The sequence below is a fragment of the Copadichromis virginalis genome, linkage group LG23 (assembly GCF_057382275.1).
Source record: "Copadichromis virginalis isolate Kocher_CV1m ecotype Utaka linkage group LG23, C_Virginalis_male_GT1.1, whole genome shotgun sequence".
Classification (NCBI taxonomy): Eukaryota; Metazoa; Chordata; class Actinopteri; order Cichliformes; family Cichlidae; genus Copadichromis; species Copadichromis virginalis.
Window position 1 is genome coordinate 22,170,832 of NC_140639.1, and position 72,089 is coordinate 22,242,920.

The window sequence follows — 72,089 nt, forward strand, 5'->3', positions numbered from 1 at the left end:
TGTATCCTCGTGCGCGCGCTTAACTTGGGGTTAAAGCAACTCTGCGTTGATTGAACTAATTGTTATCAGCCTTTCTGAAACCGAATATTCCAAGTTGGACAGTTCGGGGTTACTCAACCCTGAGTATCGTTTTTCACTCTGAGTTTTCTAAACCGGCCTCCTGAAATAGGGCCCAGATCTACCCACAAACATGTTGACAGATGCAATCCCAGCAATGTGGATTGTCATCACTAAAAACAATCAGTAAGCAAAGACAACAGGGATCATTTTTTTCTGTTTATTTAGCACCCACAATATTTGTAGTCGCCTTCTGAACAGGGGAAGTCCACACACACTGTGTGGTACCACTTTCTGCAGAAGGTGCATTCAATCTGCAAGACTGAATGAGATTGTCAGAGTCATTGTCTGACTGTTTATTGCTGATCACCTGCTGTACATTCACAGTAACTGCCATCTCCTTACAAATGTTCATTAGATTAACCACACTTATACAGACTGTATATAACAACCAACTCTAAAATGTTTGTTCGCAGAGAAAAGACACAGACAGACTACAAACAGACACAATTGAAAGGTACAAATGTGTTGTGCATGAAACGAATTCAAACGTGCTGCAGATGTGTGTCACAAGTTGATCTGGCTGTAGGCTGTGGCACTTGGCCAGAGGTGGCGCTGGTTGACTCGAGTCCATGTTAGTGCACACAAAGTAAACTGCACGCTTTAGTTGTGAAGCAAAAACGCTGAAACCGGAGAAATAAAACGTGCAAGTGGAACGATAACGGCGACAAGAGTCTCCCGATCGTTTGCTCTTGCTGTCCTGTGAACAACATCGGCGTGGTGTTAATTGTTTGCTGTTTTCGCGATCGCGTCGCGCATGAGGATATCACCAGGTTTTGTTTGTTTTTTGTTTGTTTGTTTTTTTTAATTTTATTTACAAAGCACAAAATACAGATATACAGATACAAAATAGCAAACACTATGTCAGGGGGTTCGTATAAAAAAGCAAAATAGACACAGTCTATTATAGAATCACATGATATTGAACAGGGAACATAGGTTTACGGTTTTGACAGCTTTTTGATTTTGAGAATGTTGTATGGTTGTAACATATTGTTTGGTTTCATTTAAAAAGCACCGAAAGGATGGTTTTGCGTTAGAAAATTTCGACTCATGTATATGAAATTTAGCCAATAATATCAATAAGTTAATCAAATAAAATTCGTTCGCCCTGTGCATGGGGTACTTAAAGAAACCAAACAATATTTTCTTGTAACAAAGAGAGAACTCAGAAAGGATAAAGGAAACAACAAAAACACAAAATTCTTGCCAGAAAAGATTCGTGTATAAGCATGACCAAAATAAATGAGAAATATCTTCCTTCACACAATTACAAAATGTACAGTTAACACCAATGTCCTTTTTATAACGTACAAGAAAAGACCTAGTTGGGTAAAACGATGAATAACTTTAAAAGATATTTCCTTTACTTTTGTTATTTAATAGAAATTTCGACGGTAAGGTCCAAATCTTCTCCCATTCCAGATCCTGGTATAAGTTATTCCAGTAGGCGACAGCCGTTGGGACACAAGTTCTGTCTTTTTGAAACAGAGTTCGTATTTCACGGTTGTTTTTCCTCCTTACAGAGGGGAAACACACCTGACCGACATAAGTAACAGCAGGATCCAGTGGTAAAGGGGTCAAATCACTAACAACAAGATTTCTAAACAACATTAAGACCCCAGCAGGGATAGCATCAAACACTATGGCATATTCCTTTGGTGGAACAGGAAGACCATATGTATTCAAAAATTCTGAGTAAGAGAGTAAACCTCCAGCTGGATTTATAAGTTGTGCAACACGATGAATCCCATTATCAAACCAATTACTTAAAAACACAGATTTATGTTTGTATAAAATGTCTCTATTGTTCCAAATATAGTATCTATGTGGAGAAAAGTTGTGTTTATAAATCAATGACCAGGAAAGAAGCATTTGTTTATGAACGTTGGATAGTTTTAAAGGGATTTTATCAATATTGTAATTACAAAGCAAAAGAAAGTTAAGACCACCAATTTTTGAGAAAATATAATTGGGAATAAAGTTCCAAATTGAGGTTGGGTTCCTGAAAAATTGTTTAATCCAATTTATTTTAAACACATTGTTTAATAAGGAGAAGTCAAGAAAGTTTACTCCACCATGTTGGTATGAGTTGGATAAAACTGATCTTTTAATATAATGAATTCTATTCTTCCAGAGGATATCACCAGGTACAGGTACAGGACCCGGAAAATTGCACATCAGGCCAAAATCCTTTCCACGCCCACCACCGTGACATTAGGCTCTAAAGCGCTATCGCTCCTCGGTTCACAGTAGCATCGCTCAACTAACATGCTAACAGCACATTTGAGTTACTCACCTCCTCCATTCCTGCGCTGAATCGTAGCATAGACGAATCACTCATTGACTCATTGACTCACTCACTCCCTTGCTGTGCTGAATCATAGCGTAATCAAGTCACTCACTCACCCCTTCACTTGCTGTGATGAATCGTAGCACCAACGAATCACTCACTCACTGGCTCATCCCCTCCCTTCTGGTTCACAGCTTCTTCTTCTTCTTGGTTGGCAACCAATGTTAAGGCGCATTACCGCCCCCTGGCTGACAGCTCAGTGGACATCTAAATATTAGGGGTGCAACGATATTCGTATCGATATTGAACCGTTCGATACAGTGCTTTCGGTTCGGTACGCACTGTATCGAACAATACAAAATTTGTAATTTATTTTATCAATTTTCCTTCTGACGATGCTGTCTGTGTTGAGCGCTCAGTGAATCTGCGTTCGACTACTCCGCCTAGGCTGCACTGTTGAGCGCAGATCCACTGAGTGCTCAACACAGACAGCATAGTCAGAAGGAAGAGCGCAGGGCAAGCTAGCGAGACAGAAGTTAAGCTCTCCCTGCAACATGGACCTCCCCCACCCTCATTCAGATCTGGCGTTTGGAATTATTTTGGTTTTCATGTGACGTATGACCCTGAAGGTAAGCGAGTCATGGACTAAAGTAAAACAGTAATTTGGATGTGCCATGCAATGCTCAATGACATGGGTGGGAACTAGTGTGTTAGCGCAGTTAGCTCGTTAACGTGTTGGCCGTCTAGCCCCATGCACGGATCGGCGGTAGCTCGTTAACGGAGATTTGCCGTGTTGTGGCGTTAAGGTCATTTCAACGAGATTAACCTGAAAGCACTAGTGGGAACACAACGAATATGACTGCACATTTACGCTGACATCATCCTAGTGCAAAGACAAAAACAACAAGCATGCTACTAACTTTAGCCAAGTCATTTAGACAGCTGTTAGCACATGATTCTCCTTATGCTGCTGAGAATATAGCCCAGAAGAAGCGGATAGTATAGCTTTTATTTTGGAAAGAGCCATTTCTCTGTAATAAACTCTCTTTTCCAAAGATGAGTGATTCCTCAATCAGATACAGGGCTCGCAAAATCGCTAGCCCGACGTCCTGGGGCTAGAGATTTTTCCAGTCGGGCTACCAAAATCTATCTCTGCCCTGCCTGTCGGCCTATCGTAGGAAGGAAAAATATATGTCAATGCTTTTGCATTCTTTCAGAAATGTAGCTGGGTAATTATGTCATTGGCATCGGTGAGCCACTGTCAATATGTGACATATTGAAATCGCGTTTGAATTTGCGCTTGTTTTTTTGCTTTCACTTTGCAATCGCGTGAACTGTGTATAGAGAGCGACAGTACTGATTGGTGAGTGATGATAATTTGTGCACCAATTCCTCTGACATCGTCTTATTAATCGTTAGATTACTACGCAAACATGACGAGTGAAATCTCCCGCAGCAAGCTTAAACATGTGAGAGGTTGATCGCGCAGAGAATCGCTGAGCTTATGTGAGTGCGCGTGTAAAAGCAGCAGGATTTATATTTCAGTTCTGCTGAGCCAAATAAGACAGGTCAGGGTGAAGAAGTGACAGCCAAAGAAAAGCTTACCACAAAACGGAGAAGTTATGACAAATCAGACTATAAGGCAAAAAGAAAGTGCAGCTTTATGGTTTCATGGACAAAAGAATTTCTGTGGCTGCGATATGATGAGCTAAATAACCAGGGCTGCACATAAGTGGTCCGCAGGTGCGCATTCGCTGTCAAAATAAAAAACACGCACAAGGGTTAGGGTTAAATTTAAAAACTGTACTTTTGAGTTAAAATATATATTTATAATCTTAATAAATGACAAATTAAAAAGGCATGAACATTTTTTTGTATCGAAAAAATATCGAACCGTGACACCAAAGTATCGAACCGAACCGAACCGTGAATTTTGTGTATCGTTGCACCCCTACTAAATATATATATAAAAATATATATTTGACACATTTGAGGAAAATATAAATAAAATAAAAATAGATAAAACAAATGTTCCCTTTAAAAATCTTTGTTTTTGCTTTTTTTGCTCTATAAAAATAGTTGTTTTTCTTTTTCAATCACTCATCTCAGCAGTAGGATATACATGAAAAGAGAAATAAATTAAGTTATTGTACATTTTTTGCACTCTCCAGGCAACTGACTCAGTGACTCAAATGAGTCAAAAAATCTGATTCACTTTGGTGAGTGACTCATTGAAACTTGATTCAGTAAAAATAATCAAATTTACCATCACTAATCCACACCCACTGCTGCGCTATGAATTGTGGGATATATGGGACCACGAAGTGTACGCCGGACTAGACTTCAAATTTGGGGAGGGGGGTGAGGGCAAGATGGCGGACTGAGCAGTCGCATCCGTCTGAACTCCTCACTAAAGTCCCGATGTTTTAATCTTGAAGTTATATAGTTCACTCCTTTGAGTTATATTGGCGACGTTTCAGCTCGATCATGAAGAAAAACAACAACACGAAACCTCCGGCTGTGAAAAACCTCCCTTTCACAACCCAGAGAAACAGCGAGCATGACTACTCAGCCCCGATGAAAACGGCTAATTCCAGCAGCAACAAGATGGACAGACTGTTAAAACCACATATGGAGAAAAAAAAAGCAAAAGGTACGGCTAATGACTCCAACACATCCACTGACACTATACTAAAAGCTATTGAGAGTCTTGGAAAACGTGTTGATGACCGCATGGATGAAGCAAACAAATTCAACAACATAGCACCATCCTGGCTTCCATCGCTAAATCAGTGCAGTTTAATTCAGAGGAGTTACAAGAATGCAAAAAGAAAATACAACCCCTGGAAAAAGAGATTGAATCACTCACAAAAGATAATGACGACATTAAAGATTGTGTATTGAGCCAGGAAAGATACAAATGAAGATGGTGTCTCTGTATCAAAGGGAAAAAGGAGAAAAAAAATGAAAATATCAGAGAAGAAGTGGTGGAACTTCTTGGAAGGATTGCTCCGGACCTAAAGATGAAGATGGAAGAAGTGGTTGATGTTGTCCACAGAGTGGGAAGAGCGGCGGAGAATAAGCATCGACAAATCATTATTCTGTTTGTGAGACGTGCCGTGAGAGATGACATCTGGAGGCGAACACGTGTGCAAAGAGGAAGGCATCCGCTTTGCTGAAGACCTGACCCCTGTTAACCAAGGTTGAATCCTTGTCCAGATTAATCTATCCAGCTTATTCCCTAGCCATCCCACCAAGGATTATAAAAGACAGACCATATGCTCTCAGAAATTTGGCAGCATGTCACTTCTTAGACCCTTCTGTTAAATCGAGCTTTAGAAACCTCGGTGTCATATTTGACAGCTCGATGTGCTCGAGCAGCATTCTAAGCAGCTGGTGCGAAACTGTTTTTATCATTTACGGAATATTTCTAAACTCAAACTAATGGTGTCGAAACCTGAACTTGAGATGATTATTCATGCTTTTATTTCCTCTTATTTAGACTACTGTAACGGCCTTTTTACTTGTTTTAACAAATCAGCCTTAAATCGTCTTCACACTGTACAGAATGCTTCAGCACGACTCTTAACAGGCACCAAGAGAAGATCGCATATTACTCCAGTTTTTGTTTCATCTTGTTCTCTCTATAAACTCCACAAGATGCTCGGTTGAACTTTCCCTCCTCCGAGGTAAACTTTTATTAACCTCTTAATAAACAGTCATGAGTCTCTGCTTCTCACCTTCCGGTGTTACACTCTCAAGACTCCGGGCGGAACACACGGGTAAATGCAATTCCCATTGCTACAGTTTTAGCCTCCCTTCACTGGTTGCCTGTAAGTTTTAGGTTTCATTTTAAAATTTTAGTTCTAAACTTTAGGGCCCTACATGGTCAAGCTCCCCAATATTTATCTGACCTTCTGAAACCACTTTCATCTTCTCGAGCTTTAAGGTCATTAAATCAGAGACTGCTGGTGGTACCGTGCACTCGTGGTGATCGGGCTTTTCAGGCAGTGGCACCACGGTTGTGGAATTCTCTTCCACTGTCTCTTCGCTGCGGACTCCATTGATTCTTTTAAAAAACAGCTGAAGATTTACCTTAAATATGATAATGTTTGGAGTGTTTTTGAAAGAAAAGAAAGCTAATTATGGTGTTAATGTGTCATTAATCTTGTGCAAGCATTTTATACATAAATGTCGCTTTTTTAAGACCATACCAACACTAGCTTACTGGAAAAACGACTTAAACCTGTTGGTTAAATCTTTGACTTTAGTTAAAAAGAAAAAGGCTGCTTTTTTGTTTCCTTTATGGAAGATTTTGATTTAGTGAGTAAATAATCTGTTAAATTATGTGACCCCATCTTTATATTTTATTTTCACTATGTATGAAAGTTGCTAATATGTAAGAAATATCTATTCTCTGAATCTGTAATATATGGTGCATTTTGTTTGTATGTTTATATTACTAATAAAAAAAACAAAAACAAAAAAACAGCTGAAGACATTTTTATTTAGAAAAGCATTTTATTAATTTCCTCTTACGTTGCTTTTATTGTTTTACATTGTTATTTACTGTGACATTGTTTTATATTTCCATTTCTTGTGTTGTAAAGCACTTTGTGATTTTTTTTATCTGTGAAAAGCGCTATATAAATAAATTTTACTTACTTACTTGCTTTGATATTGTCATTGCTATTGTTCTAAATAAAGTTCATTGAAAAAAAAACGAAAAAAAAAACGCCGTCGGGCATCTCGGCATATCCGCTCTTTTTGCACATGCGCAAAAGAAATCCTTCCTGATTGTTGTGGCGCAGATGATTTTCTTCTGTGAAGCACCTTTAAAAGGTAATCAAAGCGGTCTTTATGTTTGTTTGTTTTTCCCTCGCTAACAACAGCAGTATATAGTTTAGTTTTTTTCCCCTGCAGAAATGACAGGTGTATGTGAGTTCATTGTTCATGTCCTTGACAGACTCACAACTGGTATTGTGAAGAAGGCTGGAAGACGGCCGATCGTTAAGTGCGCCATTTTGTGTAACACTATTCTCCAGCAGCAGTTAGATGTAGGTTACCAGCGGAACACAAGGTTCTCGTTAATGCAGGTCTTTACTCATTAACAACAACCTCGAATAAAGGCAGCTTTCTCTGCCTCAGTCAGTCAGTCGAAAAATGAAGAGGAGACGCCGTACTCCGAACTGCAAAGTCACTAGTCTGGACACACAGTGGCCTTCTTGAAACGCATTTGGACACACATTTCGACGTGTTATCTGAAACCTTTAATCAAAATGGTTATTTGTATATAAAAATTGCATACACATAGAGCAATCAGACAAATTTATAAATCGATTCCCCGACTTTGCCCCAAAATAAGCGTTTAGTTGGCTTTATTTCCTGTGAAAGTGAAACTTATACCACAGTACTTTACTGTAGGTCAGTTCTCCCCTAGATTTAAACTCTGCAGAGTACCTTGGCTTTTTAACATTAACTGGGGCCTAAACTCGACTTGAAAGGTGCTAGAGAACTTCTGACTCCCTATGTGGGAGTTGGTCAAAGATAGGCGAACTGAATTGGTGAATTGGTAAAAGATCACTGAACAGTGAAGCAAATGCGGAAGTACCTTAAACTAGGGCTGAACGATTATGGAAAATAATCTAATTGCGATTTTTTGCCCCAATATTGCGATTGCGATGCGATATGCGATTATTTTTTAAGGTCTTTGTCTTCTGTATTATTAAACAAAGACAAGCAATACATCATATACTATGGCCAATACTATATTACATTAATTTTAAACTGTTCTTTCCTGGAAGACAGACCTCTGTTATGATGACATGAGGTTATGCATGAATTGATGACTGACATTTTTATTTAACTTCTTCAATCACAACAGTATATTTGAACATACACAATAGTTTATTTTTAGCTTACAAACATCTGAGCATAAAGTGCTGACAAGGAACCCTGGTGTAAACATTAAAATGAAAGTCAGTACAATGTGCAGATTGCAGAAATATACATAAAAAAAATCAGTGGCTTTACCACACTCAGTTTTTCGACATCTGTGAACTACTAGACAGTCATTCAATTAAAAAATAATATTAAATAAATAAAACTAATAAATAAAAAATACACACATCTTACTGATCTCTGCAGTCAGTAACATTACACATAAAGTGCAAACATAATAGCAATTGTATAAACACACACACACAGACACGCCTTTAAAATTTAAAGGCGTGAAATTGGACGGTCTAGTTCTGATTAGCGTCACCGCTGTCTCGGTGGAGTTTAATAAACTCGGCCGTCTGCTTCTTGCTATCTAAAATATAACCAGACACTGGTGTAAATTCTCGACTGTCTCATACTTCTGTTTAATAAGTTTTCTGTTTGACGTTTAGTCAGCTGTGTGAAAACCAAGGAGGAACCCACCCGGGGGATTAATAAAGTTTTATTTTATCTAATCTAATAACTTTAATCTCAGCCAAACCGATTTACTCACGAACAAACAAAACACTGAAAAAAGCCCAACAATAACATTTTTAGGTTGTCTAAGTGACTTATATATTACGTTTAACCCGAGCAGCGAAACTCCGCGGTGATCTGAAAATGATGTGCCGGGAGTTGTGCCGTTCTCGGCCGCATCAGTAACCCTCGAGCTCCTGGCTAGCTGTCGAGCTGGTGGGTAGCAGACGCCTCTGAAAACGTCGAAGCACTTTTGCAAATATGGGATATCTTGATAAACCGAGCAGATATTTGATGTTTACACAACTACTTTCTCGCCTGAAAATATGTTAAGTTTATTTTGTGACCCAGAAAGATTAGTATGAGTAATTTTAAAACTTAGTAGCGGCCGCCATTGCTGGAAACTGGAGTTTGGCTGGGCCGCGCTATGAATTCTGGGATATGGTAGTAATTTGGACAGCCTTCGGCACGTCGCTGTGACGTAATCGGTCTACAAATGCGGCCTCAGGAGGATGCAGCCCATGAATTTGGACATGTCCAGAGTATAATCGCAGCCTTTGCGGTTAGAAAATTGCACTTGATCATGTCGCGATATTATCGCAAATGCGATATATCGTTCAGCCCTACCTTAAACCTACATTCTTTTTCATGAACAGCAGTGGGCTTATGGCTGCAGGAAGTTATTTTTATAAATGTATAAACACTTAAGTAAGTTTAAGTGTTTGTACTTTTTTGACTTAAGTTTTAATTATTTCAGTAAGAAACTGTCATTTAAAGAAATAGATGCAAGTCTGCAGGCATGGATGGAAACTTTACTGGTTGCCATGCAGTCTCAAAGTGGTAATTTTAGATATGTACTTAATAGTAATTTGGGATGGCTGTAGCTCAGGAGGTAGAGTAGGTAGTAATCAGAAGGTTAGGATAGGATTCAACTTTATTGTCATTACACATGTATAAATACAGGGTAACGAAATACAGTTTGCATCTAAACAGAAGTGCAAGATTAGTAAGTGCAATAAGAGCAATTCTATACAGGTAAGTTGAGCAAATATACAGATCTTGAAGAAGAAGTTGTTGAGTTCGTTTTCCTTCTCCACAGTCCCCCCCACTGTGCTTTTCTTGGTGTTGTGGCCTGTGATGGTTTTCAGACCATTCCAGACCACCCTCCTCTCCAACTTCTGCTCCACCTTCCTCCTGTAGGTGTCCTTTGCTTCCCTCAGGCAGCGTTTCACCTCCCGCTGTGCTGCTTTCATCTCCTCCTTCACTTTGCTCCTGAAAGATTATGTACAGAGAGACCAGAAGTTCTATGAGTATATCTACAGTAGTGGAAGCGTAGTGCTCTGAGCAGACTATAATAGTGAACAGTGTACTAGGGCTCCCACAAACGATTATTTTGATAGTTGACTAGTCACCGATTATTTTTGCGATTAGTCGACTAATCAGATCATGCGTCCATTGGAGGTAAAATGTACAGATTATTGCACCTGCATGCGTCTGCTCTTATATAACTATCATTAGCTCACAGCTTGAAGTGTTTAAGGTATGTGCTAACCAAAAATAAAAACAAGATGATGATTTGCAGATTGTCTCAGTGAAGTTTAATAATAAACTCAGCCATCTGCTCATTGCTTTCTACAATATAACAGGGCACTGCACTGGTGCTGCCTAGGATTTTTTTAATCGCACCATTGAAAAATTAGGTCACATGTGGGACCAAATTGGTTTGTTTGTTTGAGAGATGTTGCATGCGGTTAACTTTCAAACATTGCAGTTTTGAAACGGAAACCAGTGAGCAGTTCATTCTGTGTCTATTCTCTTTGCAATATTTATTATTGCTCATTGATAGAAAATAGGTTCTTATATGATTAATCAATGGGATAATCAATATTCAAGGTTATTCGACTACTAAAATAATCAATAGCTGCAGTCCTGAATGGCATGATCTAGTGGATTGAAGTACAGTCTCACCTCTGTTTTCTGTCAGTTAAATATTTGTTTTTTGCTTGTAATGAAGACAGGTATCTTTTATAGCACTTTTTAAAATTTCAGCACCAAACCAAAGCGATTTCCTCTAACAGAGGAAAGTTGATATGCAACAAGGAAGTTCATGTTTGAACCCTTACTAGAAGTGATAAATCAGTTTTATTGTCTTTATATTTTTGTCTCCCACCTGCTTTGCAGATAAAGGTAGAAACTGTTTCTGAGCTCATATTGATGTGAATTCAGCAGGATGGATCTGTGTGAAGATCAAGAAGTCCCTTCCTCCAAAATCAATCCATACCGGAAACACAAAATCCAGACCAAATCCCAGAGGTAAGATGTCACAAAGTGTTCAAAAGAGTAACCAGAACCAGCCAACCTGTGCTGAGACAATGAAATCAATTAATCGATACTAATTAGGGTTGGGATTTGACTATAATTTATTGATTCCAATTTCATTATTGACTTATAAATTTAATTCCTTATTGAATTTCTTATCGATTCTCATTGGCTCTACTTTGAGAGTCACCACCATTGCTAAGCAGCATATCAAAAACATTACATTCATGTAAATTAATTGCACGTTTGCAGGTTTTGGAGGCATTTCCCCGCTCTGTTGTAATCACTGTTGGGGTTTTTACTAAAAAAAATGTAATATTACAGCTAGAGCTGGGCGATATAAGATTTTTTCATATCACGATATGTTTTTTTCATTTCAGGCGATAACGATATCTATCACGATATAAGCCAAATAACTATATTTGTAAGATTTAAATGTGCCGTTGCTCACAAGTAAAATGTGAAATAATCAGCAGCTTGTTTTTATTTAAATATTTATTTCCCATAATAAGTTCAACAGGGTAGATGTACTTAAGGAACATGAGACTTTTTCAGATAAATAAAGGCAAATATTGCAAACTACACAAAAGGCAGCCGCTAAAGCGTTTAAGTTTCAAAATAGAACAAACGAAACAGACTACTAAATTGTCAATTCCACTTAGAAACAAAATATTAATTCTAAAAATAAATCTTAGTTTGTTTTACAGAAGAACAGACAAAATTGACTAACTTTTGTCAATATCAAATAAACTGAGAACTAAAAGGAAATTCTCAATCTCTCCTTGTTGTATAGCTTAGCTTTTCAAACAGTTTTAACAGTTACTTTAGTCTGACAAAAGCCGAATGACGAATTGGCGCTTGCAGCTACGTCCACATGTACACGGGTATTTTTGAAAACGGAGATTTTCCGTTTTCGTTTTAAAAAATAATCCCGTCCACACATAAAGGCAGAAATGAAGGAAAATGTTGCTATGAACATGCCAAAGCAGCAGGTGGCGCTAGATTCCTAACCGTGCAGAAATGTTGGCCAATCAGAAGTCTAGAAGCCTCGGTGGGAAAAAGTAAACAAAGCTGGGGCATAGAAGCAGAACCGAGTCGTATGTGTGGAGGGACAGTAACTGTGTGTATATGTAAGCATTTAAACACTGCAGAGAGTAGAATTAACAGTAACAGTATTGTAGAAATTCATTTCACCGAAACAATAACGTGGCGCACAGTGTGACGTCAAAAAATGCGCACACCTTTGACGCTGCGTTTTCTCCGTTTTTCTAGTCCACAGGTAAATGCAAAAACGGAGTTTTCAAAAATATCCACCCTGGCCGGAGTTTTTAAAAATCTTCGTTTTCAGTGACCAAAAACGCCGTTTATGTGTGGACGAAAGGTGCAAACGCATAGAAAAATCTGCGTTTTCAAAAATACCCGGGTACGTGTGGACATAGCCTGAGCATGCACCAGTTTATTGTATTTCCAGACTTGCTTTCGGCACAATTTACAGTGAACGCTACTCTGTTTTTTGTCAGACTTGAAATAGCCGAAATACCTTTACACTACGGAACTTCTATGGCTCTTCCGTTCGACAATCTCTCCGGCATTGGAACCATCATCTGTTTTCTCTTCGGTAACCTTCGGTCACGCTCGATTGATTTTTCTAGTCGGCACACTCATTTCCTCCATTACCTGGGCGGTACGGTGGCTGGCTGCTTCCCAAACAAATACACATGTGCGGCTTGGCACTTGTGCTGTACGTAACAAGGCACGTGACATGACGCTGCGGCTGTGATTGGTTCGGCTCTGCGCTACTTAACAGCTATTGGCTGTTCTGTTTTTTTTTTTTTTTTTTTTTTTTGATCGCCACAGTGATTGTGCTTGAGTAGAAACATGAACAGGTAGAAACAGATGCTGCAGACTTACTGTTCATCTGTTTGTTATCTGTTGCAGTTCAGGCTTTGGCTTGAGTCGACATTCACTCAGCTTTAACATTGCTTTGAGTTCTTGGAAAGCTTAGTGTTAACGTGCTGTCTGTGCAGCTGCTTGCACACAGTGTTAGCAGAATAATGCAGTTGTTTCTGTCCTGGACTGTTTACTTTATCATTGTTCTCTTGTCCTTTTGTGCAATAAAGTAATTTCAATCAAAGATTGTTGCTTTTCCATCCATGATTGTAGCACAAGTGGACCCAATAAAGAATTGATTCTTGATTCCCATCCCTAGTACTAATGTATTGTACAATTTTGGGGCATTTCTCAGGGTCCGTGACAGAGTTGTCTCTCCTGAATCTAAACATGAATCGAGCTGTGTGTCCGTCAGGAGCGACATTTCAAAGGATATGGGAATTTCCTTTGATGGACAACGGCCTTCTGCTGCAAAAAAGTAAGCAGAAACGGTTACCTGTGCTGAGACAATGAAATCAAATAATCCGTATTAATGTACATATTAAATGTGTGGCCATATTTGCTATATTGTACAATTTTTGGGGCATTTGTCAGGGTCCGTGACCGAATAGTTTCTCCTGAATCTAAACATGAATCGAGCTGCGTGTCCGTCAGGAGCGACATTTCAAAGGATATGGGAATTTCCTTTGATGGACAACGGCCTTCTGCTGCAAAAAAGTAAGCAGAAACAGTTACCTGTGCTGAGACAATGAAATCAAATAATCCGTATTAATGTACATATTAAATGTGTGGCCATATTTGCTATATTGTACAATTTTTGGGGCATTTGTCAGGGTCCGTGACCGAATCGTCTCTCCTGAATCTAAACGTAAACCGAGCTGCGTGTCCGTCAGGAGCGACATTTCAAAGGATATGGGAATTTCCTTTGATGGACAACGGCCTTCTGCTGCAAAAAAGTAAGCAGAAACAGTTACCTGTGCTGAGACAATGAAATCAAATAATCAGTATTAATGTACATATAAAATGTGTGGCCATATTTGCTATATTGTACAATTTTTGGGGCATTTGTCAGGGTCCGTGACCGAATCGTCTCTCCTGAATCTAAACGTAAACCGAGCTGCATGTCCGTCAGGAGCGACATTTCAAAGGATATGGGAATTTCCTTTGATGGACAACGGCCTTCTGCTGCAAAAAAGTAAGCAGAAACAGTTACCTGTGCTGAGACAATGAAATCAAATAATCAGTATTAATGTACATATAAAATGTGTGGCCATATTTGCTATATTGTACAATTTTTGGGGCATTTGTCAGGGTCCGTGACCGAATCGTCTCTCCTGAATCTATTTTTTATTTTTTTTATTTTATTTTTTTTTGCCTGTCCCGTTCGGCTCTTTTGCCATCAGAATTGTTGTCTAAAGGCAAAGAAAGATGCCCAACGGATTTAATTGACCATCCCAGCCTTGCCGTAATGGTCCATTTGATTCACCTTTTATTGTTTATTTTATTTTCACTTACTGAATACGGGACAGACTTGACTGGGGGAAAGAAGGGGAGAAAGAAAGAGGGAAAGAGAAACAGCTGAGAAGAGGGACGGGGGAGAAGGGCAAAAAACAAAAACCAACAGAATGAGCAGAAAAAAAAATAATAATAAAATAAAAAATGCATATATCAATCACCTGGATCACCTGCTGAGAAAGAAAAAAAGAAAACAAGCAGAAGAGAACAAGAGTAATAGAATAAACAGCATCACAATGATATATGGGAATATGACAGTAAATACTAAATATTAAACATTATTGTGCAGCACATAAGATCAACAGAACACAGTGTGCTTTGAGGTAGGAGCCAAAAAGGGTGTAGTTTGTGGGTGTGATCACCCGTGTGTACACCTGTGAGCATGGACGCGCTTGTTTTTTGTTTTTTAAAAGGTTCCTTCATGTAATAATCTGCTAGAGGGTGTGGGGGGGCCACAGCCCCGTCCTCCAGGGCATGAAGCAGGTATGGAGGAGATCAAAACTCCAGACATCCAGAGGCCCCCAGAACACAAGAGACCAAGGAAGACCAACAGAGGGGCAGCCGCGCCACTGTCCCAGAAAGAGCTGAGGAGAGTCCCAGATGAGGGCTCACTCAGCAGCCGCGGAGCAGAAGCCAGGGGGAGTTGCAGTGACGCGCCCGTGAGCTCCGCCGGCAGCCAGCTGTGCCTGAGTGACCGAGCCCCAGGCCGAGAGGCCGGGGGCACCCCACCTCCGAAGTGGCCCGAGCAAGCCCCAGGCTCCAGGCCCCGATAAGCGGCCGCCAAGGAGTGAGCCGGTGTGTACCTGGACGCCCACCCCCGGACACAAAGAACCACCAACGCACCGATGTCTGAGGGAGTCCGCCACTGGCAGGGGAAGTGGTGGTAGGGGGAGATGGGCCTCCAAACCTTGGAGGGCCTGAGATGTCCCCAGAGAGGTGGCGCCTGACACCCAACCTGACATATAGACACAGAAATACAGGCACACACATATACAAACCTCCATTCCCACCCTCATGCTCTCATATGCTCTTACTCCACACTCAACCAACGTGGAGACAGACATAAAGAGACGCTGTACACACGATCACACTCCCCAAGCGTACTCTACAAACCGGGTCTAGGTACCCTTGCCCCTGGAGGGGGAACAGCACCCAGACCCAGGTGGTGTTACCCTTTTCCCTGCGGTGGGGTAAGGCAGACCGCCCCGACTCCGCAGCAGCAGGGAGGCCCCACACTCCAGACCGCAATCGGACGGCCAACTCCTCCTCCTAGCCCCCCCGCTCCAGCAGGTCGCAGAGAATGGGGGTGAGAGAAGACTCCAAACCTCCCTCCACCCGCTCATTGTAGTGTTGATGCATGTGTGTTCTAAGGTGCATTTAAAACCCAGGAGGGCATGGAGCTACCTGCCAGAGAGCAGCAGGTAAGCGCATGGTCCCTCCTGCTAGCCCTCAATGTCTACGTGTATTTAACCTTGAGAGGTGGGCAACGACGGCAGGGGTGGGGTGTACACCCTGATGGTACTTTGGATTCCGTGTAGCGTGCCCACCCCCAAGATCCTATATGTATGTGTAATGAGAGTGTGAGTAATGTGAATGTCTAAGTTGTGGGATAAAATTGAGGCAGAGGCAGCCAGAAGGGGACGGGGGGGGGGGGTAGCCTCCTCTGCACCCTGGTGACATACCCCTACTCCAAGGTCCTGCATGTGTGGGTGGTTGTGGTGGAGCGGGAAGAGGGAGGCAGCTGGAGATGGGGAGGGAAGGAAGGGAGGGGCAGGTGACCCCTCCCTGGGGCCAGCTCCCCCGCTGACCCCAGTAGGCACCCCCATACTCCGCGACCCGCCAGACTTTAAACTGATCGCCACAGTGATTGTGCTTGAGTAGAAACATGAACAGGTAGAAACAGATGCTGCAGACTTACTGTTCATCTGTTTGTTATCTGTTGCAGTTCAGGCTTTGGCTTGAGTCGACATTCACTCAGCTTTAACATTGCTTTGAGTTCTTGGAAAGCTTAGTGTTAACGTGCTGTCTGTGCAGCTGCTTGCACACAGTGTTAGCAGAATAATGCAGTTGTTTCTGTCCTGGACTGTTTACTTTATCATTGTTCTCTTGTCCTTTTGTGCAATAAAGTAATTTCAATCAAAGATTGTTGCTTTTCCATCCATGATTGTAGCACAAGTGGACCCAATAAAGAATTGATTCTTGATTCCCATCCCTAGTACTAATGTATTGTACAATTTTGGGGCATTTCTCAGGGTCCGTGACAGAGTTGTCTCTCCTGAATCTAAACATGAATCGAGCTGCGTGTCCGTCAGGAGCGACATTTCAAAGGATATGGGAATTTCCTTTGATGGACAACGGCCTTCTGCTGCAAAAAAGTAAGCAGAAACAGTTACCTGTGCTGAGACAATGAAATCAAATAATCAGTATTAATGTACATATAAAATGTGTGGCCATATTTGCTATATTGTACAATTTTTGGGGCATTTGTCAGGGTCCGTGACCGAATCGTCTCTCCTGAATCTAAACGTAAACCGAGCTGCGTGTCCGTCAGGAGCGACATTTCAAAGGATATGGGAATTTCCTTTGATGGACAACGGCCTTCTGCTGCAAAAAAGTAAGCAGAAACAGTTACCTGTGCTGAGACAATGAAATCGAATCTAAATTTATCTGTATTTAAAAAATTCTATATATTGCCCAGTCCTAGTCGGTATGTTGGAGCCGAATCTTCAGCCCTGCAGCAGTGGGGAATTATTTTGATCAGCAAACCATGCAGCCAATCACATGCAAAGACAGACTGGGCCCATGCTATTATAGCCTCTTTTTTCATTTAGTATGTAGGTCATAGTACCTGGTCAGCTGGGGTTCCAAAACTATCTCAGCAGGTACTAAAATATGACTGTCAGACTGCATGCTACAGATTGGCTGGTCGGTGGCATCAGTTCTCTCTTCGAAACGCCTCTTCGTGTTTCCCCATTTGCCTGTGGGATTCCAAGGTACTTTTAGCAATGTCTGCAATTGTTCCTTCTGGTAACACAATTCCCTCAGTCCTGACTACCTTCCCCCTCTTTGTTACCATCTGACTACACTTCTCCAGTGGGAATGATATTTTGATGTCATTGCTGTAGATCAGAGTGGTATGGATCACTGAATCGATGTCTTGTTCACTCTTGGTATAGAGCTTAATGTCATCTATATAGAGGAGGTGGCCAATGTTTGCTCCATTCTCTAGTCGGTATCCATAGCCAGTCTTGTTGATGATCTGGCTGAGGGGGTTCAGGCCTATGCAGCAGGGACAGAAAAATCTCCTTGGTAAACCCCACACTTAATGGCTACTTGTGCAATTGGCTAGAAGTTGGCAATTAGTTTGGTTCACCACATCACCGTCAAATTCCCAAAGAGGGCTTTTTGGGCCAACTTGATCTCCTAAAGTCGTAAGCTTTCCAGGATACATGTATTCTTGTAGTCAATTCAGGTGGTGCACAGGTTGGTGAATCCGATCTTACAGTCTCAAGTGATTGATCTGTCTATCAGGATCTGGTGTTTTGGCCCTCTGGTGTTACTGCCTATTCTTTTGTGGGCCTTGCTCAGGTATTGACCCACTGTGATGCCTGACAGGAGCTTCATGTTGTGCAGAGGCAGGTTATTGGCAAGTAGTTAAGCGTGGTCACAGGGTATCATGACTGTCTGCCACTCTTATGGTTACTGGATCCTGGTCAAGGATGTTGCTGTGGTCTGCTGTTATTTCTACTAGTCCCTGAGCATTGGTGTCATGGATTACGTCCTTTTTCCATATGCTCTTCCAGTATTTCTTTGTCTCCAGCCTTCTTTGGACTTGGTCTTCACTTATCGTGTTACCGTCGACCATTTTCACATAAATTGAGTTGTTTTCCATGACCATAAGTCAGTCTCCTTTAATGTTGCTTGTAACTCAGTATTTTTACTAATGATTATTATTTCTAAGCTTTCTTTTTAATTTTATAACTTGGATAACTTTGGATTATTTTGAGTTCCTTGTTGTTAACTCTTTTAGTAAACAGTGCCTTGCCATTCTCAATAAGGTTGTTCTTGACAAAACTCCATTCCCCAGATTTCACTCCATGTGAGTTTCCTCTTTTCAGTATTCTCCCAATTCATCCAGTGACCCTGCTTGGCCAGCACTACGGCTCTGGCATGTCTTAAGCGTTTCCTCCTGTCGACGCACCTCCTCCTCCACCATTTTCCGATGTTCAGTTACAGATGCCTGTTGCTGTGTTACTGACCAAATCCTCCTCTGCCCTGTTGGATGTGACCCACCACGTCACGATGGCAAAGAGCAGATTTGGCCTGTACCACAGCTGTGGCTGGGGTCCACTTCCTCCCCGTTGCTAGGGTGGAAGCAGCGCCTCTCACTATGGGGTCCCGGTAGTCCGTGAGTGACATTTTAAGCCTCACTTTTGCACATTTAAACTCCTCTACCAGGCTAGGGATAGGCAATTACAGTATCCCGTTGCTGTACAGTCCAACGTTGCTGAAGCATTTGGGAAGTCCGAGCTGCTTCTTAATGTAGGAGCTCACTAGCCTCTCTAGTCGATTGGCATGACTGAGTGAGACCTTTTACATTGTCAACGGCCACAATAGTCTGGGTAACAACCCAAACTGGAGGCACCAGAGCTTCAGTCTGATCTATTTCTTTCCACCTGGAATCATATTTAGGATCACACTATGCTACCAGGACTCTAAGCTGTGCAGCCTTAAAATAATTTTTAAGACATGGGAGAGCCATGCCACCTTCATTTCTAGCTAATTGTAGTGTCTCATACTTTATTCTTGGCCTTGGTTTTCCCCAATTGTTTGGAAGGCACCTCAGCAGGCAATGCCAGGAATAAAGTAGTTTAGGTAGTACCATTGTTGGGTCTGCGCTTCCACAGGCAACGCTGGTTTAGAAAGCAACAACAGATGCAACAACATTGTCATCCCCTATGTAGCCGGTGTATCAGAGAAACTCAGGAGAGTTTTCTCCAAGCATGACATCCCAGTGTATTTCAGACCCAGCAACACGCTCAGACAGAAACTGGTTCACCCGAAAGACAAAACGCCAAAACACAAACTTAACAATGTGGTGTATGCTGTACAGTGCAGCGAGGAATGCTCAGACCTCTACGTTGGAGAGACCAAACAGCCACTTCACAAGCGCATGGCACAACACAGAAGAGCCACCTCCACAGGACAAGACTCAGCAGTCCATCTGCATCTTAAGGATAAAGGACACTCTTTCGAGGATGCCAATGTTCACATTTTGGACAGAGAGGACAGATGGTTTGAAAGAGGAGTGAAAGAAGCCATCTATGTCCACTGTGAGCGACCATCTTTGAACAGAGGCGGGGGTTTACGACACCAACTCTCTGCCATCTATAATCCAGTTTTGAGATCCCTTCCCAGACGCCTTAACGCCCACTCACATCCTGGGCCATCTGACCTCAGGAATTCGCATGATAAGGTGGGGCCAGGTTTCACAATGAACACATCCGAAACTCTGGCTGATTGGGACCCACGCCCAGTTTCACACCTTGGCTCAGGCGATTAGAGGATCATCAGGGGGTCCCTAACACTAGGTTTATATCTGGGACTCTCCACCATTTGACCTTAGAACTGAAGAAGCTTCTCGGATGAGAGGTGAAACGTCTTCAAGCAACTTAAAGAAGTCCAGACGCTTTTCTTTGCAAGCTCCTTTGGCTGGTTTAGAAACTTATTCCCGTTAACGACAAGGAAGCAAGATGAACAGCTTTAACCGGTTTTTACTTGCTAGCAAGGGAGGCTGGTCGGAACCAGGCTCTTGGAGCTGAACGCTCCTCACCTGTCTCCTAGCCAACTTTAAGTGAACAGCCTTCCTTGCCGCCTTTTATTGAAAACAGTTACAGTACACACAAGCACCACCCGTTGTAAAACCCCCCTATGGTTAGAAAAGATAAGGCACTGTGTGTGTGTGTGTGTGTGTGTGTGTGTGTTTGTGAGTGTTTGTGGGTGTGTTTGTGTGACCTACTGCCCACAAAAGGGTCATAAAGCTTACTAAACAAGAAAACAGAACTTTACCTATAATAAAACACTACAGCCTCCCCCACCATTCAACAGGCTGGGGGTCAGAAACAAAGGATCATCAACTGTATGATCAATCATCTTTGATCATACAGTTTGAACCAAGACTTACAAATTTAAGTAACACAATGACAACATTTAACAATTTGACTCCAACAACCGTCATTTTTATTAATTGAATCCTGTTATGCATATTCATTGGCAGCAGCAGCAGCCATCGGTTCAGGTCTGTTTTAATGTTAACTATTAGGGTTATACAGTAGGTATAGTTAAGTTTACAAATGTCAACTAATTATTTGGGCAATTGAACCTGTAAATATTTAATTTGGTTTTTGTTACAATTACCCTTTAAAAGTTTAAGGATATGTTTATTTGGTTTATAATTCAAGGTAAGGATTTGAGTTTTGTGAAGGTTGAATTTATAACCGGAATATGAGCCAAATGTATTAAACAGAGATAATAGTGTTGGTAGGCTCGTATCAGGTTTAGTAAGGGTCACCAGGATATCATCTGCATAAAGAGAGACCTTATACCAGGGGTGCCCAATCCCGGTCCTCGAGAGCTATTATCCTGCAGCTTTTAGATGCATCCCTACTCCAACACAGCTGAATCAAATGGTTTGATCTCTTCAGCATGCCATCATGTTTGGCAAAGGCCTGATAACAAGCCATTCATTTGATTCAGGTGTGTGGGAACAAGGATGCATCTAAAAGCTGCAGGACGGTAGCTCTCGAGGACCGGGATTGGGCACCCCTGCCTTATACTCTGTGCCGTAAATGGTGACACCTGAAACTTCCTCACATTCTCAAATGACCTGAGTCAGTGGTTTGATGAACAATACGAATAGAGCCGGGCTAAGAGGGCAACCCTGTCTCCAATAATGTGGCCATAACCACATTATTAGTTTACCTCTGAGAACTGCCTTAGCAGTGTCCCATAGCACACTAGGTGAAATATCTCTGTTGTCATTGTGGTTCATCTAATTTCTAAATTCCTCTTCTACAAGTTTATAGAACTGAATTTCATTAAGAAGAGTGGAGTTAAGTCTCCAAAGAGTCTCTTTGCATTTAATATCCAAATGTAATGTCAAGTAAACTCCAGCATGATCTGAAATGTCTCTGACTCCTATGTTGTAGTCCAGGGGTAGGAAACTCCAGGCCCTGAGAACTGGTGTCATGCAGGTTTTAGATGTGTCCTTGATCCAATACAGCTGATTTAAATGGATAAAATTACCTCCTCAACATGTCTTGAAGTTCTCCAGAGGCCTGGTAATGAACCAATCATTTGATTCAGGTGTGTTGACACAGGGTGATATCTAAAACCTGCTGGACACTGGCTCTCAAGGCCTGGAGTACCCTATCTCTGTCATAGTCAACAACCCTTTCTGTCTGAGTTGAGCATAAAAAAGTAGTTCAATCTATAAAACACTGAATGAAAGTGGGGAAAAGTAAAGTATTTTTCACCTGGATGAAGATCTGACCATATGTCTATCATGCCTAGTTCTTTGAACAGTTTTTTTTTAACATATGTTGCTTCAGGTGACATCTTTTTTTGAGGAGGCTAACGATGGGTGAAGGTGAATATTCCAGTCACCCCCACATATCAACACCTCAGATATTTCTGTACATATTAAGTCAAAAACCTTTTTTAATCAGTTGTCTGCCACTTCCTGGTGGTCTATAGACATTTAGCAGTGTAACCTCTTTGTGGTCAATAAAACCTTTCACCAATACATATTGTCCTTCATTATCACTAGTTTGCAAGGAGAACTGGAAATTTACATTATTGGAAACAAGGATTGCTACTCCTTTTGCATTACCTTTTTTTGAATGAGGAGAAATATTAGTGTTTAAACCCCATTTTCTTAAATTTCTCATGCTCAACATTTGAAAGATGGGTCTCTTGCCAAAATATTACATCCTTCCCTTTATGCTTCATTTTAGCTATGACTTTATTTTGTTTTATAGGGTTATGCAGACCATTTAAATTAAGGGTAATAAATTTATACTGTATGTCTGTTTACTCATTTCCTCCCTCAAAGAAACACAAACTATTACCAAGATTGAAACAGTTGAGTTGGCCAAAATAAACATAAAAAAATGTCGATCTATACACAGAGGAACGATAAGAACAAGTGGAAACATACCACAACAAAAGTGACCTCCATTAATGAAGTGCAATACTCACTTCTACGTTGAGAGGGGAGATCCTTGAAAACGAGGGAGCCCCTGGAATGCAGGCCAGGATCTCTGAGTTACTTTAACCAGAACGGCGCACGTGAAGCAAGGAACAAGCGAGGGTTTTCCAGTCAAAGGGCCGTGATTACTAACATAGATGAGGAAAGTTTGTGTTAACCCTCTGGGGTTGAAGGACGCGCCGGCGCATCAAAATCACATGACCAATTTAAGACGACACTGAATCACTGCATCTTGTAGCTGAGTCTTCATTTTGGGCCGAAAGTGCGGACTTCAAACTATATAACAGTTTTTGAATTGTGTCGATGGGCCACGTAAAACCAGAGTTATGATAAAAAAATACACACAATGTTTTTTTTTCTGAACAAAACTGTGGTGTTTACAGCGGGAAGAACGGTAAAAATGGAGTTTTCTACAGACATCGCTAGCAAACACTCTGCTTGTGAGTGAAAAAAGAAAAAGAAAAAGAAAAAACACTGCTTCCCTATTGGTGTTAAAGTTTACTATGTCAACCAATCAAAAAAAATGATATGGCAACATGTGGCACTTGGTTGTTTAGGAAGAAGGGGAAGTTTTAGTAGTCCGCGACAGAAAGCGGGCGAGCGAAAGAAAGAGAGAGAGAGCGAGTTTTCATATGTAAGACATTAGTGACGTTTAGTGTGTTTGGAGGCTAGAGTTACTGTGTTGTGTAGTTATTGTATTTTTGTGTGTGTCAGTTATACTGTTCAATGTCACATTTGCTCCAAAAAAGCCACCAAAGGCAGATTCCAGTGTAAACGCTGTTCCCACATGGAAAACTGGACTGATTCACCTCCTGCTGTCAGACCTGCAGGGTTTAGGCCTGTGGTGTTTTCCTCTGTCTGAACACAAATGATTTTTTTGGACTGGCACAAATAATTTGTGTGCCTTCTCATTTGATGCAGAACACCTGATTGTTCTGTACTGTTCTGAACTGTGTTGGCTGCAGTTTTAGGTAAATAGTACCATATATCTTTGTTGTTTGCAAAATTTGTGCATAAGTTTTTAGAAATGTACAATTTCTATTTGCATTTCAAGTTATGAAAATTATTCATTAAACATGTTTGTGGGTTTTACAGTAAAAAATATAACTTTTTTTTCTACTCGATTTTGAATTTTTTGTCTGAATCCAGATCAATTGTGCTAATATAGTATGCCAAAATGAAAAAATAACTCAAATTTCAGATATTTGAGGTTGTGCTGAAAATAATGATACCAAACAAGGCAAGAAAAACATGTTTTTAAACGTGAAATATAGAGGTAAAATCAAAAGTAGTCAAAAACGGCCAAATATACCCTGGACCCCAGAGGGTTAATCATAAAGTCCCACTGATGATTGTAAAGAGAAAATCCTGAGATAGTACTCTTGTCATGACGGAATTCCTTTAATTTTTCCTGGATGCATTTCACTCTCATCTCTTGTTTTTGGCGTGGTGCACCTGCAGTTTCCCACAGTGGTTGTTTCATCCTTGTCCCTGTCAGTATTGCCGTGGGGGTCGGGATTCACTCGTCTTCTCCTCCAATCGGCGGCAGTCTCCTGTGCGTCATTGTAGATTGCTGGTCCAGTGTTGAAATGAACTCGTAGATGTGCCGGATGAAGTGTCTGGAAACAAAGGCCTTTTTCTTTTAACGCTCTTCTAATAGAGGCATACGCTTTTCTCTTCACCAGGGTGTCACTGGTGTAATCTTGCTCAAAGAACACACCTCTCCTTTTGTACTGAATGTCTATTTTAGTCCAGGTGGATCAAAGCACGTCTTAAACTCAAGGAAACATATGACAACAGATCTTGGGTTGGATTCCTGCGGAGGCTTGGGACCTAACGAGCGGTGGCATCTTTGTATTCCTAGTGAAATGTCAGGGAATGCCAGCTCTGTCTCAATAAAAGTGTCAATAAATTCCAGCATATTATGTCCTTCCACTCCCTCCAGTATGCCATGGATACGCATATTGTTTTTTCGTGAACGTGCCTCCAAGTCTATTAGCTGTGCCTGAAGGTGCTCCTGTGGTTCAATAGACCCTGTGCACAAGAAAACGCTAACTTCCTGTTTTAAGACCGGATGTAGGGTTGTACATTTCCGGTAGCTTTATTTTGCAGTCAGTTGCTACTGCGAAAGTGAAGTCCAAAATACGAAAACAGAAAGATTATGTTAAGTTACAAAGAGCAGAGGGTGGGAACACTCACCATTGCTGTGTCATAAAAAAATCAACTGATCAATTTTGATGTTGAAGAGCGTAGATCAATTGTTTGTTTACATCACTCAATACAAGCAGAACTGCATGCAGAAGACACATCATCCACATTCAGAAGCACATCTCTGTATAGTGACAGTTCTTATGATTTAAACAGGCAAATGTCCAGCATTCAAACTACAGGTGAACATTAGTCAAAGCCAGATGTTTCCCCGTTGTGTTAATATCAGTACACACCTACACAGCATGTCAACAAACCGTGAAAAAAAGCCACAGGATATAAAAAAAAATTTACATGAATGATTGCTGGTAAGGGTCTCTATACATTAGCATTTACGAAGGGTATGTTGTGACTTATCTTCTCAATTGCAGTGGTCCCTCGCTATAACGCTGTTCACCTTTTGCAGCCTCACTGTTTCACTGATTGTTTTGGTGCAATTTTGCATGCTTTTTTTTCTTAAAGTACAGTGTGTTCTGCGTCCCAATCGGCTGTAGATCATTGTCGATCTCCTCCGTGCCGTGCTCTCCTGTACAGTACAGAATCGTTACATCGATCACTAACAGTGTGACTGTGAAGTGCTGTACTGTATGTTTGTAAGTTTTCTCCACAACAAACGCAACAATGTCGACAAAACGTTTTGCACCGTCAAAGGCACCTGCGGTTGCACCCAAAAGGCAACCATCGCACAAAAAGTTGGACTTCTGGACATGCTAAAGGAAGGTAGAAGTTACCATATTATTTTATTTTATTTTTTTTTTTTTTTACCATACCGCACACTGGATTATAAGGTGCATTAAGCTTAAATTTAAGCAATTAAGCTTAAAGTTAAATTCATTAGTTCTAAAATCTGTCATTATTATTCATAAGAAAACAAATATACTGTATGTTTATTTCTCAAATAAATGTGTGGGACTGAAAACTTTGGGAGTGTTTAAACAACAGAGAAAAGTGTGAAACTAGTTCTCTTTTAAGTAGTCCGGTTGTTTTGCCAACTTCTTTTTTCATGTCCTTGCGTAACTCTTTCATTTCAGCAATTATGCTAGCTTTTATAGCCTCCATGGCCTTGTGGACGGCTAGCCTGCTAACACCTGCGTTGCAGTCTCTTGTTTTTCTTTTATTTCCCCCTTTCATATTATTGTCAACTTTGCAACAGCTAAGTCCCTGGGGGGTGTCAGGCCTGCTGGGAGCTGGTGAATTATGTTGCCGCTTGCCTCAGTTGCTGCAGTTTTACATTTGCACTTTTTTGGGGGGGGATTGCTGTCCATACAGACAATATTGATTTGTAAATGAACTAACAAGCTTGTGCTTAAAGTGCTTTGGCACTCTTTGGAAATATTGTACACAATGTTAAACTTAATCATCACATCGGCCTCTGACGACCTGTTTGCTGGTGACTGCCGCTGACATATAATGTGTTTTCTGGATACACTGTGCTTTTTCAGCGTTCAGAGGTTGATGGCTCCATGTCAGAGCACTGGCTATGAATTTCAGGCACATCAGGCCTTAACTTGAAATGAACGATTGCTAACTTTTTATCTTTTCTCATTACCCACCGCTACATCCACTTCTGTCGGGCCTAGGCTACTCACTAGGGCTGGGTATCATCACTGATTTCTATAACCCATTCGATTCTGATTCACAAGATCCCAATTCGATTCAATTTTGCCTCAAACAGTCAGAATTCTAGATTTCTAATCATTTATCAGTACTGACACTTGTGAGATTTTATCAGAGGTGTGAACATCACAGCAGATACCTTTGTGTCAAAGTAACTAAGAATAAAACTCCTGGCCTGGCTTTTTATAGTAGATAACCTTAAAAATATTCTGCAATTTTGCATAATTTTAAAAAGTTTTAATTTCTTCAGTATTGGACAGCAGAAATTGGGCTTTTTTGTCCGAGAACATTTAACAGCGCTGTAAACAATGGTAGACTGGTGGGTAATAAGCAAATGAATAATGCAGAAAAAAGAGATTTGAGACGGGAAACTGTTCCTGAAGTACACACACAGAGAGAGAGAGAGAGAGCTGTGCATGAAGTGCGATTTTTATCGTGGTGGAAGCAAAATAGCAAAAGTAAGAGGGAATTCATTACGATGTTTATCAAATGTGAAGCGTAGTTTGCTGCTTCTTTTGTTGCTGGTCAGTGAATTTGGTTGGAGAGAGACAAAACCTGCAGATCAGAATCTAGAGTAAAAAAGGCGTAAACACTGCGCGGACATGACGCATCAGAATCAGTGAGCTGTAGGCTTTCAGCCCCGACGGGGTGTCAGTCTACGTGCCGTCGGGTGAGAAAGCCGAGAAAGAGAAAGCTGATTTTGATACGTCGGGTCCGCGCTCTGTGTTTACATCTTTGTGTGGAGTCCATTTACCTGCTCTCATTTGCTGTTTGGTGGTTGAAATAGTTTTGTGAGCCTTAACCTGAGATTCTGGTGTTTCGGGCAATATACATTTATATTTAAAACATATCGCTTAATTCAAGCTACTCACCTCTCTCTATCCGCCTGCCCTGCACTTTCAAACGTATACATGGATTACATGAATATCTGGACCACAACCAATCAGAGAGGTCCCGCCCCTGACTATCTCTGATTGGTTTATACCACGGTAGGGGCATAATGTGTGTCTGCTGTTGACCAAACAAAGACTTTCAGAGTTGCGAAAACGTTTTTTTTGGTCACTTTAACAGTTGGTCGCACCGGTGCGACCTAGGATTTATTTTTTTTTTAGTCGCACCATTGAAAAATTTGGTCGCATTTGCAACCAAATTAGTTGGATTCTAGAGCCCTGCCCCAAGGGCGATTTTTCTATTACTCAGTTGTGGAGCACAGTGTATTTTGCTGTGGTCTGCTGGGGAGCAGCACTGGAGCTGGTGACACCAAGAGATTTAATAAACTGATTAGGAAGTCTGGCTCTATTATTAGCTGCAAACTGGAACTTTTGAATCTATGGTCAAGATTTCACTGAAGAGGCTGTTATCCACCTAAACAATGTGTTATGGAACACTTTCTCTGGTAGACTGATTTACCTCTGCTGCCACAAGGACAGATGCAAGAAGTCTTCAATACAGGTTTGACCGAAAATTGTGTACCAAATATTATTTTCAGCTGCTGTAATAAGAAAATTTGGGATAACGTGTTCATGATCATGTTCATATTTCTATACTACAAATACAAAACTGCATAGGAGTTCTTTTTGTAATTTAATTACAGTAAACATTTAACCTGAAATTAAATGAAAATTAGAAATCCAGTATCTTAAATAATTTGAATATTTCATTTCAAATATCAGTTAATTATTCAAACACTATAATACTGTGCATCTCTCACTCCCCCCCCATGATTGTGGCTGTGTGTACTGGAGTAGACTGTTAACTTGGTAGGTTTCCAGATTATGATCTTCCATAAGGAGAGCGAGCTACAGAAAGTCATTGCTGAAAAGTCTGTTTGTTCAGAGTGCTTTACCAGCATATTAATTGAAAACTGAGTGAAATTATTTTTATAGCACATTTAAAAGCAACAAAGTTGACCAAAGTGCTTCACAATCCGTTAAGAACAAGAGAAAACGATAGAAAAACAAATACAGATAATCTAGAGGAGTCTGCTGTTGACCAAACAAACATAAAACAAGCCTGATGGCACTCAAACTGAACTTGAATTAAAAGCCAAGATAACAAAAAGTGAGTTTTAAGATGAGATTTAAAAGACTGTGTCTAAGTGCTGCGACTGCGAAGGCCCGATCTCCTCTATGCTTCAGTTAAGACTTCGATTGTACTAAGAGCATCTGGCTATATGATCTCAGTGCTCTTTTGGGGTTATATATGATGAGTTTGCTTAAATAACTGGGCGCCACACCATTTAAAACTTTGAAAGTCAGTAAAAGAATCTTAAAACCAGTATGATAATGGACAGGGAGCTTGTGTAAATTTGCTAAAACTGGAGTAACGTTTTCATAAATTCTAGCACCTGTTAAGAGATGTGCAACAGCATTTTGGACTAACTGTGAGTGATGGAGAGATCAGTGTTGAAGACCTGAATAGACAGAATTGCAGCAGTCCAGTGTAGTGGTAATGAAGGCATGAATGTGTTTTTCTAGGTCTTTAAAGGGAAGATGAGGCTTTGCTTTGGCAATTTCACGTAACTGATAAGAACTGGTTTTTACAACAGTGCACACCTGCTTCTCTAATTTAAGGGAGCTATCTAAAAACACAGAGGAAATAAAATCTGAGATTTCTTACAGTGTGGGAATGATGACAAACAAGCTAAAGCTAAAGCGAGGACCTAGTTTTTCAGTTAACTTATCCATAGGGGCATGACCTCCAAAGACAGTAACTTCAGTCTTACTTTCGTTTAGGGTGAGAAAATTCCATGTTAACCAGTCTTTACCATGATGTAGTCCAGGGGTGTCAAACTCAATTGCACAGAGGGTCAAAACTCAAGGCACACTTTAGGTCGCGGGCCAAACAAGATAAACATTTATTGGACACACTAAAACAATGTTTTTTTTAAACATAAATATGAATAAAAACAGACAGGAATATTATTCCAGATTAAATAAACTTTAAAAAAAAATACTTAAATATACTAAATATTTTGCTCTTCATAAAAATATATCTTGTCAAAATTATGCAAAGAATTATAACTTGCAATTATGCAAGTTAGAAATATGAACATGCTTCCAAAAACCCCAGAGAAAATAAATGAAAGCATACACAAGGTTGGAGCCGCATGTAGACGGAGCTAGGGTGTTTTTTCTGGAACGGAACTAATAAACTGTGCGGGCCATTCAGTGTCGTACTTTCCCTTGAGTGTATCATTACACTGCAGCTCCATCTGAATCTGCACAGGTGCAGTTCAGCAAAGTCCGCTGACTTGCTTCAATATTTCCTCTCCACAGATGAAGATGGCCAGCTGTGCAATGTCCATCATGTCTATACTTTCATCCACAGCAAGAGAGTATGCAATAAAGTTTTTGCTTCTTTCACACAACTGTGTTCTTAAATCAGTGGCCATCTCACAAACCCGATCAGCAATCGTATTTCTCCTCAGGCTCACATTTGCCAAAATCAGCATTTTGTCTGGACACAAGACGTCGCACAGCTTCATCATGCAGCTCTTCAGAGTGGTACTGAGCTGATTTGGCTTTCTCCTCTGCTACAATAAAACTTGCTTTCACAACAGCTTCACTTTGTGATTTTGCTTTGTGAAAAAAGTCTGCTGAAATGTCAGATTCTTCTTTAGCTCTTCTACTTTCTGTAGTTTCTGCTCTGCATTTAGGTTTTTCAGCTTATCTTGACGTTTTGTCTCGTAGTTCCGTCTTAAATTAAATTGCTTAATTACAGCCACATTAGCTCCACTAATAAGACACACGGGTTTACCAGCAATGTCTGGAAACATATATTCAGTCACCCACTGGCGCTGAAAGGCTCTGTTTTCAGAATCAACTTTTCTCTCCACCATTGTGAGCGGCTAGCTTCGCAATAACAGAAGTTTGACTTAATTCACGCAGGAATGTTCCCAGTTAGCCTAGCGTTCAGCAAGGAGGCTGCAGCGCTGCATTATGGGATCTGTAGTTAGTATATTATTAGCGCCTCATATTTCTGGGCCATGCATAACAATAATAGTACATCTATATAAAATGATCTCGCGGGCCAGAAATAAATGTACGCCGGGCCGAATGTGGCCCGCAGGCCTCGACTTTGACACATGTGATGTAGATGGTTAAGCAAAGGGAAGAAAACTTGCAATACAATCCTTCTGCGAATGGAGCGTTCCCCATCATTATATTGCCGTGATGACGTCACAGTTAGATCTTTACTGGAAATGATAACAGTTCCCCACACTCAAAAAGTTCTCCTTATATGGACATCAACTGCTACTTTTAGAGAAAAACAAGTGTGTATTACATTGTGCATTTTGTGAAAGTATATCTATCAGAAAAACTGTCCTAAGACGACCCTCCTGTTCTTACTAAGTGTGTGTGTGTGTGAACGTGCGTGTTTTACATAACTATGTGCATGTTGTTACAGGCCTGAGTACGTGCAGAACTGAATGTAGACAGCCCAGGGTCCAACAGGACCCACAAATTCGAGTTGTGTAAAGACACTGATGTACAACAGCTTAAGCAAATAGAAAGAATAATACAGAACAACAATAGACTGATTAAAGTGCCGATAATCTGTGTACCTTAATATTTGCTCAGAGTAACATAGATGGTAACAATGGTAAATGATTAATCAATGATAATTCTGATTATAACTGTGACCATAAGAATACAGAATAAAATATCTCTTGTCCACAAGTGGGACAGAGACATCCAGCTAGGCTAAGGTGAAAAGAAACTGGGGAGCACCACTTTCCAACAGTGCCAAAACTACTATCAAATGGTTTGCTGGCCATTTTATTACTATACTTGATTGACAAGCCAACTCATCTGTCCTAAACACCTTAGAGAATGAGTTTTGTCAAGAGGAAAATGACCAACTGACCAACAATCAAATGGCCAAGATGGCCATCAAAGGACCCTGGGCTTCATGAATACCTCAGGACCCCTTTTTGAGCTTATAAATGAGCATACTTTTAGGAAGCTGGGCATTTTTCAACAGACTGCAAGAAAGTGGGCTTTGCATGTATTTCCCTTAGTATGTCTTGTGCTGTGTTTTGAGGGGAAGGGAAAAGTCTAGCTGTTGGGAAATGTTTAAACATGCATGTCTGTGAAGGTTCTCAGTGATCCAGGTCATGGTAGTCTAAGGAGATTGGAAAGAAAAGCATCTGGACTTCTTCAAGTTGCTTGAAGACGATTCACCTCTCATTCGAAGCTTCTTCAGTAGAACTGAAGAAGCTTCTTGGATTAAAGAAAACTTAAAGAAGTCCAGACGCTTTTCTTTTCAAGCTCCTTAGACTTCAAACATGCATGTTCCGCGGGTGGCCAGGATTAGAAGTACACCTTGTCCACTAATCATACTTTGGCTGTTCTTTTCCATTTACCCAAATTTCACTGGACAAGAAACTGACCTTCAAGTTGTTTCTGAAGGCAGATGAATACTTATACTGAAAACTCCACCTGTGTGTGTGTGTGTGAAATAGAGTGAGAATACATGAAAGACAAATGTATTTTAAAGAGCTTTGCAAAGACTAAATAAGGTTGTATATATGTAAATGTCATGGAACGTGTTTTAGCAAATATCTTGTTATTCGTGTATTATTTTACTGAATGTTGTCTTTTGTTAACTCTGGTGTTTTTCAGGAGAAAACTGGATCAACAAGACTGTCATGAACATCAGTCAAGCTCTGTATTTATGAATGCTGACCAAACAGTAAAACACCGTTTAAATTCAAGGAAAAGAAGTGATCCTTCTGGACGAGAGTAAGAATGTATAACTAAAGTTGTTAAAAACCCCCCCACATATTTTGCACCTTCAAAACAGTTACTGACTCACATGAAGTTCACCAAACACTGACACCAGGTCACAAACACTCCAAGTCAAAGAAAACACTAAGTAACAAAGCGGAGTCGACTGCTTCACTCTCTTCGTCAAAAATTTTATACTGATATTTGCCCCTTACCTTACTTGAATAAAATATTAATTCCTCCACAGAGTGGACCAGCAGACATCAGAGTTTCCTATTACTCAGTCTGCCCAGCAGCATGAAACACAGCTGGACTCCATATTTATGGTTTGTGTGAAAATTACCTTGAAATCTTGACTGTCAACTCTGTGCTGCACATTGTAAACCAGGGGGTTGTCACTGTGTCCAACATGAATTTAATGTTTGCATCCATTTTAGTCTGAGTGATTTATATAGTGTTTTGCTCCAGCTACTAGAAAAGAAGCTCTTCACGTTTGTGAAGAATGAGCTGAAGAACATGCAGAAGGCCCTGAGTTTAGGTTTCCCAGGATGCTCAGAGAGTCGGTGGGAGGATGAGCATGCTGTAAGGAGTGAGGAAGATGAGCAGAGGAAGAGCACAAGAGAGGCATTTCTGAAGTTCACACTGCAGTTCCTGAAGACAATGAAGCAGGATGAGCTGGCTGACAGTCTACTGTATAGTAAGAGAAAGTTTTTAAATGTTTAAACTGTTAAATTAATGGTACCTTAACTATGAAATGAATCAACATTAATTCGCTCATTTTTAAGGGGAAGAAATGTTGGGATGTTTATTATCTAATAATTTAACTGATTTTATAATTTCAGAATTTTTTGCTCCTCTGTGTCGACGCAAACTTAAATCTCAGCTTCAGAAGAAATTCAAGTGCGTATTTGAGGGGATTGCTAAAGCAGGAAACTCGACTCTTTTGAATCAGATCTACACAGAGCTCTACATCACAGAAGGAGGGACTGCAAAGGTCAGTGAACATGAGGTCAGGCAGGTTGAAACAGCATCCAGGAAACCAGACAGACCAGAAACGACAATAAGACAAGAGGACATCTTTAAAGCTTCACCTGGAAGAGCTGGACCAATTAGAACAGTTCTGACAAAGGGAGTAGCTGGCATTGGGAAAACAATCTTGACACAAAAGTTCACTCTGGACTGGGCTGAAGACAAAGCCAACCAGGACATCCAATTCATGTTTCCGTTCACTTTCCGTGAGCTGAATGTGTTAAAGGAGAAAAAGTTCAGTTTGGTGGAACTTGTTCATCACTTCTTTACTGAAACCAAAGAAGCAGGAATCTGCAGCTTTAAGGACTTCCAGGTTGTGTTCATCTTTGATGGTCTGGATGAGTGTCGACTTCCTCTGGACTTCCACAATACTGAGATTCTCACTGATGTTACAGAGTCTACCTCACTGGATGTCCTGGTGACGAATCTTATCACAGGCAAACTGCTTCCCTCTGCTCGACTCTGGATAACCACACGACCTGCAGCAGCCAATCAGATTCCTCCTGACTGTGTTGACATGGTGACAGAAGTCAGAGGATTTACTGACCCACATAAAGAGGAGTACTTCATGAAGAGATTCAGAGATGGGAAACAAGCCAGCAGGATCATCTCCCACATCAAGACATCACGAAGCCTCCACATCATGTGCCACATCCCAGTCTTCTGCTGGATCACTGCTACAGTTCTGGAGGATGTCCTGAAAACCAGAGATGAAGGAGAACTGCCCAAGACCCTGACTGAGATGTACATCCACTTCCTGGTGGTTCAGGCCAAAGTGAAGAAGGTCAAATATGATGGAGGAGCTGAGACAGATCCACACTGGAGTCCAGAGAGCAGGAAGATGATTGAGTCTCTGGGAAAACTGGCTTTTGATCAGCTGCAGAAAGGAAACCTGATCTTCTATGAATCAGACCTGACAGAGTGTGGCATCGATATCAGAGCAGCCTCAGTGTACTCAGGAGTGTTCACAGAGATCTTTAAAGAGGAAAGAGGACTGTACCAGGACAAGGTGTACTGCTTCATTCATCTGAGCATTCAGGAGTTTCTGGCTGCTCTTCACGTTCATCTGATCTTCATCAACTCTAGAGTCAATCTGCTGCAAGAACAACATCCAACTTCCAATAAGTCTAAAATAAAAGAATATGCAGATGTACAGTTCTACCAGATTGCTGTGGACAAAGCCATGCAGAGTCCAAATGGGCACTTGGACTTGTTCCTCCGCTTCCTCCTGGGTCTTTCACTTCAGACCAACCAGATTCTCCTACGAGGCCTGTCAGCACAGACAAAATGTACCTTGAAAACCAATAAAGAAACAGTTTTGTACATTAAGAGGAATCTCAGTGAGAATCTGTCTTCAGAGAGAAGCATCAGTCTCTTGCACTGTCTGAATGAACTAAATGATTATTCTCTTGAGGAGGACATCCAACAGTCTCTGAGATCAGGAAGTCTCTCCACAGATAAACTGTCTCCTGGTCAGTGGTCAGCTCTGGTCGTCATCTTACTGTCATCAGGCAAAAATATGGATGTGTTTGACCTGAAGAAATACTCTGCTTCAGAGGAGGCTCTTCTGAGGCTGCTGCCAGTGGTGAAAGCTTCTAAGAAAGCACTGTAAGATATGATCAAGTTTTCATAATTTAAACACACAATCCTTTTAACAGATGCCAAAAAACAATTCCTCACTGCTTAATTATTATTATTGCTTTCAGACTGAGTGGCTCTTACCTCTCAGAGAGATTCTGTGAAGCTCTGTCCTCAGTTTGGAGCTCCCAGTTTTCTAGTCTGAGAGAAATTGACTTGAGTGACAATGACCTGAAAGATTCAGGAGTCAAACTGTTGTCTGGTGGACTGAAAAGTCCCTACTGTGAACTGATAACACTCAGGTAAGCATTCTTAAAATATTCAGCCAAAGTCAACCTAAAATCTGTTTTGACTAAGCTATGCAGGATTGTCTTTGTTGTGAATTGTGAAATTAGGACTGGGCGATATGACCCAAAATTCATATCTCGGTATTCTTTTGCTGGATTCTCGATATACGATATATATCTCTATATTTTTTTAAGCCATAAAGTAAGAACAAAAAGAGAGTTCTTAGTCAAAGCTGTGTCCCAAATCTCACATAGGCACATTTATTAACATACAGTGTAGATGTACAAGAAAAAATTACTCAGAAATAAATTATCAGCATTTATTAAATAATAATGCTCCATAAATAAAATAAAACAATGTTGTTTTTGTGCATAACAAAAAGCTCACAATTGTGCAGTCAAAATGTAAACTAACAGACGCTGAGCATAATAACAAAGACAGATTTCGCAGCTGCTCTGTTCCCAAGTTCTACTGACTGACAGCCTGGAGTTTGAAATCCTCTTTGTAACCGTGTCTCTGAACAGGTGCCATTTATGGTCCTTATACAACAACAACAACAACAACAATCTTTATTTATAGAGCACATTAAAAGCCAGGGGCATGCCAAAGTGCTTTACATAAAACAATAAAACAATAAAATGATTTACACTAAAACATCGGAGTCATATAAGTGTGGGATTATGTTCACAGGTAAAAACCACTAATAGGAATAATCTATAGCACACAGCTATAGCAAAGTAGAACTGTACCATCATACACAGTGATAGAGAACATAGACAACGCAACAATAAAATAATAAAATAATTAGCACTATAACGTAATGGCCTGTATTTATATAGCGCTTTACTAGTCCCTAAGGACCCCAAAGCGCTTTACATATCCAGTCATCCACCCATTCACACACACATTCACACACTGGTGATGGCAAGCTACACTGTAGCCACAGCCACCCTGGGGCGCACTGACAGAGGCGAGGCTGCCGGACACTGGCGCCACCGGGCCCTCTGACCACCACCAGTAGGCAACGGGTGAAGTGTCTTGCCCAAGGACACAACAACCGAGACTGTCAGAGTCATATAAGTGTGAGATTATGTTCACAGGTAAAGACCACTAATAAGAATAAGCTATAGCACACAGCTATAGCAGAGTAAAGCTGTACCATCAAACACAGTGATAGAAAACATTGACAGTACGGTAATATTACATTGAAGCAGAGTACGTATCACTCCGCGAGGCTCCTCAGCAGTGTTGGTCAAGTTAGTTGAAAAAAGTAATCAGTAATCTCGTTACTTTACAGATTACTTATTTTCAAAAGTAATTAATTACTTAGTTACTTAGTTACTTTTTAAAAACACGATTTACAACCTGAAGAGGTGATAAAGCGATAGATCTTTCAGCCCAATTCTACTTTTTCTACATAATCCATCATACAAAATGTAATCAAATGGAAAAGTCTCTTTTTTAAACTTGTTTTATTAGTTTTAATCTTTTAACTTTATGCATCAAGCAAAAATTTAATTATATGCAACATTCTCTGACTGGAAGAAATTTGTTTAACATTTAAACCTATTTTCTGCACATTCCAGCACATAAAATAATTTTTTTTGTTTACACTCTTTCAAGTAGATGCAAGTAAAGCACAGCAGAAAATAAAGTCAAAGACTCAGCGGTCCTGTTGCTCTATTTTACCTTTGTAAAGCAGGAGTGGGGTAGGCGGAGGTTTACCCTGGTACAGGTGTGCAGCGGTCAGTTGAAGAATCCGCGAGTTTCTCTGTGAATTTCCCATTACGTTGTAGCGCACTCGGTGCTTGCTTGGAAGTTTAGGGGTTTTTTGCTGTAAAAAGAAGTTTTCTTCTCACGCACAATGGACACTAATGTTTTTATCACTTTTTATGGAATCTAACTCAAAGTAAGGTCAGTACTTCCACGCTTTAAACGCTGCATGCTCATACTCTCTCCCACACTCGATATATTATCCATTGTTGATCTGCACACAGCTGTTGTCACTAACGTCGCACTTGCTTACGTCACTGTCATGAGACATTCTCGCAAAAAAAATCATGGTTTTAGTAACGCAGTAACACAGCGTTCCTACGGGAAAGTAACGTAATCTAATTACCGTTTTTGCAATAGTAATCCCTTACTTTACTCGTTACTTGAAAAAAGTAATCGGATTACAGTAACACGTTACAAGTAACGCATTACTGCCCATCTCTGCTCCTCGGTAGCTGTAATGCTCCAACAATCCATCAAGCAGTGTAACTTCGTAGCTTATCAAAGTCGTACTAAAACATTTTTTGAAAGGTTTCTGAGCATTGTGTACCACATAAAATCGATTCGAGGTCAGTAAGCACAACCAGAATTCATACATAAGGCACACTGTCGATTTTTGAGAAAATGAAAGGATTTTAGGTGTCAACGCATTTGCTCGGTTAGCTCGTTAATGCCATCCAGCCCCACGCTTGGGCGATCCATGGTAAATTGTTAACAGAGATTTTCCACGTTAATGCAGTTATGGCGTTAACATCACGCTGACAGCACTAAAATAGTAATCTCCAAATGTTTTCTTTTTACCGACCAGCTCCTCTTTGATAGCTGCCGTGTCCATCTTGTTGTTGCCTGCAGGTGAAGCGATGGGGGAGGGGGAGTTGTGTTCAGTGAAAGAGAGAGGCAAGGCAGAGTAACATTGCGTAGAGACAAAAGTTGACAATAGAGAGGAAAACTTGCAGCTCCACAAGTATAATTATAACGTAACCTAGATTACATCGAGATAAACGATATTGTCACATTTCATATCTGGTATAAAAATATATCGATATATTTAAAAACTCCATATATCGCCCAGTCCTATGTGAAATGGTTTTATTAGGAGGAGTTTGCCCTTTCTTTCCCTCAACTTTGTCTTTGGGGACATTATGACGTAACCTATGTAAATGGCTGAAGTTGTTGCCCACATTTATGCTCGTAAGTGGTGCATTTTGTATGGTCGTGGGGATGCTATGCCTTTTTTTTTTTTCTTCCCCCCCCTTCTGGGTCAAATGTATTTTTCCCTCAGTTTTTTTTTTTTACTTCTTTGTACATTCCTTTCTGGTAGTTTTAGAATTTAAAAAATTTTAAAAATCGAATATTGATACTAGTGCTGTCAGCATTAATCTCGTTAAAATGACATTAACGCCAGAACCGCATTAACGCGGAAATGTCCGTTAGCGAGTTAACACTGACAGCACTAATTGATGCCATAGATTATTATATTTTATACTCAGGTGATGATGGTTCTCACTGATAAATTCTAAAATGGTAGTGGAAAAAGTAGCCAACATACTGTGCTGAACATGCCAATCACAATAGTTGCACGCTGTGTCACATTTCCTGCTGAAGCATAAATTAGACATTGACCACTGATGCTTTTCATTTTTTATATATTTTTTTAATTTATTATTATTTTTTATAGTTTCTTCTTTTAATTCATGGTATACGATGTGTGTTATCTGCAGGCTGTCAGGCTGTCTGATCACGGAACAAGGTTGTACTTCTCTGGCCTCAGCTATTAGCTCCACTTCCTCCCATCTCCGGGAGTTGGACTTGAGATACAACCATCCAGGAGACACAGGAGTAAAGTTGTTAAAGCAGCTGAGACTGGATACACTCAGGTATTGAGTCCTAAAGTAGCCCCACTAACAGAAGCACACAGTTTTACTGCATGGTTCTTTACTGCTGAAACACTTGATTCTGGTTAAATATCGTATTGAGATTTTCTTTAAAAAAAAAAAAAAAAAAGAGGAAAGTGATTGCACACTGGATTATAAGACGCATTGTTGATGAATGTGTCTGTTTTCATACATAAGGCATTTTTGAGAAAATTAATTCTCAAAATTTTTAAGTGCGGCTTATAGTGCAAAAAATACGGTAGTTATAAAATACAACTAACCTAAATTTGTTAAAATGATTGTTAAATTGAATGGTTGTTGATAATTAAAATAGTCAGGGCAAATTTAAACAGCCTCATAAAATTAATTCTAAGTATTATGCTGGAACTCTAATAATTTCTTTAATAACTAAGAAGTAAATGATGAAGAATTTGATGAGTTCTGAATAGCAGATGTTGGCAGCAAATGCCCATTGCACCTAGTTGTCTCTCACTGCTCTATTGTACCATTTCATGTTCCTGTTAAAATGCACAGTGGTGTTTTGTGTAGCTTATCTAAGATGACATAGCAGCAAGATGTGGCTGCATCTTGCTGCTATGTCATCTTAAATTGGTCATGTGATTCAGATGCACCTGCGCGTCCATCGACCCCAGATGGTTAATTTCCTGCTTCCAAAATCAGAAAAATTTGAGCTTATTGTACTTGGCCCTAAAAATTTTAGAAACATTATCAGGCTGTCTTAAAACCTCCCTGAAACATATTCAATTGGTCCAAATCCTGCGAGAATAGAGTAAGGGACTAGAATAAGAGAATATTTCTCGCATATTGGCTTTTGGTAATTGGTCCTGTTAAATCCATAATTGACTTTAAAATACTTCTCACATGCGAGGACTTGAATAATCAGGCCCGATCTTAAAGAACTTAGTACCATGTCACCCAAATAGATCACTTTGCCTTTTGACTCACCTTTTTCACAGTCTGTGTTTAAAGTGCCTTGAAAACGTATTTAAATTTAAAATTGCTGTTCACAGACAGTCTCCATCTAATCTGGCTAAGATTGAAATGTTTTGCAACAAAAAATGGGCAAAAACTTCAGTCTCTAAATGTGCAAAGCTGATAGAGACATATCCCAAAAGACTTGGATCTGTAATTGCGGTGAAAGTTGGATCTACAAAGTATTGGTGCAGGGAATGCATGCCAGACTTTTCTGATTTTAATTTGCTGAAAATTCTGAAAATATGTATCATTTTTGTTCCACTTCACAATTCTGTGCTACTTTGTGTTGTTATATCATAGAAAATCTCAATAAAAACATTAAAGTTTGTGGTGATAAGGTGACAAAATGTGTAAAAGTTCAAGGGGTATGAATTCTTTTTCAAAGCACTGTATATACACCGCTCTGCATTTAATCATTAATTATTGTTAATATCTTGCTCTCTTTTAAAGTGTGTCTCTTGTCCTGTGTCCTTCCCATCACTCCCAACCAGTCTTGGCAGATGCCCTTTTAAAAGGGAGTTTTTCCTTCCCACCATTTGCCCAGTGCTTGTTCACAGGATACCATTTGATTGTTGGGGTTTTCTCTTTATTATTGTAGGGTCTTTATCTTACAATAAAATGCCCCTCTTCCACTAGTGCCTTCACAGCCTGACTCGACTCTACTCATTTCCGGTCGTTTTTCTTTACAATTGAATACCATCTCAAAGGGGACATGAAACACTATGAATATAAAGGCTAATTTTTGCAATTGGTCACTGCTCTCGAAAACTGACAAAGATGCAACTCTGTCTGTGAAGCTGGATTTAAGAAATAAGAGTTCAGAAACCAACAGCGTGGTCCTTAAGTTTGACAAAATGCCATAGACTGAGCAGCAGGTATGCCATTGCCTTGACATTCTCCATTGTTGTGTTGGGTTGCATAGAAATGCTGTCACAGGACTTTCATTGGAGTAAAGGGTACATGAAATGCTACACATGTAAAGTGATGTGCTATACATGTGTTTATGCTGAAAGTGACTGTGCTGGTCTGACCCCCCCCTCCTTCTTTCAGGGTGAAGCCTGCTGGAGTCAGATGGTTGAAACCAGGCCTGAGGAAGTGTAAGTGTGTTTTTAATTAAATTCACAGCACGTCATCCTCAGACTGTTACATCGCTCATTCACATCTCTGATGTCAGGAGTCATCATCATATGTCAATCAATGAACAGATGATGAATCAATAACTGCAGCTGGATTGTTTGTTTTCTCCATCAGGGTCATGTGAACTCACAGTCGACACAAACACAGTGAACAGAAACCTCAAACTGTCTGACAACAACAGGGAGGTGACATGGTTGGAGAAGGTTCAGTCATATCCTGATCATCCAGACAGATTTGATGATGGATATCATCAGCTGCTGTGCAAAGATGGTCTGACTGGTCGCTGTTACTGGGAGGTTGAGTGGAGTGGATGGGTGTTTATTTCAGTGAGTTACAGAGGAATCGGAAGAAAAGTAGAAAGAGATGACTGTTTATTTGGAAGGAATGATCAGTCCTGGAGACTGAGCTGCTCTGATGATCGTGGTTTTAGCCATTACTCTGTTTGTCATAATAGAAGACAAACATCTATCTCCTCCTCCTCTGTCTCTAACAGAGTAGCAGTGTATGTGGACTGTCCTGCTGGCACTCTGTCCTTCTACAGAGTCTCCTCTGACACTCTGATCCACCTCCACACCTTCAAAACAACATTCACTGAACCTCTTTATGCTGGATTTACACTTTGGCCTGGTTCCTCCATAAGTCTGTGTGGAGTTCAGTAGAGTCTCCTGTTACAGAAGCACTCTGCTGTACAAAGTTCAGTTTGTACATAAGATAATAGAAAGTAAATAGGAAAAAAAAAAACTTTATCCCAAAAGTTCAGAAATTAAAATCCTCCATTATACAGTGAGGATCTTTAATCCAAAGCAAATGCAGATGCTGTGGTATAGGGTTGTAGATTTTTTTTTTAATCTGTCCTGTGTCAGTACAGGTGAAGCAAAGTGTTCAGTTGCATGTCTAATACAGCTGCACCATATCAAGTGGTCTGTGTTAAGACTTGTATAAATGTTTATATATTTACATATATCATGATATCATTGATAAAGCAACACAGTGCTAGTGTGCGCTACAATGAGACGAACCTGAACATGTCTAACCGCTTTGACCTCCACTGGTAACTTGGTAAAAAGAAAGTATAGTACTTTAATACAAAGTTATAATCCAAAATAAAGGTGTAAACAATAAATTTGTTTTACCGCTGGAGGGAGAAATACACAGCTTACTACTGTGTGTAACTGGTGTACTGTGTGACTTAGATGTAAACAAGGGACTCCACCGAGCATTTCTGGAGCATCTACTAGTTGTGCTTCATATGAGAAGGAAGGGTAAAAGGTGGCCGAGAAGGAGAAAAAAAAATTATATACTCAAAATTTCCAGGGAAACCACTTCCTAGGCTACCTTTGTTTCAGAACATTCACACTTAAAATTAGGAAGTCTGTCATGAGTGACAGTATCTCACTGGAAAAGGATAGAAAATTCCCTTTATTTACTTGAAAAATTGCCTGCTAGCTCTGAGCAGGTGCACTTAAGTTTTCTGCAGATGAGACAAACTGTGATATCAGAGAGGAATCGCTGAACTGCAGTAACCAAAAAGATGATTTTACAAACTGCTCAGAGAAAGTGACATTATTTTTCAAAGAATACAAGGTCTATTGCAGCCAGTGACATTTATTTCTACTTGCCAGTATAATGAAATGATAGGCACTATAACTTGTTTTTAATGTTAAAATAATGTAATTCATTTAAAAGAACTAACATTTTTATGAATCATATTTTGAGATTTTCTTTCTTCTTATATGCACTTTAATAATAAATTTGAAAAACATTGTGTAGTGGTCTTTTTTTTTTTAATGACTTTAATCTGAGTTCTATAGATTTAGGGTTTGGAGGTTTGAACGAAACCAAAGTTTTTCACTTGAAACTGCATCATTGAAAATCTCAAATTAACAATTAGACCTCTACCTTCTCTCATGACAAACAGAGCCATCATTGTTTTCAGGTTGTACGTTTGATCCTAAAATAATGTTGAATAAACTACTATGTGTTTAACCCTCTCAGGCTCAAATGAAACTTTTTGTTGCTAATGTACAACCAAGTCCTGCAGTGGTACTTCTGAGTAAAAAAACTCATAAAATATGTATGTGGGGTAATCAAGTTGTTAGTTTTTAACTGTTGCAAATTGGCAACGCCTGCCTCGAGAGGGTTAAAAGTAGTGGGCCACCTACACATTAGATGTCAGGAGCTGCTTGGAAACCCATGCAATGAAGCTCCTGGAGCACTGTTTTAGTGCTGATCTTAATGCCAGAGTTTGGAGCTCTCCTATTGTTAACAAAATAGTTATTGTTTTGCAGTTTGCACCTCAGTATTCAGGGACTGATACCCCGAAGCTGACTCAAAGCCTTAACACCCTCCATGACTGGTATGGAACAGATGTGGGTGTGTCCTCATCTCCCAGACTAGTCCAAATTGCCATCAAACAGATCTACAGACACAAAAACCTTTGAAAATCTAAACAACCAGACTATCGGCGGTGATTTACCTACTTTATGACCTCTGTAAATTTCCACATCATTTACAGTACATATCACAGAATTCAAGGCCTTTAAAAGCACAGAGCATACAGAGAAAAGTATGCTTTTGTATGAGAAAAGCTTAAAAGTAAATTTGAGCTTTTGTTTTTCATTATACATGCTTTCAACGTTTGTGGGAAAATGCTGGCCTGTGGTAGAGAGCACTGTGTTCTTTGCACCTGTGTGCTGGAGCAGTGGGGTGAAGACAGCGGATGCCAACAGGCTGATTAAAAAGGCTGCTTCTGTTTTGGGTGTCAGACTGGAGAACCTGGTGGAGGTGTCTGAGAGGAGAATGCTAAAAAGCCACATGCACATGCATGGGGTGAGAGGGATTGTCCATCACCATGTAGCCTTATCCTCGTTTAATTGGGAGTAATTAAACGAGGCTAGGTGATTCCTTGTACAACACTGTTTGAAATATTAGTTGCAAGAATTTGTGTACAAAGTAAAAATAAATATGGTGAAATAGGACATCCTTGGCGAATACCACGTTTCAGGTCAAATCTCAGGGTGGAGCCATTAATCATTTTAATAGAACTATTGCCATTTGCGTATAAGGTTTTGACAGCTTTACAGAAAAATTCTCCAAAGCCAAATTTTTCCAAAGAGTGGAAAATAAATTGATGTTCAATTGTATCAAAAGCCTTATAAAAATCCAGGAAGAGAATGAAGCTATTGTCATGTACCAAATCAGAGTAATCAAGTGAATCCAAAACCAGTCTGTTATTAAAAATTTGTCTATTTCTCATAAAGCCTGATTGTGTCTCATCGATAACTGTGTCCAAGACCTCTTTAATTCTGTTAGCAAGTATTAAAGCCATAATCTTATAGTCATTATTGAGCAGGGAGCTGGGTCTCCAATTATCAATAAAAAGTAAGTCTTTGTTTGGTTTTGGAATAAGTAGGAGGGGGGGTGTTATTCTCTATACTTTCTGTGAAAGCCTGCAGTAAAAACGGAGCCAGGAGATTAGAAAAGGATTTACAAAACTCTGCAGTCAAACCATCTGTGCCAGGAGATTTGTTGGCCTTAAGAAATGGAATTACAAACTTCCTCCACTGTCAGAGGGCTGTCACAATAACTTCTATTTTGCACAACAATAGTTTTTAGGTTTTTAATATTATTGAGAAATCGTGTTGAGACATCCTCATTATATTTTGTGTTGTATAGTTTAGTATAGAATTTCGCACAGAAATGTGAAATTTGTCAGAGACAATGCCATTAATATTTAGTTGATGAATAGAGTTTGTTTTTGATCTGTATTTTTCAAGCCTGAAAAAGTAATCAGAATTTTGTTCTCCCTCCAGCCACCTCTTCCTGGATCTTACAAAAGCACCCTCAGCCTTGCGTCGATATAAACTGTCCAATTTATTTTGAAGTTCTAGTAAAATTAATTTATCGTCCTCTGAGATTTCTTCTGGGGAATTTGTATGCTTCAAATTGAAAAAGTTCCCAATTGGTACAAAAGTACTTGTCTCTGTTAGCTTTATTCCAATAATAAACAATTAATTTATTAATCTGCATGTTAACCATTTTATCTTTTAGCAAATAATTATTTAACTTCCAATAAGATAATTTATAAGGTATATTATCCACTGTATACATTTGGACGTTATTGTGAATTGCTCTATGATCAGTGAGGGGGGTGGCAAGTATATTAACGGTAATATTATCTTTATCAATACAGTCAGAAACAAGCCAAAAGTTAATACGTGATTTCCTGGATCCTGTCTTATTGCTCCAAGTAAGAGTCAGAGTCAAGTAATTTATCATTTTCAGTTTTATTATTGTAACCATATATACTTACTGTAATGAAAGTACTGTTATTGTGTCTGATTATTGAGCAGAGGTAGTGTCCTAAGGTGTCACAGTCTGAGTGTAACACATCCCCAGAAAAAGAATTTTTAAGCGTGGCAACTCCAGCAGAACGCTCAGAGCCATGGGACAACCAGACTTCATTACCTCATTGTCACTTCCAAAAAGTTGTATCAGCAGGTGTGGAATGACTCTCTTGGAAAAAGCAAAAATCTGTGTTAAATTGTTTGGCAAACAAAAACATAGCTTTGCGTTTACAGGTTTGTCTTAACCCCCTGGTATTAAGAGAAACAAATGAAAAAGACAAAGTTATTAGAACAAAGATAAAGAGAACAATTAAGTTCTAAACTTCTACAACTAAGAATATATCTATAGGATAATGGGACGGGGTGCTGCACAATTTAGGTAATAAAACAGTAAAAACCCTAAGTAACTAAGCTTATAAAAAAATAGTATTTAACTATCTGCTTTGGTTTGAATATATTGCTATTTATATATTTATAGATAGATAGATAAACACCCTCTTCAACACAAAATAATACTTTAACCTGAGGGTGAATATAACGAGTTCACCATGTAAACAAGCTCACAGAAATGCCATTTCGAAGATTGAATGAGCGTCTCTATGAGGGAGGGAAAACTTCTTATCCACTGATGAATCCTTGACCTCCCACGATATAAGCCGGCTTACCCTCCTTACGGGCTTTGTCTATCATGGGCCACAGTTTGGCACGCCGTTCTCTGTCCTCCCTGGACAGATCTTCAGTGAACCTCAAATGATTGTCCTGCAGGTAGAATCAGAATACTTTATTGATCCCTAGGGCACATGATTTGAGAGCGATTAATGCCATACTGAGGACTGACACTGCGCCTGTACCGAATCCGTACACAGCTCTGACCGAAATTACCGGGGACCAAAAGTGGTTCACCTGTATTGACCTAGCGAATGCATTCTTTTGTCTCCCACTACACGAGTCACTCAGAGACATTTTCTCATTCACATACAGAGGCCGGAAATTCAGGTACACACGCCTACCACAAGGCTTTGCACTCTCACCAGGCATTTTCAATCAGGTGTTGAAAGAGGCACTGTCCCCATGTCAACTGCCGGAGGGTTGTACACTGATACAGTATGTTGATGATCTTCTTATTGCAGCCCCGTCAGCAGCGGCCTGTACGGCAGCATCGCTCGTGGTGTTGAACAGATTGGCAGAGTGTGGCTTCAAAGTAAATAAAGAAAAACTGCAGTTGGTCCGACCAGAGGTAACATTTCTGGGCCGGGTGATCGCACACAAATCAGTGGGATTAATGAACACATACAGAGACCAAATTCTGACACATCCAAAACCAAGAACTGTGAAGGAGTTGCTTTCCTTTCTTGGCTTGACAGGTTACAGCAGGCATTTCATCCCGAACTATGCGGGTAAAACCGCCCTTTAAGGGACCTGATCAAGAAAGTCGGCGTTCGAAATCTTAAGGCTGAGTTGCCTTAGACGCCAGACACAGAGACAGCGTTCATTTCACTAAAACAGGATTTGTCAAGAGCCACAGATCTAGCCACACCTAACTACGATGAGGCGTTTTACCTTGATCTTTCAGAAACAAATGGGGTTGTAAATGGTGTGTTGTTTCAGAAAAAAGGGGGAGGTAGAGATGTGCTTATGTATGTCAACATAAGATTAAATCCAACAGAAGCAAGGCATCCCACATGTACACAACACGCAGCAGAAGTAGCAAAAATAATTCAGAAAACAGCACACATAGTGAGGGAACACCCACTGAAAGTGCTTACCACACAGTGTAGTGGCGTATGTGAACTTGCAGGCATTCACAATGACCCCACTGACGCAACAGAGATTGAGAAAAATCTTAGATGCGCCGAATTTGACATTCACACATGAAGGAATCAATATGGCAGATTTAATGGGGTCAGGAGAACCACATGACTGTGTTAAGAAAGCCCAAGTTGAAGGAAAAATCAGGGAAGACCTGAAGGCAGAGCCCATACTCGGAGCTGAGGACTGGTTCACAGATGGATGCTGCCACAGAGATGAAGAAGGATTGAAAGCCATGCTGTAGTCTGTAGAGTAGGAACAGAGTTTCAGGTAAAAGAAGGAGGAAAAATTGAGGGACAACAGTCGGCCCAGAGAGCTGAAGTGATAGCCCTAACTCGAGCCCTGAGGTTGGCTAAGAACATGAGAGTGAACATCTACACTGACTCAGCATATGCATTTGGAGCAGCTCATGTGGAACTGCCTCAGTGGAAGAGAGCCGGGTTCAGAACAGCCACTAATGCACCAATCTGTCACAAGAAGGAAATGGAGGAACTGGAAAAGGCCCTGGAGGATCCAGACGAGGTAAGTATCATAAAATGCAAAGGCCACTCACAAGCAAACAGTATGGTGGCGAAAGGAAATCAAAAAGCTGATGAAGCCGCAAAGGAAGCAGCAGGTTACAAAGGACCGAGATAAATGGTGCAGGTAACCCCAGAAGAGGAAGCCAGCACTAACAGCATGGAAGAAGTCAGACAGGCTCAGGAGGAGACATCCCGAGAGGAAAAGGGGGTGTGGGAAAACAAAGGAGCCTGGCAAGATGCCGGTTTGCGGAGGGGGCCAGATGGGCGTCCCGCTTTAACGGCCAAAATGGCGGAACAGAAGGTGAATGAGGCTCACGGGCTTGGCCATGTGGGTGTGAAACAGATGGAGAGAAACTTGTGCTGATGGTGGCATCCTGATCTGAGAAGGATGATACTGGAAATGTCATGTCCTGGGCCATGTTGGCCCAGTATTCTTAGTTTTCATGTATTTTTGTATTTTGTTCCTTATGTGTTTTCCCCTTGTGACTTTTACCCCCTGTGTGCCCCTCTGTGTATTTATGAGCCCTCGTCTCTCCTTGTGTTTCATTCCATGTTTCCCCAGCCCACTATGCCCGTGCTCTCTCTCCTCCTGTTTGCACCTCTGTACTTCCTGTTTTACTTTGGGACTCCCGCACCTGTATACGTCATGTTATGTTCACCCCGCCCTGTCTCGTTATGATTATCAGTGTCACCTGTGTTCCCCATGTGCTCCCACTTCCCTCGTTTACCCTCGGTGTATTTATGTCTGCGTCTCCCTCAGTTCTGTATTGCGTTCTCCCTCATGCTGTGTGTGGTTCTCCCCGGGTCTTCTGGTATGTGTTACAATTAGCTTTTCCCAGTTTAGTTTAGTATTGCTTTTGTATCACTGCTATCGTTTGTCACCTGTCAGCAATAAAGCTGCATTTTGAGTTCAGTTCTGTTTTCCGTGAGTTTGCGTTTGGGTCCTATTTCCTGCCTGCCACACAGCGATCCATGACAGGAAAAGGCCAGAACGTGCCTAATTTGTGGGGCACACAACCCAAAGCCAGCGGTAAAACCTGAAGCCGGTAAGTTTCTCATGCCAGAGAGGCCAGGAGAAGAAATTGTGATTGATTACATCGACACGATTGATACAGGCCCAGGTGGTGTGAGGTATTTGTTGGTGTGTGTGTGTGGATGCTCTGACCGGATGGCCCGAAGCATGGGCGACCAAACGTGAAGACGCGAAAAGTGTGATTAAGTGCTTAATCAATCATTACATTCCAAGGCACGGGTTTCCCAAGAGAATTAGATCGGACAATGGCACTCATAAGAACAAAGATTTGCAAGAGGTAGAGAGGATGTTGGGAGTGCGACAGTTTATCATCCCCAATCTCAAGGGAAGGTAGAGAGAATGTACCTAAATTTGAAAAACAAGTTGGCTAATCTGCGCGCAAACAGGGCTAAATTGGGTTGATGACCATAAGATGTTCTGTTAACCAATCCACAGGTTTCACGCCTTACTGGGTTAATCAGTTGAAAGCTGACTGTACACATCCTGTGGGGGTTAGAGTCAACTGGTGAATTATCTGCATTTACAACTCTTCTCCTGTCCTGTTGTCACCACAGAAAAAGCTTTGTAAAGGAAATTGATCTTCTTGGCTCAAAACCTCAAGTGTTCATGATGTAAATGTAGACAAAAGGCTTCTCTGTTTACATCCTTCTTGCAGAAGACAAAAGAATAGGTGATGTTGCATGGTTAATCTCCAACTTGGGCTAATCCATTGTCCTTCATACACATAGGCAATTGGCCTGTTTCCAGTTCGTTTAACTGTATAATGTCCTGCAACAAGTCATATTCTATGAGTCAGACGAGCAGGTCTGTCGTACCAGAGCAGTTCAGCTTCCCAGCTACTGGTGAATCAACCTTCCATTCAGGTTCAGAGCAGTTGAAAAGTTGGCAGTGTTCCTGGATGTGTTGCTAAAGCAACCAAACAAACTGTCTCGCTCTCAGCGATGCTATAGGGCCACAGTCCAGAAGAATGTGTAGCCAGTGGCATCACAAGCATAACCATTGGTCTCGTTGTTTATGTGAGCGGTTGTGTTCTTAAACTGCCACTTGGTGTGGTTTGCTCTGTTCCAGTGCGTTCCCTGTCATCCCTGAGTGACAGGGAATAATAATCCTAGAGTGAGTATAACCTACTGCTCATCTCCCTCCTGTTTGAGACATGGTATAGCCAATGGCTCAAAATAGCAGCAGTCTTATACAAATTATTAGGCAGTATTGGTTTATCACACAGATAATAAACACCATCCTGCAAGCTTGCTCCCTCTGTAAGTCACAACTGTTTTCCTGCTGTAGGTGAGTGGGCCTGCATGTCTGCTGATGTTGTACTGCTAAAATGTTAACACCATGTTCTCCTAAAGCTGCCTCTTTTGCGATGTTATCTGCAAAAACTTTCCCTAATGCAACTGGATCTTTCCCTCACATGTGTGCTGCACATTTACAAACGGCAATTCCACTGGTTAATAACACTGCCTCCAGCAGATTTTGCAAGAGTTTGGTGTGTTCTACAGGTTTCCCTGTCGAAGTTGTCACACCTCGTCTCACTCACTGCACTACAAAGAAATGTACAGTAGCAAATGTCTACTGCCTATCAGTGTATATTGTCTCTCTACAGCTTTACAGGCTTCCGTTAAAGCTAGCATCTCTGCTGCTCAAGCAAATATGAAACATGCTAGTTGTCCTACATAGATAACTCTCTCTCACTGTCTGCTACAGTAAAACGTGTTCTAGTCTGTCCCTCTGCTATTGCAAAGCTCAAACCATCAACAAACCAAACCTTTCCCTCAACGAGTGGCACATCTATTAAGTCATCCCTCAGCTTACACTTCTTCTCCTTGCGCTCTCTACTCTCATGAGAAGTGCCCTTCCTCCATTGGCAAAAAGGGTTGGACAGATTCAGAATTGTGCACCACTTTATGGTAATATGTGTGGTTGTGAGAGTAACAGTAACATTAAAGACAAGTGTCTTGTAGGTGACAGAAATGTAAGTTTAGTCTGCAGTAGTAAACATCTACCTCGTGTGGAACTAACAATGTCAAAAGGTGAAATAAACTATTGAAACATTGTACAGCTTAAGCTGCTGCACATACTGATCTCACGCATGGAGGTAAAGCATGAGCAACTAGAGCTAATCTTTTAGGATAGTAAGTTACTGGCTTCACTTGTGGAAAAAGTGCTGTTAGTTATTTTACAGTCACCTGGCATTTGTGCTGTTCACAGAACCACAAGTCCATCGCTGGACCTCCTCTGTGCTGTCACTTTTTGGAGCTTGGCACGCTCCCTCAGGTTCCATTTTGTGGGCAATCCTCTCAGCCACTCCTTCTCGTCATGGCACCTCACGACATCTACAAATTGAAAAAATGACACTCCTCTCGCCACACGGCTTTCGCCATGTGTCAACTCCCCAATGAGACATGTACAAGAGTGTTGCACTGTCTCCCTAAAACAATCTCCAGGGTTTGTCCCTTGGAGCAGCTTCACTCCAAGCTGTAACCCTGTATAAAAACATTAATCAGCACTTAAATGTTCAGCTTGTTTAGCTCCCAGCTCCTGTATCACAGAAGACAAAGTCTTAAAATTAAAACAACTTCACATTTGCAACCAACTATAGATCATAAGAGTAATAAAGTATTCAGCATCACAGAGACAAGTATCATTGCAGGTTTATTCTAAACTCATTAAACTCCTACTTTTCCCCATAATTTGTTCCAAATTATTTAACATCTCAACGTCATTCCACATTGTAATCAGTGACTTCCCTTAAGTTTGTCACTCACCATGAGCCCAACAGTGTGGTCAGATAATGGGCTCCATGTAACTATTCTGTAACCACTGCACATCTGTTCAATTGTCACTTGTCTGTCTGTGCTGAATCCTTTACAAATCACATGATCAACCATCTGCTGTAAAAAGAAATGTAAATGTTAGCGCTGCGCAGGTGTATACACTCTTTCTCGCAGTAATCTCTGTGAGCAACACAAGGTAGTGAATGACACACACATGGTAAATTCACAGACAGAATTTAAACTAAAAAGGTTAAATTTTCAGAGTTCACGTAGTCATGTGACCCAAGTTTCCTCCTGTGGTCTCCTTCTGCTCCTGCAACAGAGACACACACAGAGATACATCCACACCTTTGTCAGGTGGGGGTTGACTTCACACAATGGTGTTAAGTCAGTCAGTCAGTTTCCCCATTTATTTTAAAATTCTTACTCATTCACTCAGTGGTTCCCTCTTTTGCTAATTGTGGAAATTATCGTCGCATTCGTTTCCACGCTCAGCAAAACAACGTCATTTCAAAAAGAAAAATAATTTAGACTGGATTTCCTCGTTGAATCCTTTTGGACAGGAACTTGTCCCAAATAAGTGGCTTTCTCCTGAGCCCATTTTAATTTTGGAGAAGCTCACTTTGCAACAATTTTCTCGACGACGCTTCGGTTCTAATCGTGCAGATCTGCTCAAACAGAGATCATCAAACAAAACTTTCAGTGCACCATGAAAGTAACAAAATAAAAGAAAGAAATCAAAGGAAAGAAAGGCCTTGTTTAAGTCATGACACGTGTTCTTCATGCCAGGGGGATAAATCGTAACAACCCAATTGGCAGGTTCAACTTTAGTAATAAAAGACAAATCAAACAGCCAGTTTAATCTCAAACATTCATCCAATCAGCCATACACACAACATACAGCATAACCCTGTTGTCTCGTCACATAATAAGTTTCTTCTCGTGTAACTAAATGTGTGCCATGGTAAAACTTCTTCACACACCAGAAACTCACAATCAGCTCACTCATTTAAGACCTCTCATCAGCATTCTATTTTCTCCTCTATGATGCAACCATCTGTCCTCCTATAATATTCAGTCCACTAGTCTATGTATCACTTTCATCTTACTGGTGACTTGGACAAGATGACAAACAGAATCTCATGCTTAAGATGCTGTCTGGTCTTCATGAGTATCATTGTATGTGTATATGCATGTAGGGTGAGTATAGTTAATGCATTTTCAGTATGTTTTTGTGTTCATCTCTCACCACACTTTCATTATTCTCATCACTGCTTAAAACAACACACATCTCTCTCTGTTTTTTTTCTTTAACTGTACTTTTCTCCAAAACATAAAGTAGCATTACAGCTGTTTCAGATTGAGAAACACAAAGCACTCTTCATGCTATCATTCATCCACACAACTATTTTATTTCTTTTTGTCCACCGGGCAGGTGACCTGCAGAATCACGTCTGCCCCAGCTGGATACCTTTCACACACACCATGACGTCAGACACTCTCACACTCGCAGAATGGATCAGGAGAAAAACTTTCTTCATCTTCACACTCTGTTACAGAAACACCATATGTTTTTTGTGTTGTGTCAGGGATGGATATGTAGTTGTAACGTTTGTGTTCACTAACTTTACTTTCTGTTTCCTACCCTGCCTAGTCTGTCTTGGACTCAACGCTGCTCCTAATGTCTCTCCATACTCAGCCTTTAGTCTCTCCTCCACCTCTGCCTCTGCTCTCACACGCTCTTCTCTGGCTCTACTTTCTGCTAACATTCTTGCTTCTCTCCTCTTCTGAGCCTGCTCCAGCCACAACTTAGCAACTGCTAACTGCAATTCCTTCCTCTGCTTCTCTTTCCCTGTTTTACCTGCTACACTTACAGCTATTCTTTCTACCAGCATTTTACACTTAACTTCCACTAATGTCCCTTCAAATCCACATTTCTCACGCCAACAACCTACATACTGCGTGCTGCCTGGTAAAAATTTCTGCATAAATTTTAAATCTCCTTCTAAGGCAGACTTACACATTTTATTCTCCATTACAAGACTACAATCAGCCACACTCACGCAGACCACGTCTGGCCCGCACACACACACAACATAGGCCTATCGCTTGCGTCTGCACGCACAGCTAGCGCTCTCTGCTGAAAACTCTCAAACGCCCCATATGGCGGAGAATTCAACCTTTGGACATTCTCTAACGCCCCAAATGGCGGAGATTCCGGACTCCTTCACGGCGGAGACGCCGAACCTAGGTTATCTCCACGCCCCAAATGGCGGAGAACTCTCTACGCCCCAAATGGCGGAGAAGCCTGCGTCTCTCTCACGCGGCTAGCGCGCTCCCGTACCTGCGGTCAACGCAGGGTCACGTAGCCCTTCTGTACTCACTGTTTGTTTACGTTCATGGGAAGAGTCTCTGGATCCCGTCAATCGTCATCCATCCCGAGGGGAGGTCAGGCGCAAACTTCCCGGCCTGGTGGCAAGCCAAAAACACCAGGGCTTTACGTCGATCATCCCAGACGTTGCGGTGGCGTCCTCTCCCTCTCCTCGGTGGATGCAATGTGTTAGGCTCCGGCTCCGAAGGACCAAATAAATGTTGGGTCTGTGTTTCCACAAACCCCGCTAATTCTAGAGACTTTTTCATCATGAAGAAAACAAGACAGTCGATCGATCCATTACTTGCGCAAGGGAGGCCTCGTCTGTGTCCCGCACGACAATGACCCCCATGGTGGCCTCCTCTTGCTGCCTTTTATTGACAATCTTCAAACAATAGTTTACAAAGCACCTCCCCTTGCAACCCCCCTTTGGGGTGTGTGTGTGTGTGTGTGTGTGTGTGTGTGTGTGTGTGTGTGTCTCAGACCTCCTGCTGACCAAAGGGTCGTAAACGCAGGAAGCTTACATCAAAAGAAACAGATCTTTCAGATAGGATGTATCTACAATAAAACCTCCCCCAGTACAGAGTGGTTGGAGAGGTGGTCAGGATCAAAGGAATAGCTTTGATCCTACTGTTTAAACTAAGACTATACAAATTTAAGAAACACAATGGCAACATTCAACAATTAGACTTAACAGAGGTGACTGCCCAGACGGCCACAGCAGTCCAGCTGAGAGGGAAAGGCGACACCTGGTACCACTGGTCGCAGTGTGCACCCGCACACGAGAGCTTGGTGGAGGAAAACTTGTCTTCAAAGAACACAGGTGTCAACAAACAGAGGCAGAATAAACCCTCTCACCTGTGCAACGGGCCAACCAGTAGTCAACCTGGAAGGCCGAAGAAAGAAGAGCAGCCTAGGAGGAAATCACCGCGTCTACAGAAAGAAGTGGTAACATGCTGAGAGTTTGAAAAGGGGTGGCTTAAATAAAAAGAGGAAAAAGAGGAAAACAGAAACAAAGTTTCAAAAATTTATGCTAAGTACAAAATACACATCACAAAATGCCACCCCGTGAACCGGAGAGTCGTGAGGAGAGAGTACTGATTAAAATGTTGCTTATGATGTCAGTTTGATGTCTGTGATGATATTAATAATGGCCCTATGTTGGCTTGTCTATATTTTGCAGAGAGGCCCACGCGAACTGTCTGAACACAGAGGCCAGTTCAATCCAGCACCAAAAGAGAAACCGTTTATTGAAACGGGGCTAAAGAGGAGATCAAAGCGCGAGGTCTCGGGTAAAAGGGATGAGTGCCTCAGTACACATAGCTGGACTGGCCATCGGGCATACCGGGCATTTGCCCGGTGGGCCGCTGGCGATTTTTTGTTTTTATGGGCCGATGGATTTTTTTTATTTTATTTTATTTTTTTTAGGAAGGGTATATATAATGAAAGGCGTTGGATTGGCCAATTGGTCATGATCGACTCTGGGCTGGACCAATTACAGCCGAGGAGGCTGGATGCACCCTCCCCCTTGTTTAGCAATCACGTGATTTTCGCGCATTGCATGCCGGGAACTCGTGGCAAAACAATCCAAGTACCGCATCAAATGCAAACATTTGCAGCACCGCAAAACGTTCATTCTCCGGTTCCAATACCTTCTTTTTTTTCTTTGCCGCACAAAAAAGGAATGTACAAAACAAAAGGAGAACAATGCCGGTCCGTACAAAGACAGACTCGACGAAAAGACAAAGAAAAGATACGAGGACAAAATCAAAGGAGTGAAAGAGTGGACAAAAGACGTCAGCGTGCTGCCCAACTTTCACCACGCTCAGATTTATAATTATACGGTTCTTGGAGTGAGTGCATACACTCATGAAGTTTAGTAACTTCAGGTCACTGCAACAAGCCCAGGTACAGTTTACCGACAGATGGGTACAGGACCTTGAAACGCACCGTGTAGAACGAAAGACTATTGTACATATCATAAGTTTACCAGTCTCACAAATCGTCTTCATAAATACACATTCATTAACAGTTTATTAATAGGACCTTTGAGCTCAACGGTAATTAATTAGTAGTGGAAATAATTTCTGGTAGTGTAACAGTGTTTATGTGGTATTATTCCACTTGCCACAAATATCAGTGTAATGGGGAAACAGCGCCCCCCCTCTCGGTGTGGCTGGCTGCAGTAATCGCTGCCAGTCTGCCGTAGCCATACGAGAGGTGAGTTGTATTGTTCCGCACACAATATAGCTAAGTAGTACAGACACATAAAACATGTTTGATTAGCTGAAGAGCACCGAGTGTAATAAGTGCTTAGTGGACACATGTCCAACACCAGTTTTATGTACTTTTCATTTGTTTATTAATGTGTGAAACTGTATGCTAAAGCGGAATGCTAATGAGATGTTCTGCCGTAGTGTGCTGTGCGGAGTGGTGTGTGGCGAGCCTGTGCACTGATAATACACCGTTGTTTCCATTCAGGTACATCATTTGTTGTTGCTGTTATTTTATTGTATATTAGAAATTGTAATATTGCTGCAGTAATCGCTGCCAGTCTGCCGTAGCCATACCAGAGTGTGCTGTGCGGAGTGGTGTGTGGCGAGCCTGTGCACTGATAATACACCGTTGTTTCCATTCAGGAAATAAAGTGGCAACGATCGATCAGAGACTCCTTGTCTTTTTAAAAACACTACACAACGCAGAGTCGAGGAGTCTGTTTGGGCCGAACTGTTGCAGCGGGATGAAGCAGAAACCGGTTACAGTAGCATTACAGAAATGTAGCAGTGACAATAATATTGTATGTTGTAATCGCAATGGACAATTAGTGATACAAAACAACTGTTTTATCTTGTGAATAAAAGTATATGGTTTTGTCAGTGTACCATGGTTATAACAGAAGCGAAACGCAATATTGTGTCAGGACAATTCACTATTTATGCACAATAAACAAAGGAGCATAGCGCGACAATTTCTGTTCAGGGCCAGACTTGTTTGTAACCTATATCACCAATTATGTTAAGAAAAATGACGCATTAACTACTACAAAACTCTGACCTTTGTGGGAATGCTTGGATCAGACTAACATGTGAGCTGGAGTGTTCTGAGATGTTATATTTGGTATATCCAGACCATCCGTCGGCTCTTACTTCGGAAACATGGCTTAAAATTTTTCACTTCAACGACATAATCCGATAAAAAAAAAAAACGATCTCTTTACCCATCGGCTTCCCGTGGCTGTCATGCGACCGGCTATTGCAGTTAATAATACAACAGCTTCTTGCCATTTTTTGGGTTTCTTTTTATCGCTGTGTAACTGAGTTCAATTGAAAGCCTGCGTGCGCTAGTACCTCTTGCCACAAGTTCCCAGAATCCTTTGCGGTTTTATCCCTGAATGACGTCACATTTCAATCTTTATCCTGGTGGGCCGGTCTCTAGTCAAAATGCCCGGGCCGATTTTTTGTCCCAGTCCAGCCTTGTCAGTACATATGGTGGTTTAGAGTTGAACTATGTTAATGGGTCTACAACTTCATTCACATTTGATTTATGTGATGTTTTTAAGTGTAAAGGAGCAGATAGTAGTTGGAGAGGATATAATGTGTGGGTTTGCTGGGATTATGCAGTGAGTACACATTGTGAAAGAGGAAGTCGGCCCTTTGCAAACTGGTGTCAGAACTGGAATCAGGTAAAGGGTTACACTGGGGAAAATTGGGAAGCGTCAGAACAAGGATCAGAGAACGTGCTAAAACTTCAAAGAGATTATAGTCCATTTAAGAATCCTTTTACTATGTCGCTGGGCAACTGGCGGCGTAAAAACTCTGTGTATTTAGTTCTGGGTGTGGAGACTGTGGGAACTGATCCGAAGGGGTTGATTAAAGTTAATTTTCTTGAAAAGGCCAATCACGTAAATCCCGTAGAGCTAGTTAGAGAAGAAAAGGAAATGCACACGATTAACAACCCAATAAACTCTGTTTCAAATTTTACAGAAAAAAGGGGAAACGGTTCGTCATATGTGGTACCAGAGGAACAGGAACCAAAGGATAGACACGAGTCCTGGCAGTGGACTACACCAGACTGAAACCTCAAGATTTAATTGAGCGCGCCACTGGGTTCAGTGACAGTAATCTCTGGCTGGACTGGATGGCTCTAAATGCTAGGGAACAAGAGGTACTGTATCTAATTGTGTTGCTTGTGCCTCTGCTAGACCACGTTTGTTAACAGAGCCCGCTCCACTCCATCCGGAGGACAAGTGGGGCTATGATTGCATGTTGCGAATGACTAGAGGAGCGGTGAGTACTGGAAACTGCACTGTGTTGTCCAGTTTGTTTCCTCCAATTGATAAGCGGACAAAGGCAGGACCATTTTTGCCGAAAAAAGATAATTATACATGTTTTAAGTTCTCCACAGATAAAGTAGCATATAACGTGGGAGAAATCGATCCAAGTTGGTGCGCTGTTACCCAGACGGGGAGAACCACAAACAATATAAGTGATGCCACCATTTTAATTGGGACTTGGGCTAGAAGTGGACTTTATTATTACCGTGGGCACAAGACTCTTTTGGCTCGTGTTCCTCTGGGAAATGTGGGGACGTGCGCAATGGTGAGATTAGGAGCACCTCTTAAGCTAATTGGAAATCAGGTAAAAACCATTCCACAACACAACACATGCACATTGGCAGCTAGGTGGAAGAGACATATCCTGTCCAAGAGCGGGACTGAGGGAACACACGCTTATGACCCTAGGCTGAACTCGCCAACCTGCATTGACTCAATAGGGGTCCCCAGGGGAGTTCCAAGTGAATATAAACTGGTAGATCAAATAGCAGCCGGTTTCGAGAATCTTCCAATAATTTCTGCTCTCTTTCCAGTGACCCCGAACAAAAATGTAGACAGAATTAATTATGTTCACTATAATTTGTTGAGGCTCTCTAACCTTACCAGAGACTGGATGGAAGGGTTAGCGGAGCAGATGGGTCCGACCTCATTAGTGGGGGTGCATCATAGAATGGCCCTTGATATGTTGTTGGCGGAAAAAGGGGGCGTTTGTGCTATGCTTGGTGAGCAGTCTTGTACTTTCATCCCGAATAACACTGCTCCAGATGGCTTGGTGACGCGAGCTTTGGAGGGGCTAAAGAGTCTCTCTAGGACCATGCATGACCACTCGGGAATTGACAACCCGCTGGAGAGCTGGATGACCTCAGTGTTCGGACAGTGGAAGGGGTTTGCACTTTCAATTATGTTTTCTTTAGCTGTTTTAGTGGGTATTCTGGTGACCTGTGGTTGTTGTCTCATTCCTTGTGCCCGAAGCTTGTTAGAGAAGGTAATTACGAAGGCAGTGGACCCTGGGGTGGTGGCCCCAATGTCCATGATGCCATTGATGGATATGGAAGTAGCTGAGTGGGCCGAGGAATGAACAACAACGTATGTATCGACCTCTGGTTTGCCAGAGGTCGGAAGGGGGATTGTGGGGATGAACAGAAGTATTTTACCAGCATAATATAATCTGCAGTATGATCATTGCTTTAACAAGGTAACAGATAGCTTTAAGATGGCCTAAAGATGTTTATGCATAAATGTTATCATATTAACCTTGTATTTCAGACGCAGTTATAATTATTTTATACACATTGCATATCTGTGCTTATTTTGAGTTGATGTTCGGTTCATTAAGGGTCTTAAGTTAATGTTACCCAGCTCAATAGAGAAAATAAAAAAAATAAAAGAAACAGTTATCGATCTACAAGCTCGTAGCATGCGTGATAATCTGGTATTTTCTGGTATTCCAGAAGCCGCTGGAGAGGACGCGGAGACCACTGTAAAAAGCTTCATCAAAACCCACCTGAAGCTGCCGGAGGACACTGTGAAGAACATCGTCTTCGATCGGGTACATCGCCTCGGCCCCATTCGGGCTACGGCCGGGAGACCACGTCCTATCGTGGCCAAATTCGGCCACTTCAAACAAAAGCAACATGTGAAAAGCCGCGGCAGGGAATTAAAAGGAACGGACTTCAGTGTGAACGACCAGTTCCCCAAAGAGATCTTGGAACGACGCAGGGTCCTCTTCCCAATCCGACGCGGCTTCATCCAGAAGGGCTCCCGCGCTGTCATCGCTGTGGACCGGCTGTACGTGGACGGACAGCTCCACCGCGACCCCAACATCACTCCGTGGCTGTATTAACCTCACACCAGATAAGAATCAGCTACACCATTTCCCTATCCACTCACGCTAACTTGCATCAACATCTGTTTAACTTACCGGTATCAAATCGCATCTTAAAGTGTGATTTCATAGCAGAATTAACACCGTCACTCTCCGTCAGTGATTTAATTGGAATGTTTACGTTTTGTTTCTGTTTTTTTTCTTCTCGTTTTTTTTTCCTCTTTTCCCCCTCTTGGTTTTATGCTGCTCACCCCTGTCCTTGGTTTCTTTCTTTATTCCTTTCACTGCCTCGATCACCTGCTTCGACACTCATCCACAAACATTTCGACACATACGCACCATGCGCTCAACGGCAGCACATTTACATCAGTCAGACGGCGCACACAGTCATATAAGATACACACACACTTAAGCCAAGCCTACTCATATTAGTAACTATGCATACACAAAGTCAGACTCAGGGAGCATCTCGCCACACATTTTTTCTCTCTCCTTCTCTTTATTTATGAACAAGTGACGTATTCTCTCCACCTGTCTAAGCAACGCACACAGCATACATCCCTAGTTATACACAAACATCTATGGGTACACTGAGGTTCATTACATGGAATATAAATGGAGCTGGCTCCAGAGAAAAGAGGTTAAAAATATTTAACCAACTCAAAAAACTACAGGCAGATGTTGTCCTTTTACAAGAGACCCACAGACCTCTTAGAGGTTCGAATGAACTTAAAACACCTGAGTTTCCTAATGTGTTCTCAGCTTGTTATAATTCTAGACAAAGGGGAGTAGCAATTTTAATACATAAAAATATTAATTTCACAGTACTCGACACAGTTATAGATCCAGAGGGCAGATTCTTAATCATTAAACTATCTATACTTGATAAAAAGCTATGTATTGCAAGTGTATATGGTCCAAATGTTGATGATCCCTCATTCTTTCACGTTTTTTTTCAGTGAACTCTGAACACTTAGATGGCACACTTGTTCTTGGAGGCGACCTCAACCTTGGACTAAATGAAGACATGGATAGGCTCAATACAGCGGGAACTCAGCGTAATTGGCAGTCCATAAATATAATCAAACAGTATATGAGCGACTTTGGTCTTTGCGATGCATGGCGCTCCCTTCACCCCACCAGTAAGGAATATACTTTTTTCTCACATGTCCATCACTCCTACTCTCGTCTGGATTACTTTTTGGTCAGCAGCTCACTGCTGAACGACATTTCAGACACTGAGATTCACCCTATAGCTGTCAGCGATCATGGTCCTGTATCTTTAACACTAATGCACAAGAATAATACTACGCCAAGAAAAAACTGGAGATTTAATATATCACTACTTAAAGATGAAGACTTTATTAAATATTTTAAAAAAAGAGTGGACTTCATATTTGGACTATAATGACACTCCCGAAACATCAGCTTCTGTTCTATGGGAAGCAGGGAAAGCTGTGATGAGAGGTAAAATAATTTCTTTCTCATCACATAAAAAGAAAAAAGAAAACAAAAATATTCAGGAATTAGAAAAAAAACATCAAATCACTAGAAGAAGCCTACGCGTCCCACCAAGATCAGGAAACATTGAACAAAATACGCAAAACAAAACTAGAATTAAATGAGATAATTGATTAAAAAAAACAATTCTTAGTACAAAGACTACGCCTACAAAATTATGAACATGGTAATAAATCCGGTCAATTTCTAGCAAACCAGCTAAAAATAAATAAAGAAAAAACAACTATATGTGCTGTTCAAGATTCATCTGGGAACACAATATATGATCAGATACAAATAAACAACATTTTCAGGGATTTCTATAAAACGTTGTATTCACCACAAATAAATCCATCTAAAAAAGAAATTGATCAGTTTTTGGACAACATAACTCTTCCAAAATTATTAGACACTCAAGCAATGGCACTGGATTCACCACTGACACCAGGTGAACTCCAGGAAGCCCTGATAAGTATGCCCAATAATAAGTCTCCAGGTCCAGACGGCTTTCCTGCAGAATTCTACAAAGAATTCTGGTCGATTCTAGCACCAGTTTTCTACAGAACGTTGTTGGAAATTAAAGAAAAGGGCAGTGTGATGGACCGAGTTGAAAAACAGGAGGAGCCCAGGAATTATTTGAAAAATATAGTTTCCATTTATTTAACCCCCAAAAATTATATTTACAAGACTAATAAATGTTGAGCTCATAAAAGAGGTCAAAGAAACAAAACTGAACTCAGGCAAAGACTGCAAACTTAACAAACCAAATGACTGCCCAAACATACATAATTGACCTAAACATGAAATGACATACAAGGGTATATATAATGGCTGATCAGACCATTGTGACACATGAGGGGTAACAAACAAAACACAATCATAAATCACAAACGCTGCAGTACAATCTGGTTTGTTAATAAACTAAACACTAAAGAAGAAACTCAAAAACCCCATTAAACCCTAAACTCAAATATTTAATTAAATACAAATACTTTGTTTTTAAAGTAAAGAAAACACACATTCCCCCCTTCAGCAGGAAGTGGTGGTGTGGTCCAATCATCTTCCTTTGTATTTAATGGTTTCAAACCCTGGCTACCATCTTTTGTCCAACAACTCCCAGGGATGATGGCAGGTAAGAAATAAAAGACAAAAGTTAGTCAGAAAACAAAGAAATTAAGTAGTATGAATACATAAGTAAACTAAATGTGCGTGCTTACAAATAGAACAAATGTATCCAAACCAATCAATGAAGTTATTGGCAACTAAAATGTATTACTATGTTCAAATGAAGAATGAAAATTAGTGATGGGCAGATGAAGCCCCATGAAGCACTGAAGCTTTTCATCCAATTGGTTCACCCCAACGCGAAGCTTCATGAAGCTTCATTTGCTCTAGCAGGACACCTACTGGACGTAAAAATAATAGCTGGCATGAATTTGAAGAGTGTGGCATTTTGCACACAGCCTGTAAATGTCAACAACAAAAGGAGTGTGTAAAACATGTATATTGTAGTGATGGCAGTATACTGTGTATATTTATAGTGGCAGTATGGGAAATGATTATTTGGAAATGCTTGAAATGGAAATGATCATTTACTGTGAGGTGTGGTTGGGGTGTGGACAGTGGTTGTGCTTTTGTAACGTTGAGGTATGGACAGCTACACACTGAGCCTCAGTCCTGCCTGTTCACATTTTATTCTGTAAAAACTAAATTTTCACTGCTTTTATGACCTTTTTAGTGGGGAGAACATAGCTAGGATTTAATGATTTAACAAATCTTTTGAATCCTTTGTCCTCCACAATGCTAAATGGCTGGGAGTCCTCAATCACCATGCTGACCAGGTCTTCATCTATTTGAGATTGTTCTCCTGAGGAAAGACAATAAAGATAAAGCACAAATATAAATATCACACACGTAACTTATAACAGTTGTATAATATTGTTATATCATTTAGTAACATTACTGCATCCTATATTATCATTGCATTTGATGGCTCACCTGGTCTTGCTCCACAATCGGTGTACCCCTTATTCTCATGCAAAGCTCTGTAGTGCCTAAGCATGGATGAGGTGTTGCTGTTATATCCCAGCTCACTGGCACATAGCAAACACTTCACCTTGTACAAAAGTCAAGACAGCTCAACATAAATTGTATTGCACCATCAGTATCATGAAACTACATCTTCTGTAGAAATACCTTGTTGGGAGGAATAAGATCAAAATGTTCCCACACAGGGGAGGACATCCTCCTCTTCTTAGCTGGCTCCATTCTCTCCTGACTTTCCTCACTCTCATAAACCTCCATACGGTCTCCAAACTCTCACTAACCGCAACTCTCCATCAAACACCCACATTTTTGAATGAAGTCTGAGGGGTTTATATCGCTGTCATATCTCGCGGCAAAGTTCGAACCACTTCATGAACCAGTCACGTGGTACAGCCGGGCAGCGAGGCTTCGGACGTCATCATTTTCAGCTCCTCCCATAAATGAAGCAAGCCTCGATACGCGCTTCGCGGAAACGCCCCCTCCATTACTCGATACAGAACGTCCCATCACTAATGAAAATACAAAAGTTACCGATTTTAGAGTGTGGCCACAGGTTTGGCCATCACACACCCCCCCACTTCTGGATCTTCCATCAGGCAGCGAGAGAGGTAATCAGCAGTGGTATTGTCTTTACCAGGGATATAGTGAACCTTAAACCGGTATGGCTGCATAGCCAGATACCACCTGGTGATTCTCCCATTAGTGTCTTTCATTCTCTCCAGCCACTGCAGGACTTTGTGGTCAGTTTGAAGGATGAATTCTCTTCCCAGCAAATAATACTTGAAAGAGTCAAGTGCCCATTTAATGGCCAAGGCTTCCTTCTCAACCGTTGCGTAGCGGCTCTCCCTTGGTAGCAGCTTACGGCTGATGTAGGCGACAGGATGTCGATCCTCTGATGGTCCCTGCAGAAGCACTGCTCCCAAACCCTTTTCAGAAGCATCAGTCTGCAATGTAAAGTCTTTTGTGAAATCTGGTGAGTGCAGAACGGGGTCCTTACTCAGGGACTGGCGAAGGTCTTTGAAAGCTGCAACAGCTTCAGCTGTCCACCGAATCTTATTGGGACATCTTGAGCCAATCCTGTCCGTCAGTGGGGCTGCTCTAGCTGAGAAGTTGGGAATGAATCTGTTGTAGAACGCAGCCATGCCGAGGAAGGATCGCAGCTGTTTCCTGGTTTGTGGAAGAGGACATGATGCAATTGCATTAATTTTGTCAACCTGTGGTTTAATTGTCCCACCTCCAACAGTAAACCCGAGGTACTGGACTTCAGTCCTAGCAAGAGCACACTTTGCCGGATTGATGGTAAGCCCTGCGGAACACAGCCGATCCAGCACGATTCTTAGGTGATCCACATGCTCTTCCCAAGTTCCACTGAAAACAACAACATCATCAAGGTACGCACAGGTGAATGCTGAGAGCCCACAGAGTACCTTATCCATTAGTCTTTGAAATGTTGCTGGGGCCCCATGCAGACCAAATGGCAAGACTGAACTCGAACAATCCCCACGGAGTACGGAATGCTGTCAACTCTTGAGACTGTTTAGTGAGAGGTACTTGCCAGTATCCCTTGGAGAGATCAATGGTCGTTAGATATTTTGCCTTCCCCAAACGCTCAATGAGATCGTCAATGCGTGGCATCGGGTAGGAGTCAAATTTTGATATGGAATTGAGATACCTGAAGTCGATGCAAAAATGTATCGTGCTATCCTTTTTCGGAGCCAACACAACAGGGTTGCACCACTCACTTGTTGAAGGTTGAATGATTCCAAGAGACAGCATGAGGTCCACCTCCTCCTTTAACTCCACCAGGAAGCGTTCCGGTATCCTGTAACTCATACGCTTCACAGCTGCATCAGGTTTTAAAACAATGTCATGCTCCACCAGACTCGTGCGACCTGGGTACTTTTGAAATATGTCTGAATTAATCAGAGGCGTTACCTGAGACTGTTGCTCACTGGTGAGATGGCTCAGGTCCAGGACAGAGACTGTTACTGAAGGCAAGTAGTCATTAACTTCTTCCTCCTCATCCACGCTGTGAATAAGCAAACACTCTGTTTTATTCTCAGTGCGTGGAATCCATTCCTTAAGAAGGTTAACATGGAGCACTCTACTCCCTCGCTGGAGACCTGGTGTAGAAACTTTATAGGTAGTAGGTCCAAGTTTCTTCTGTACTTCAAAGGGTCCCTGCCACCTTGCCAGCAACTTGCTGTCAGAAGTTGGCAACATTACCAAAACCTTCTGGCCAGGGACAAAACTCCTGTGGCGAGCTTTTTTTATCAAACAAAGTCTTTTGTTGCCTCTGAGCAGCTGCCATATGACTCTGAGCCAGTTCACTCATCTGCTGAAGCTTTTCTCTCATATGAATGACATATGAAGTAACATTGACCGATTCCTCTTTACCTTGCTCTCCCTCCCATGAGTCCTTTAGCAGGGTCAATGGGCCTCTCACCTCATGGCCATAAAGAAGCTCAAACGGGGAGAAGCCAGTGGAGGCTTGAGGAACTTCCCTGTAGGCAAAAAGGAGGTATGGCAGCCACTGGTCCCAATCAGACCCTGTATCATTGACAAACTTTCGGAGCATTTGTTTGAGAGTTTGGTTGAAGCGCTCCGTCAGTCCATCTGTCTGTGGGTGATAAGGGGTTGTCCGCATACTCCTGATGCCTAACAGCTTATAGACCTCTTTCAACAGTGTGGACATAAAATTAGTGCCCTGGTCAGTTAAAATCTCCTGTGGGAATCCAACCCTTGAGAACAGTTGAATCAATGAGGAAGCTACAGTTTTTGCTTTAACAGTTTTTAATGGAAAGACTTCAGGATACCTCGTAGCATAGTCTGTAATGACTAGCATAAAGCGATTTCCAGATTTGCTTTTTTCTACAGGACCAACTACGTCCATGCCAAGACGCTGAAATGGTATACCAATGATTGGGAGAGGTTGGAGTGGTGCTTTGGTGGGGGCTCTAATTGAAGTCTTCTGACATTGAGGACAACTCCTGCAAAACATAGCAACATCTGAGCGTAAACCAGGCCAGAAAAAGTATCGCTTGATGCGAGCGGTGGTCTTATGCTTCCCTAGGTGGCCAGCCCAGGGAATGGAGTGCCCCAAAGTAAGCACTGTTTCACGGGCTACTTTAGGGACCACTAACTGTTTAACCTGGCCGTGCTGGTGGTATAAAATGCCATCTTGCAGAATGTACAGCTCTTTATTTGTGTCAGATTCAACAGAGTCCTTTTCCTTAGCCCTCAGCAACATGGCAGACAAAGTTGGATCAGCCTGCTGCATTTGTCTGATGTTCGTAGGTACTGAAAAACCTAAAGGCATATCTGGAGCAGCCTGAACTGATGTCTTTCCAACAGTGTGTTGAAATTTTTCACGTCTTCTTTGACTGCGTGGCTTCCGAGACTTCCCGGGATCTGTCTCTAGTTCAGCCTCAAAGAAGGGTAAAGCACTGAGGGTTGCATAATGCTCATCCTGATTTTTAGTTTGAGCCCTTGTTATAGCAACATTGCACTCTTGCACTTCTCTCAACAAATCATAGATGACTGGCAGATCCTCCCCAAGAACTACAGGATAGGGCAGATTATCAGCTACACCAACCTTTAACAGATAGGGTGTCCCCTGCACTTCAATAAACAGATCAGCGGTAGGGTATGGTCTTTCATCACCATGTATACAGCAAACTGATAAGGTTTCAGAGGGGCATGTGTAGTCTTTTGACACATATTTCCTGTGTACCAGAGTCTGTGTGCTGCCAGTGTCTATTAAAGCATTAATTTCTTGTCCATTAATCTTAACTGTGGTGATTTTATTTGACTGCTTTCTCTCAGATTTAATATCCACATTCTGGTGAGGCACAAAACACATCTGAGATAATTTGCTTTGATTATTAGGACACATGGGCTTAGTGTGACCTTCCTGTCCACAAAGGTAGCACACTGGTGGCCTTTTACCTGGCTTCGAGGTATTCAGAGGCTGCGTTTCCCTTGTAAAGGGCTTACCCACACCCGTCGCTGACCTCTGAGGATGCTGAGGGGGTTGCGACCGACGTGAATCTCTGGCAGCCTTCCATGCACTGTTGCTCCATGGCTGACTCTTACTTCGGGCAGCTACAAACACATCAGCCAGAGTGGCGGCCTCTGCAGCAGACTTTGGATTATGCTCCTTAATCCAGACCTGAAGCTCAGGACACAGCATTCTTAAAAACTGCTCCAAGATAATAATTTCACCAACTTCTTTTACAGTTCTGTTTTTCGGCTGAATCCATTTTTCATAAAGTTCTTTCAGTCTCGCATACAGTTCCTTGGGACTCTCATCAAAAACTTCAAGACAGCGAAATCTTTGCCTATATGTTTCTGGGTTTATATCATATTTTTGCAAAATGGCAGCTTTTACCTTCTCATATTGCAGTGAATCGTCCACATCCATATTAACATAGGCACTTCGAGCCTTACCAGTAAGAAGAGGAATGAGGTGAAAAATCCAGTCTGACTCTGGCCAACGACAAGCAGCTGCAATTCTCTCAAAAGTGGTCAGAAAATTTTCAACATCATCTTCAACAGCTAGTTTCTCCAGTTTAGGATGATGAATATGCACAGACTGACCTGTTAATATGGAGGCTGAGCCAGAACCCTCATGCTGAGATGTTGCTTGTGTCTGATAATCAGCTGGAGTTTCAACAGACTCTGGATCAGTTGATGTGGGCTCTGGAAGTGGGGTGGTTCTGGCCTGCACTTCCATTTGCAAAAGCCGAAACTGGTGTTGCAAACTCTTAAAACACTGTTCTTGCAGTATAGCATCCTCTCTCTGCTTTTTATCTCGAACTTCCTGTTGTCCCATGAAAGCCTGAAGAATCCCAGCAATATCAAGGAGAGTTGGCTCCCTGGTATCCTCTCCTTCAGTGTCTCCAGCCACAACTGAAATTCCTTCTTCCATCTCCTTCTCCCTCTCTGGCTGCTGCAAGGCCTCTCTGGCCTCCATTTTATTTCCTCTCTTTGGGCGCACAGCATTCTGCATGGCTCAAAAAGTTTGTCAGGGGAGAAAAAAGGGCAGAAAAATGCAAAAAAAAAAATCCTGTCTCTTCAACTGAAGGATCCCACTTCTGACACCACATGTGATGGACCGAGTTGAAAAACAGGAGGAGCCCAGGAATTATTCGAAAAATATAGTTTCCATTTATTTAACCCCCAAAAATTATATTTACAAGACTAATAAATGTTGAGCTCATAAAAGAGGTCAAAGAAACAAAACTGAACTCAGGCAAAGACTGCAAACTTAACAAACCAAATGACTGCCCAAACATACATAATTGACCTAAACATGAAATGACATACAAGGGTATATATAATGGCTGATCAGACCATTGTGACACATGAGGGGTAACAAACAAAACACAATCATAAATCACAAACGCTGCAGTACAATCTGGTTTGTTAATAAACTAAACACTAAAGAAGAAACTCAAAAACCCCATTAAACCCTAAACTCAAATATTTAATTAAATACAAATACTTTGTTTTTAAAGTAAAGAAAACACACATTCCCCCCTTCAGCAGGAAGTGGTGGTGTGGTCCAATCATCTTCCTTTGTATTTAATGGTTTCAAACCCTGGCTACCATCTTTTGTCCAGCAACTCCCAGGGATGATGGCAGGTAAGAAATAAAAGACAAAAGTTAGTCAGAAAACAAAGAAATTAAGTAGTATGAATACATAAGTAAACTAAATGTGCGTGCTTACAAATAGAACAAATGTATCCAAACCAATCAATGAAGTTATTGGCAACTAAAATGTATTACTATGTTCAAATGAAGAATGAAAATACAAAAGTTACCGACTTTAGAGTGTGGCCACAGGTTTGGCCATCACAGGCAGACTTCCATCAAATATGAATTCTGCAAACATTAATCTCCTGCTAAAACCAGGCAAAGACCCTGTATATCCCTCAAGCTATCGTCCAATATCCCTTATAAATGTAGACCTTAAAATAATCTGCAAAGCTCTCTCAAAGAGACTGGAGAAAATAACCCCCCTCTTAATTCATCCTGACCAAACTGGTTTCATAAAAGGTAGGCACTCATCAACAAATACACGAAGATTACTTAATTTGATAGACTACTCATACAGTAAAAACCTAGAAACTACAATATTCTCTTTAGACGCAGAAAAAGCATTTGACAGAGTTAACTGGAAATTTCTATTTGCAACTTTACACAAATTTGGTTTTGGATCCTCTTTCATAAACTGATTAAAAATATTATACGATTCCCCAACAGCTTGTGTTAGAACAAATGACCAAACATCCTCCAGCTTCTGTCTCTTGAGGGGCACCAGGCAGGGATGCCCACTCTCCCCTTCACTGTTTGCAATTTTTATTGAACCACTAGCAGCAGCAATTAGACAGAATTCAGTAATTAAGGGCATAAAATGCAAGAACGTGGAACATAAAATCAGCCTTTATGCGGATGATGTGTTACTCTTTCTCCAAAATTCACAAACCAATATCTCTGGGGTGATTGAATTGATAAACTCTTTTGCAAGAATATCAAATTACTCAATTAACTGGTCAAAATCTACAGTTCTACCGATTAATTGCTCCCTCCATAATTCCTCTTCTACACCACTGCAATCGGGAAATATAAAATATTTAGGTATTAATGTTCAGAGCGTTCTCACTCCCGAGGCGTAACATGTCGACGTTTTGTCACGTCCCGCGGCGTTCCTGAGGAACGCGAAAGGAGACCTTCGGCGTTCTTATGGTACGCGGCGGGTTATGGCTGGAATCCAGTGCAATGACGCTCCCGCGGGAGTAGACGTTCCAGCCCTGTATTCCAGCCCTAAACCTAACCTTATCCCTAGCCCTGACCATAACCTTATTCCTGACCTTAACCAGGACTTTAATGATGTTAAATAGCGTGTTTCTAAGCGATTTGAAGAATAAGAGCGAACATGTGTAGGTTCAGTCCAGACGGTTCTCATATTTCCTCTTTTTCCGAGGTCGTCATTTAGGAACGTGGTGGGTAGCCGAAAACGTAATATGGTGACGATTTGTCACCTAGCGTAAAATGTTACGCTTTGGGAGTGAGAACGGGTTGTAATGTTTCTCCCAAGCTTGCAGATCTAACTAAATTAAACCATATCCCACTTTTAAAGAAGGTAGAAGATGATCTGGCTAGATGGAAATGTCTACCCATATCACTCATGGGAAGGGTTGCCGCTATAAAAATGATGGTCTTACCAAAAATAAATTATTTATTCTCAATGATCCCAACTAAACCGCCACAAGATTGGTTCAGATCGCTAGATTCATGTATGTCCAAATTCCTTTGGAAAAATAAACCCCCACGTATAAGCTTAAAAACACTACAAAAGACCAAGGATAAGGGAGGATTAGAACTACCTAACTTTCAGCAGTACTTCTTAGCCAACAGGCTTCAGTTTATCTCAGGATGGCTAAAACATACCCTCTTAGATTAACCTTGGCTAGATGTAGAACAAGCACTTTGCAATAATCTAGAGATCTCAGACCTACCATTTATCAGCTCAAACATCCAACAACATGAATGCTTTAAAAGCATCAACATCAGCTCTTCTCTGACAGCATGGTGGGAGTTTCTAAAATTGACGGCGTCTTCATTAATCCCATGCAAACGTACACCTATCTGGAACAACCCTGACATATTACAAAACAATAATATGATAAACTTTTCAGATTGGAGTGGTAAAGGAATCAAATGTTTAGAACATATATTAGAAGGAACAGAATTTATCTCATTTGACGGACTAGTTACACAATATGGGATCAACAAGAAAAGATTTTTAGAATATCAACAAATTAAATCCATAGTAAAAAAGAAATTTAAACCAGGTCAAGTTGAACTACAAACACCACCAAGTGTGGTTCAATTTCTTACTCTTAAAACCCCCAAATTACTATCCAAAATATACAGAATGCTTTCTAAAACAGACGAATCAATATCACTTCCTATTGCAAAATGGGAAGCGGATTTATCAGTTAACTTAGACCAAAACTTCTGGTCTCAGATTTGTTTAAAAACCTTTCATCTAATTAGAAATCCCAGTCTTCAATTAATTCAATACAAAATATTACATAGAGTGCACTATACAGGTCATCGGATGTTCAAGATGGGCTTTACGTCTACCAACAACTGCTCACACTGCCAAACGAATTCACCGGACAATTATATCCACGCTCTTTGGTTCTGTCCACCAGTTCAGAAGTTTTGGTGCGAGATATGTGAAGACTTATCAAAGTGTCTGAAATGTAACATTCCAACTTCCCCCTTAGTGTGTTTGTTGGGCAGCTTAGATAATGTCACTTCAGAAAAGAATATCGCCCATATGGTTTTCACTGCCCTATGCATAGCCAAGAAAACAGTCCTCATGAACTGGAAAAATAAAAATAATCTTAATTCTAACCAATAT

General features: G+C 41.1%; 2 protein-coding genes across 2 annotated transcripts; one reads left to right on the plus strand and one right to left on the minus strand.

Moving 5' to 3' along the window:
- Positions 1–7,199: 7,199 nt before the first annotated feature.
- On the plus strand, positions 7,200–42,856 carry LOC146680824 (NACHT, LRR and PYD domains-containing protein 3-like). The gene is made up of 16 exons (XM_085448827.1): positions 7,200–7,252; positions 11,048–11,179; positions 13,431–13,553; positions 13,670–13,792; positions 13,909–14,031; positions 14,148–14,270; positions 16,843–16,965; positions 17,082–17,204; positions 32,312–32,431; positions 32,664–32,742; positions 32,885–33,113; positions 33,259–35,053; positions 35,152–35,325; positions 38,806–38,961; positions 41,005–41,051; positions 41,206–42,856. The coding sequence occupies exons 2-16, from the start codon at positions 11,097–11,099 to the stop codon at positions 41,748–41,750; spliced, it is 3,966 nt and encodes a 1,321-aa protein (XP_085304953.1). The 5' UTR covers positions 7,200–7,252; positions 11,048–11,096; the 3' UTR covers positions 41,751–42,856.
- A 20,431-nt stretch (positions 42,857–63,287) lies between these two features.
- Positions 63,288–64,130, minus strand: LOC146680825 (uncharacterized). The gene is made up of 3 exons (XM_085449408.1): positions 63,803–64,130; positions 63,605–63,722; positions 63,288–63,473 (listed from the first exon to the last, which is right to left on the minus strand). The coding sequence occupies exons 1-3, from the start codon at positions 63,908–63,910 to the stop codon at positions 63,313–63,315; spliced, it is 387 nt and encodes a 128-aa protein (XP_085305534.1). The 5' UTR covers positions 63,911–64,130; the 3' UTR covers positions 63,288–63,312.
- Between the last annotated feature and the right edge of the window lie 7,959 nt (positions 64,131–72,089).

What these genes read in the sequence shown, in the direction of transcription:
- LOC146680824 (XM_085448827.1), top strand. Translation starts at nt 11,097, where the DNA reads ATGGATCTGTGTGAAGATCAAGAAGTCCCTTCCTCCAAAATCAATCCA. An exon ending in CGGCCTTCTGCTGCAAAAAA is followed by an intron (nt 16,966 to 17,081) that starts GTAAGCAGAAAC and finishes GGCATTTGTCAG; the next exon opens with GGTCCGTGACCGAATCGTCT. An exon ending in AGTGATCCTTCTGGACGAGA is followed by an intron (nt 32,432 to 32,663) that starts GTAAGAATGTAT and finishes ATTCCTCCACAG; the next exon opens with AGTGGACCAGCAGACATCAG.
- LOC146680825 (XM_085449408.1), bottom strand. Translation starts at nt 63,910, where the DNA reads ATGGAGGTTTATGAGAGTGAGGAAAGTCAGGAGAGAATGGAGCCAGCT. An exon ending in ATCTTATTCCTCCCAACAAG is followed by an intron (nt 63,723 to 63,802) that starts GTATTTCTACAG and finishes CTTTTGTACAAG; the next exon opens with GTGAAGTGTTTGCTATGTGC. An exon ending in CGATTGTGGAGCAAGACCAG is followed by an intron (nt 63,474 to 63,604) that starts GTGAGCCATCAA and finishes GTCTTTCCTCAG; the next exon opens with GAGAACAATCTCAAATAGAT.